The following is a 72089-nucleotide window of genomic DNA, read 5'->3' on the forward strand; positions in this document are numbered from 1 at the left end:
GTGGTTACGGTTGCTAAGCTATGATTTGTTAGTTGTTTTTCGGAGGAGGAGCTGAAGCGAAGGATCAGTTGCCCCAGGTCTCCCCTAAACAAACAAACAAACAAAAAAAGCACTTGGTCAGGAGTGTCCACATACTTTTGGCCACATAAATAAAGTGAGATGTAATGCGGCTGAATGTGTCAGACATTAATGTGGATCAGTTTCATGTCACTTTGGCTCTGGATGAGACCTCGCGTGAGAGAGAGAGAGAGAGAGAGAGAGAGAGAGAGAGAGAGAGAGAGAGAGGAGAGAGAGAGAGAGGAGCAGGTTGTATAGTCTTACAGTCTTGCTGCAGGAGGAGTATCATCAGGGGTAATAAACTGGAGGGTGGACGTGCCCCCCTCTCTCCTCTCCTCTCCTCTCGTCTCCTCTGCAGTGCACTTGCAGCTGAGCAGCACTCCGGACAGGACGGTCTCCTCCTCCTCCTCCTCCTCCTCCTCCTCTTCTTCTTCTTCTTCTCCCTGTAGCGGTGCTGTTGGTGCTGCTGCTGCTGAGAGACAGTCGCATCTGACTCCAGTTCCAAGAGGTCCCGGACAAGACGCGTGATGGCGCGGAGGACTCATTGATAAAAATTCGTGCTGCTGGAATTAAAATGAGCACTCCTGCTGAGCGGCTCTCCTCCTCCTCCTCCTCCTCCTCCTCCTCCTCCTCTTCTTCCTCCACATAGCGCTGCCTTCTCTGCACAAGATCTGTTTTATGTGACTCCAGCAGGCGACGCAGCATGACTACTACCTTACCGCTGGTGATTTTGTGCGCTCTGGTGAGTCTGTCTGTACAGTAACTAGTGTGCGCTGCTCTTACATTCTCATAACGCTGCTGAGTTTTTGCACTTTGTGGTTTTATTTTTTAATCACTGGTGGTGTTTATGATAATATTCACACCGGATCTGAGTTTGTGTGATAATTAATAATCCTGCAGGGACTTCTGTAGTGAGTTTCTCTTGACTTCAGAGCGCTTCATTGGCATTTATAATCCCTTTTGTCATGCCTGTTATCTTGCTATGATGTCTTGAACATGGATTAACTTGTGCACTGTGGTGATCCCTCTAAAAAAAAAAAAAGAAAGAAAAAAAAAAGCCTCATTAAAGGGCCAGTGTGGCGTTTTTTCCTGCTGTAAACATGTAGCTAAACAGCTGATTTGCATGTGATATATGCACAGGTTAAATTCATTCATACATGCCCATGTATGCACATTCAAACACACTGGGGATGCACCTGAATCTGAATACAAAATTATTATTCTTCCACCCAAAGTTGCTTGTTATTACTCAGGGAAATAAAAATCTCAGTACATTTTTACACAATTTTAAGCAAGAAACGTGAAAACAACATAATTTTAATGATGCAATTTAAGATATTCCCTACAAAAGAAGGATATTTTTTAATATATTTTAAATATATTATTTGTATTTTTTTTTTTTTACTGTGAAGACATCCTTTTTCCAATGCAAAACAGATTTTTTTAATTTAGAAATATTTATCTTTTTTATTGCAGTGTCCCCGAGTTAAAGGGCATCATTCACAGGGTTGTAGAGCAAGACTTAGATGTAATTCTTTCAACAATATTTAAAATTCTATACAGAACATTTATTACAGAAATTAAAAATAAAACAAACTATTTTACAATGAAGGAATATTAAGGGTGAGTAAAGAAGAAGCTCTGCTATAGTTAATAAAATGTAGTTTAATTAAAAAAGATAAAAAGAAAGAAAGAAATATTTTTAATTTAATTTTATGCTGATATTAAATCATTTTTATGCATTTAAAGCACAACAGTTGCACTGCAAATCAATGTTCAGTTAGAGATTTAATGTGACTTTTGGTATAAACCACACCCACTTCTGGTCTTATAGCCAGATACAGATACAGATACTTTTTTGGCTGAAACAATACAGATACAGATACAGATAATGATGTCTGTGCACCTCTGATACACACACACACACACACACACACACACACACACACACACACACACACACACACACACACACCTCTTCCTCTTGGTTTCCATCCAGGGATGAAAAGTTCGACAGCCCTGCTCAGATTAGTTTCTGGAAAACTGAGCTTCCTGCATCCAGACGTCCAGGAGCAGCCTGCTGACTCGGCACAGACTTTAATAACATTAATGAGAAGAAGTTATTTATTTCTAATTTTCTAGCCTATTTGAATCTTAAAAGTCGGATGAGATAAAGATGCTTTTTGTAGCTTATGGAGAGTAAATTGATTCATTACAGTCTTATCCAGCATGAACTGCTGAGTTGTTTGGCTGATTCTGACACAGAACACGAGTCTCCTCTGATAATGTGAAAAAAGTTGATTATGGAGGACGGTCGGCGGTGATAAAGCGCAGAGCAGAGGGCACATCCTCCCGGGCGCTCTGGTATGTCCACAGCAGCTGGTCTAATTGGGCTGTGCGGCTCAGTCATCACGTGGACGTGAAGGGGACACTCTGTTATGACAGCTGGCTTAAAGGGTGGCGACGGTCGGGTGCACTTTGCTAGAATTAAATTTAGAAATAAACTCTCAAATTGACCATGAAATTGGGGAAAATACAAACCAAGCATATCACAGCTGGGTCACCGTAGGTTTTTTTTTTGTCAGTGTGTGTGTGTGTGTGTGTGTGTGTGGATGCATGTTCCTCCTGCTGCTGCAGAAAATTCCCACTGATGTTGCCATTAATCTATGTTAAAGCTGAGTGATATTCCAGGGAGATGTCACAGGAAAGGGAGTTGGCGCAGCAGTCAGGGACATGAATCCTTCTGCAGATACAAGAGGGAACCCTCTTGAGGTTTTGGGCTGCAGCCAAAGTTCATTTTTGCAGTGACTTTAACGCTGATTATACACTCTGAGATTTGTGCAGAAATGTTGAGATTCTGGAGGAGAAATGAAACACACCTCGAGAGCAGAAAGCAGAATGACAGAGAGGGGGAAATCGTGAGCAAGAGGAGCGTGAGTGTGTGTGAGAGAGAGCTGCTCAGTACATCTGTTTCTGAATGAAAGCAGGGACAGCAGAGAGAGAGGAGAGAGGAGGGGAGGGACGAATGAGAGAGAGAAAGACAGAAAAGATTGAATTGATGTCTCAGCAAATGTGAATTAAGTGGAAATGAGCTTTTGCTCGTTACATAATAAGAGCCACAGGACATGAAAGTGTTTCAGTATAATGGTTTTCTTTGTTCGGAAACGTCAGGATATGAATTCCTTTTATTTAACGTTATTGTATACACACCAGTGGAACAAGCCTCAGTTCTTCTGCCAGTGGAGCTGCGTGGCATTTATATCAGAGAGGACAGAGAAACTGCAACGAGAGACACGGGGAGACAAAGATGGTGATAACTGGAGGAGATTAAACAGATTAGAGAGGATGAGGGGAAGTAAACTGTCACTTAAAAGGATTTAAACTGCATCATGTATGGAAATACTCACGAGTCAGGAAGAAAGAGTCTGTGTATGTGCCGTGCAATGGCTGCATGCTGCAGGTATTTAAAGGGATAGTTCAGATTTTTTTGAAGCAGGGTTGTACGAGGTACTTATCAGTCCCTCCAGGCTTTCGTGGGTCTTTTTTTGGGATTGTTCCAGCATAAAATGCCTGATTTCACAGCAGCCTTTCTAAATAAAAATGGCAATGCATGTTGCAGTGTTTTCAGGCATATTTCAAGTGAAAATTGCAAAAGAAAGTTGCAGTTTTTCTTGTATTATTCATTAAAAATTGAAGGCAAGTTGTTCCAGGAAGAACAAGTCCACACTGTGTTCTGAGTGTTCACCAACTCACCAACTGACCAACTGACCACCAAAAAGGCTCTGAATTACAGAAATCAGAAAAATCTGCTGTATTTATAAATGAAGAAGCAGAATCTTTTTAGATTTTTTTCAGTCAAAACGGCACAAAATTATGAAATAGTGCACAGTGCAGTGACAAATGTCAGCAAAAATGACAAATCGTGGGAGACTCCTGTGATTGGTGGAAGGGAACAGAATGGAAGCAACAATGATTGGTCAAATTTGCAGAAAAGTTGTGGAATTTGGACAAAATTGTAAGGTTGTACAGAATTCATGAGGTTTGGTTGAATTTGCATGAAATATTGCGATCACACCTGGAAGGACGGAGTTATTGATAGTCAGTGTTAGAGTTGGGCTGATGGCTGACAGTCATCGACCTCTGAGCCCTCTACCTTTGTAACACCGTGATTTAAAACCCCTCTGTATTTGAGGCAGTGTGTCCCCTCAGAGTTGCCGTAGAGTTATTTTTGACATGTGGGAGAGAAAATAAAAAGAGGCTGTTTTTCATTGGACTTTGTCCCCATGTCTTGTTTATTATTTTCCTTCTAAACTAAACTAAGTTACAGACATGTGGTGCCCAGATGGAGACCGTTTTAGACTCAGCAACAAGATCATTGTCCATCACGGTGTTTCACTGTGGACACCAAGTCAACAGACATCATCCAGCCAGAGTCAGTGTGTTACCAATAGATGGCAGTCGGCATGCCCCCAGTTTGGAGAAGCAGACAGGAGTACCAGCATGGAAGCTAAGCGATGAACTGCTGTAGACAGGATCAGCAACAAAACGGGTTTCAGCCACTTAAAAAAAAAAATCAGTGTACGTTTACACTGTATTTAGGATATTTTGACAGTTTTACTTTACTAAAACTAATATATTCTCTTGCAACCAGACTCCATTGGTGACTTGTTCTGTAAGCTTGTTTGCACTATTGCGTGACTTTGGTGTATCTAAACTAACCTTTTCAAACACTGAAGTCTTAAAATAACAAAAGCTAACTAACTGATCGAGGCAGGGGTAACAAGCAACTGTCATGTTTTGCACAGTAAAATGATTGTTTTTGCCAGTGGAGTATGGTTGCTTTGGGGAGAGCGATATTTGCCTTATATGCCAGTGGCTTCCCATCTGAAAAAGCTGTCTGACAGCAGGGTAAAGTGGTGAAAATATTTCAAAAATAGCCTTCACAGAAACTGATATTGACTATTTTAGATGGACCTTTTTTCGGTGGTTAAAATATGTTTTGCTGCTGACCGTGTCCACAGCAGGACATCAGTAGTCCTGCTGCTTCTCCAAACTGGGCAACTGCACATGCAAAAATTAGCAGTCCACTTAATGTACAGTCTATGGTTGAAGTGATTTGGAACTCTGCAGGAGAGCAAGACGAGCACGGTCCTATACTACAAGTTGATCAGCTGTTAATAACTGTCAGTTTGTCAATGCAAAATTTAGCCCCTTTATCCAGACAACTAAAGCCCACTGCCTCAAAAATACACACTCTGGACTTTGAGTTATGATTTCTTACTCTCATAAACAGACAGTAACTCGTTTGGCGAACATTTGCCATTAATATGAACAGAGGGTCATTCTGGCCCTGAGTAGAAAATTCATGGGAGGACACTGCAGCTGTAATGTTGTTGTCAGAGAGTATTTCAGTTAAACATGTTTCCATAATCTGTGATGACATATTGTGGTCATTTTATGATTTATTACAGAAAACATATTACAGATGTCCCCTTTAAGACTTGGCTAAAGTTAGGGTAAGTCAATGCAGTGTCTCACTATGTGACAAAAATGTGGGTGTCTGTCTTTGTTTGAGTTTTAGACCTCGAGGACATTATTGGAAAGTGAAGACTGCAAGAAGACTTTTTATTTAGGGTTACAGTGAGATTTAGGGATGGGTTTCACCAGGCATTTATGGTGGTTAAAGTTAGGAGTTTGGGGGGAAGGAGTGCATTATTCCCTTTTAAAAGTCCTCACATGTATGTGTGCCAGCGCAGATCGGAAGCAGAGGTTGATGTTCACAGCTCCTCTCACCTTTAGACAGTAATTAGGACGGGCATGTGTATAATGTCATGCACACATGATTTTACGGTTACTGCCTCGGCTGGAGCGTGTCACAGGTTTACTATTAGAGCTGATGTGCCTTCAGGGCAGCTATTAAGGCAGTTTAGGCGACTGCCTTGTTCAAAGTGTGTCTAATGTAGGTGGAGACAAAATGATTCATGATGAATCCTGATAGCGGTCGTATTTAAGGAACAGGTTGGACACCTGGCAGCAATTTTCATCAATTTGTTTTGCTGTGTATGTTCCAGTCACAGTGGCCCTGTGCTGTTCTCTCTGTGTTTGTATACGTGTGAAAGTTTGTTCTCTGTGTGCGCTCCTCTGATGTGCTCTACCGCTGTCCCGCTGTGCCAGGTGGCGTTAGTGTTGGCGTCTAAGACGGAGCGGGCGGTGGAGGTCCCCTGTGACTCCGGTCAGTACACCACCAGTGGAGAATGCTGCCTGGAGTGTCCACCTGGAGAGGGAGTGGTGCAGAAATGTGGCGCCACGCAGACGGTCTGTGCCCAGTGTTTGGACAGTAAGTCAAGATTTTAATTTGTATGCATCTAATTTGAACATGTGCATTAACTGGATGGAGCCGTATGTGCCATGTGCGTATGTGCAACAATTGCACATCCAAAATGAGTCCAAATAGTGAGGAGGAGCCATAGACTGTATATTTGATAGGTTTAAATTTATTTAATATACAGTCTATGGCTGAAGTGAGTCGTTTCTCCTCGGCCAAGTTTTAATAAACCAGTTTCAGTGTAAGACATGTTGGACTCCTCTGTACTTCCTCCTTTTGATGTTTGAGCAACAAGATAAAATCTACAACAAGGAGAAGTTTGAAAACAGTAAACTTCCCCAAATCCATACATTTAGGCTTATTGTTCAAATTTTATCAACTTTTGACAACTAATATAATAATTAATGCAATATTTATCACTTACATTCACTGAGCCTCCCCTGAAACTGTTCAGAGGCCTGCGTCCCACTTTGAAAACTCCTGTTCTGTGATATCTGTGTGTAAAATTATGCACCATCTCTGCATAATTCAGTGTAGTTTAAATGGCATGAAGTGACGTGTGAAAAGACAAAATAGTGCTGCGACAACACGCTAAATTACTAACAACATTAGTGCTTTATTTATAATCCATTACACTTTGTGAAAGGGCACATTTTATACAGAGTTCATAATTGTATTAAATGACTTTAATTGATGGTTCATGAATAATTAGATAATGCTTTATAGATCAGTTATTAGTCATTAATATAAACAACTTCAGAGTTGTCAGGTTATTAAAAATGCCATTGGATTAACTCTGTAAAAGTTAATAAAGTGTGAAACATGGACTGGCCTCCAGACTCGTCACAGGCTTTTTTACAAATTAAATATTGTCCAGTTAATGATGTGTTACAGTTTATAACTACAGGCTTGATGACATTTATAGAACATAGACAGATCAGAGGCCAGCCAAACCAGGGAGATGTTTTTAGAAATGACTTATAACTTAGTTACAACTCAGATGTTATTTATTTTACACATTAATAATGTGACGCTGAAGTTTATTGTCCCCAAATGATTTAATCTCATTGTCCGTTTAAAGGACTTTTTTTTTTTCTCAACACATTATTATTATGAGTATAAAACAACTTCATTCAGTCACCATCAGTTTATTTACTAAAATTAGTAGAATTATCTCACCTTCTTATAAACCAATAATAAAAGGTGCCTCATTAGACAGTGGGAGCATTTTCTTATGTGCTGTCAGTTATCGGTTTTATGTGCGGAGGTTTTGTGTTGCCGTCCCCATCTGTGGTGTTTGAAACACTGAACAACAGCAACATGTCTTGGCACAAATATAACATCATCAGTTTCCCTCTTTGGTACATGTGCTTCCAATCTGCTCACAGTCACTACAAAATATGATTTTTATTCCCTTTGTTTTGGGTGAACTGATCCTTTAATAGGTTGTAGAGGTAACTTTTTATGACTAAAATGTTAAAACTTGACTCTCACTTCCTGTCAGAAGAGGATTAAATTCAATCTGGAGACAATCAGATTCGGTGTAAACACACGAGTGATGCACAGCTGCTCAACTGCATGTCATCATCAGCAGCATTACTCACTCTCACATCCGATCGATGCAAATTTCTGCACTTACATCACATTTATTTATACGTCCACTTCATTTTCTGTGCTTTTAAAAGTAGCTGGAGCCCTGAACTCCAAACAAAGGGAACGTCAAAGCCAAAACAAACTCTTATTGTCCAGTAATTGACTCATTTGTATGAAGTGTCTGCTTTTCTTTCATCAATTGTCCAGAGAAATAAGGCAGGAATTCATATGTTGTAAGTGGGTCCAAATGTGTTACGGCTGTGAACCATTAGCACTCGCTCTACAGACCAGAGCTGGGAGAGGCGCCAACACCGCAACATCACGGAGAGAAAACGAAGAAGACGAGCCAACGCTGCAAACAAATGTGTTGTTCTTAATGCAGGGGTCTTTCTGCATCACGTTCCTGCAGCTCTTTGTGTCCTTTAAGATGTCGGTGCATCGCTGGCAGTTCAGGAGGAGCTGAAGACTGCAGGGCTGAACGTTAATGCTTTTCTACATTTGCCTGGTTGGACAAGTTGTTCAGAAATCTACTTCTACTTAAAAAAAAAAAGCCCTTAAATATCTTGTTTTGTAAAATCCAAAGATATTCAGTTCAAGATAATAACAGCCCAAAAAAAGAGGGACATTTCCTCAGTTATGAGGCTGAAAAGAGAATTTTCTGCCATTTTGGATGAAAAATAAATAGAAAAATAAATAAATTAACTTTAACAGTTAATTGCCTGGTCAGGAGGGATGAGTTGCCAGATTAACTTCCCTGACATGACATTTTTCTTGCCCCAGAAAGCAGGCAACCCTGAACTGGGATGAGAAAAATTTTCTTACCTTTTAAAATCACTAAAACTGCAGTGATTAGTTGATTAATCGATTAGTCAGCTGTTAAATTAATTCTCATTTATTGTCTCTGCCAGGTGAACATGATATCTCGAGAATATCTTGAGGGATTTTCTTCAGACTTTGCACAATTGACCACTTTGACTCAAAGATGAACTAAGTAGATTTTGGTGGTTAAAGGTCAAAGGTTAAGGTCACTGTAACCTCATGTCCATCCCACTCTTGTGAATCTGATTTCTCAGAAATGCTTGGAACGTCCATTTTTTTTTTGGCAATAACTCAAGAATTCATGTGCTGATTATGGCAAAATTTCACACAAATGTCTGATAGGATGCTAGTAGTGCTGGAGAGTAATTAATTACATGTAAGTAGTAAATAAATGTAATTGTAATCTGTTAGTCACTGACAAAAATGTAATATATAAATGTAATCCACATATCTTTTTCAGTTTGCCTTGCAGAGACTCTACTCTTCTAGGTTTGATTATCAAGTAATCATTTTGAGTCATTTTTCAAGAAAATAAGGTCCAAATACTTTAATTTCAGCTTCTCGGGTGTGAATATTTGCTGGTTTCTTTCTTTAAGCTGAATATTTTTGGGTTGTGGACAAAACAAGACATTTGAGGACGTGATCTCAGGCGTTGGGAAAAACATTTTCTGGCATTTTATGGAACAAAGAACTAATTGATTTATTGGGAAAATGATTAATTGAATATCATCCTTAATCGCAGCCCTGAAAAGCACATGCACAGGCCAATTAACTGACACAGAACAGAAATCCAGAATTATCCGTGTTTAGACGTCTGGAGTGAACTCTCCATTGAACATTGATTGATTGCATTAATCCGTTCAGACAACACGTGTAAACACCAGCAAATGGTGCATGTAAACAAGCCGGATGTCATTTTGAGGGAAATGATTAAATGCTGGAGGAATGCTCGCAGACTGTCCAAAGAAAATTGATACTGTGATTATGGTTGAACTTGTGAACTTGTTTGCACAACAGATGCTAATCTCTGTTGTTGTGTTAGCTTATTAAGAATCTCAAGTCTGGCTGATTTCACCCCCTTTTGAAGGTTTTATTCTTCGCCTTGAGGAGCTCAAAAGCTGCAGCAGGGGCAGGGAGCCAATTCTCTACATCTAGAGCGCGACAGTCCCACGGGGTAACTAATGCAAAAAAAAAAAAAAAAAAAAAAACTATGACTGCGAGTCAATTTCACAAAAACCAACTCTGTCAAACAAAGTCAATGTTAGAAAAGGTAGTGGCGTGAAATTGACAAAAATGGGTCGGTGTGCAAAAAAACACAAGCGAAATAAAGGACTTCTCATGCTTTTGCATTAAAACTCCGGAGTGAATGAGCAGGATAATTATTAATATTCATCATCAAACGCATACGTCTGATAGACTGGAGCAGGAAATTGAAGTGGAGTGGCGCAGCCTGGAGTCTGTAAAGAAACAGCCTCAGAAACGTCTGGACTTTATCTTCGCTTTGACGTCACGAGGAATTTGTCGTCACGTCATGTTCCTGCCATAAAGAGCAGTGGACGATGTGTGGATGCTAAACTGCAGCTCTGTTTCCCTTTAGTGTGGGCTGGCCCTCAGGACTGTACTCCTTCATTCACTCCCTAATCCACCCCTCTGCACACCAGCGAATCCCACCAACTCTTGTCGTGTCTCCTCTTTTCTTCCATCCTGCATCCACCTCCTCCTCCTCCTCCTCCTCCTCCTCCTCCTCCCCCGGTTGCTATGACTCATCGTCTGTATTAGCGGATAAAATGGTATTAGAGAGCCAGGCACCAAAGGGCACGATCTGCTCATTCATCATGCATACTGTTACATCAGTGCATCTTTACTCATTTGATCCAGCTAATTAAACCATATTGAAAAGCCTATTGTGCCTCTAACAGTGAACAATTATCTTGCTCTGCAGTACAGGAACGGTATTCACCGCTGATAAACACTCAACAATTAAGCTCAAATACCCAGGAGGCTGCATCTCATTTCCACTGCAAATGCATTTTTATTGGTTTCAATATTGTTTTTTTTTGTTTTAGCAGATAAAATCTTAATGTACCTGAAGCCTAAAATACGTCTGAGTGGGATTTATATGGAATGAAGAGGCAGAAACACTGACCTCACCTGGAAAACTAAAGCTATAAATACATTTTCTAAAGTGCAGAAATGAATAATTGAAGAGAAACTTCAACACATCCATTTCCTGTTTCATGGTAAATATGGGTGAGTCTTTATTTACCATGCCACCCCCCCCTTAATTCCCCACTTCCTCTCGGTGTAACACCCCCGCTCTTCTTCGCGGCCTCCCGATTCCGACCCGGGACGAGTGCCAGCGTCAGCAGCGCTGAAATATTTATCAGTCTCCTCCACTTTTCTCTGCTGTCATGGGAGACGAAGATGGCCGGACCTGCCTCACTTAGTGAAACATTTGGGGGAAAAAAAAAACTGACTGAAGATCTGAGAGACAGAAGGCAGAACCTCACGAGTCGACAACGCAGCGTTTAAAGAGGAGCCCCGCTCTTCGCCGGCCGGACCAGGGATCACTGGGGATTTAGAGGAGGAAGGAAAGTAGAATCACAGCCTCGTCTGCTGAAGGCTGAAACAGAGCATCAAGAATCGCTTCCAACACCGGATCATGAGGGATGAAGAAAAGGGGAAATGGAGATTTTCCTCTGGCAGGTCCTCTATGACGGCAAAGGAAGCTTTTTCCTTAACATGGCACCCTAACAATCCAAAAAGGCTCTGCTCAGGATACAAGAGAAACTGTTGATTGTTAAATTACAACTTGCCTCATTTGGGCTTTTAATAACAGCTTTGGTACTATCCTAAAACACCTGTTTCAAATCAGGAGGGAAGCTAAACGGACCAATGAAGCGGGGCGATAATTACTCGCAAAAATGTTGCATGTTCAAAAAGAGAAATAAAGGCGTCACACATCTCTTCAAACGCTGGTAATTTACACACAGTCAGTGAAAGGTCAGGGAGAAAAAAGGGCTGAACCGTGGACCCCGACACGCCGTGCGGAGTGGGAGGAGCCACCGTCCGCGCTAAAAGCTTACACCCAAAGTGCTGATTGTGGAGATCATGGGGCAGTTTCAAGGCCGTCCACTGATACATTATTGATGACACTAATGGGGCCGGAGAACATCAGTGTTTGGAGGGGGGGGGGGTTCTCATGGGCTGAAGTGGCACTTTTTAAGTGCACCCCCCAGGGTACACTCCTAGAAATAACGGTTTCAAAAGGGTTCATCATGAAGGGCTGTGGCTCTACCCAGAACCATTTGCTTCTAAAGAACCCCTTTATTTGAAGACAGGTTCTTTGTAAGACTAAGGGATCTATTAAGAACCGTTTTCTTCCAAAGAACTCTTTTTTTGAAGAAAGAGTTCTTCCTTGAACCCCCTTTGGCAGGTTCTGGGTAAAACCCTAGGAGTATAAAAGTTGGGTTCTAGGTAGAATCCTCTGAAATGATGCCAAGAGGAACCTTTATAAAAGGCTTAACAGGAACCAAAATTAGTTCTCTTATGGGGACATAGTGAAGAACTCTGTATGTTTCTATTTAGCACCTTTATTTCTCAGAGTGTCCCAGTGGAACATGGAGACTCTGATTGCTGCTCATCACTCAGTTGGGGACAATTAGAAAAAGGATCATATTTTATTAAAGAAGTCGTTCACCTGATTCTTGACGGCTCTTCACTTCCTGTTTTTAGCTCCCAGATGAAGCAATGATACATAAATCAGACACACACATACAGACACACACACTCTCTCCTCCTGAGCCTGTTGAATGCTCACATGGTGCATATGGTGGCGTTTAGACGTGTTTACACACAAGGACTGCAGAGGGGCTCATGCATGCAAGTTAAAATTAGCGAGGAAGCCTGCGCGCTGTGGGATAATTGAAACGAATGAGGAGAGTTTCTCCAGTTGAGCCTGACTGCAAAGAAAACAGCGGCTCTCAAAGCTCCCAAATTCAAATAATCGTTTACGTCCGAGGTCTGTTGTTTGTCCGAGTCCAGATCGTTCAGTCAGCGTCACTCTTTTCTATCTGCGCTGCCTCCGGACAGTAATAAGAGCAAAGGGGTGATGACGGATGGAGAAAAGAGAAAACACTGGAAGCTGAGCTCACTTACATCCTCGGCTGACCCGTTTCCCCCTGACCCTTTCCCCTTCCTCGACACGTTGATCACTAAATCATGTTTTCTGCACTCGGGTTGGACCACCCTCGCAGCCTGTTTCAAACAAACAGTCAGAGATTCGTCGGAGCAAATCGAGCGGCCGCTCCTGCTCGTTGGTGCGCCTCCTCCCTCCCTACCTGCCTCCAAATCGTTACCTCCGTCTGCTCTGCTCTGTATAATGTGACAGCCTTCATCTACAGCTTCTTAGCCGTGCTGCTGTTTACAAGGTGTTTAGAGCTTCAGTCTGTGCCAGTGTTTACTTGCCAGAGCTTCTTACAGCGCAAAGCAAGTGCTGGGACATTGCTGAAGGGCTTTTTTCACACTGACAATATGCTGTTGCTCAACACGACACCCACTAAGCAGGAAAACACACACTCAGACATATGCATATGCAGATAAGAGTTGCACACACATCCATGTGGCTTTATTTACAGTTCCACCCAGTTCCACTGATTTATTTCACTGCAAGACAAAGAGCGTTAAGCCACTGAGGAGAGTTTAAACCGGCCTGAACTCGCTGAATGCTTCATTTTGAGTGAAACAGGAAGTCTCTGTTGTTAATTTAGAAGTTTACAAAGCATGCATTCTTGTCTCATAATCTCATTTTGTGAAGTGTTTGTGCAGCATGGATGGATGCTGAAGTGCCGCCCCTGAAAAACCAGAGAGTAAAACCTCAAATGAGAAACCACTTACAAACACATTTTCTCTTATTTTTGTTCATATCCACGATTTCTTCTTATTTTCTCAGGAACCATTGATTTGTAGTGGTGGAAAGAGTAGAGAGGGTTTGGTTTTTGTCCACATGTCCTGGTTTTCATTGGCCTGTTTGTAATCAGATCACCTGATTAGCCACTAAAATGCAGATGAAAAGTTTGGATATTAATTCAAATTTTTCTCAGGACTCAATTATGACTTTAAAAGTAACTAAGTAGATTACATCATGTAATGAATTCTTAAGTACAAGTAAAAGTACAGACATGAAAGTCTACTCATAAAAGTACATGTACCCCAACTACTTAAATACAGTAATTTGAGTATTTGTAATTAGTTACCTTCACCTCTGTTGAATTGTGGCATTGTGGCAGTTTTTCTATTGTGATTTGTACTTTTGCTCTTTGTATGTTGTCACAGTCCTCTAATTGTTTGTCCGTGCAAAGAAACACAAGTTTAAAAAAATATAAAATATTTATAGTTTTTATTCATATCAACAGTAGTTATTATTAATATAGAATTATATGGTATAATTATAATTAAAATGTCTTACTTAGCTTCACAAATTTGCCGCTTTTATTTGTTTGATATCATCTTATGTTCAACAGTTTAAAGGCTTTAGACTGTTGGTCAGACAGAACAAGTCATCTGAAGACGTCTCTGGAGCCTGTAAGCTGACATAATGTAATAAAAAGTTAGAACTGCATTTAGAATTTCATAACTAATACCATTTATTGAATATTAAAGATAAAAGTTCTTTCAAGCTTTGATCAAGTATTTTGTTTTATCAAACAAATTAAAACTGACTTTATTTAACTCTAAATCAGATTTTTAAGACTTTTACTGGTTCACTTCTGCTGACTCGACATTTACAGAATCACCGCTGACAGAATGGCGGCACTCTGATTCTTGTCTCGAGTATTTGCCCTTATTCTTACAGTTATTAAGTGTTTACAGGCCATAACTGATGCTAATAACAAACAGTCTGACTCCACCCCTCCAGTTTAGGGGAGGCCTTTAAAATAATTTGGTGCATCTGGAGTTTACTTCTTTTATGTGTTTCTCCTAACAGGAAATTAAAAGAAAATATAAGAGATAATTTAAGAGAACGTTGCTGCACGAGGCCCGTCAGGTGACGGCTCTCCTGTGAAACACACTGGAGAACAGTGAAGCTGCGTCTGTAGTGAATCTGAGCTGTAGATTTTTTTCAGCTGCTCTAAAACACATGGTCTCAGTTCCCCACCACCACCTCCTCTATCTCACTGCATGCATAATTCAGCAGGCATCCAATTATATCTGAAAATAATTCTATATGAACATGCAATATTAATAGATTACTTTGTGCCCCCTAGTCCCCCTCTCAGTGTAAGAATAAGCTAATTTGAGGTCATCACTTCCTCAGTGATGAACTCTCCCGAATCCTCCTGATGCAAACGACGTTCCTGGAGAGCAAATCTGAAATGTTTGAAGTAATTGAAAATCAGCAGGCAATTAGTCAGCACGGCTTTTACCTCATTCTGTTCGGCACTGTTCTCCACAGCTCCTCTGTGGCGTTCTGTCTCTTCAGCTCACGGCTCCGTAGAGATCAATATAATGCAACAGAGCCGTTCTTTAAAATGCTTTGATTATGAAGTCAGTTTGCGGGATGACAACTGTCCAGCTGAGCGGGAAATGTTCGACACAAACCAGAGCTAACTTTTTGCTTGAAGCTGACATTTCCACTGTGATAATAAGTCGGTCAGTCGGTCCACCACTTTGACCCTCAGTGAAATATTGAGATGGATTTCAGTGACATCAGTTACATTCATAATATCTAGAGTTTACATTTGTACAATACTTTGGTTCATGTCACTGATGGAATACCTGCGAATGGCAGCCCGTCCTCATCAGTAAAACTGGTCTTCTGTTTATGTTTCTGAACTCTACTGGCTGCAGTATTTAAGACAGATCAGTATAAAGAGAGAGAAAGCCAACATATGGAGACCAACAGGACAGATGGACGAGTCAAACACAGGACTTTTACACATGAGACTGGATTCTTCTTATGACTGAATCTGATTCATAATGAAAGGTTTAAGTTACTGAAATGATGTAACATACATGACTTTCAAAACACAAAGCATCATATGTAAACCAAATATGGTATTTTTCTAAACCTAACAAAGTTGTACAATTTCATTTTATATTCTTTTAAGCTGCTATAAGGAGTTTTTCATTGGTTTTGAAACAGAAACAGAAGATTGTCTATTTATATTTCATTAGTCTTGATGCCACTGGGTTGGAGTCTCTTTGAAATCAGATGAAAAAAGCCTGTTTTCATTTTTACAGGCAAAGTTTTTTATTTTATGATTTAAATGCATTTAAGTAGTTACATGTAAGTAGTTACTCTCCAACACTGCTAGTATCCTGGTAAACATTTGTGTGAAATTTTTGATATAATTAGCACATGAATTCACATTGACCTTTGACCCTTGAACACCAACATCCAATCCGTTCATCCTTGAGTCCGTGTGGAAGATGAGATGACCCAGAAACATAATGCTTCAGGCCGCGGCTGTCGCACAGAGTCATGAAGAAAAGGTTTTGTCACAGTCTTTTAAAAATTATGGAAAATTAGAGTGATTGGTCCAGTAGTATTAAAGAGACAAGCTTCAGGTCCATTGATCATGCACATGCACATCAAAGCGATCGCATGATCCCCTCTAGGCTTACGTCTGGCAGAGATAATAATTTTTACAAATATTTATCTTTTGCATGAATGGCTTTAACAAAGAACACAATCAGTTTTATATTAACATTATAATATTTATGTGCGTGATGAGTTCATAGTAGAAATGCTCCTCTTTGGCAGTAAAACTCTCTAAAGCCTTTAAATATAACCGAGTGACGGCTTGATCACTTTTAAGTACAGCTTTTTACCATCTCTGCGTCAGTGTGAGCGCGTTGATGCACCTGCACTTCACTCTGCGTGTATGATTGAGATTAAAGCAGTTTACTGAGCGCAGCACAAACACATTGGGATCGATATCGTAATGAGCACAGCAGGCTTTCGACTCGCTCCCCAACAAGAGCACCTTTCTTGTCCCGGAGCACAAATCACTAAGAGCCCAGTGGATCAATGTGTCTTCCCTTCTAATGAATGTGCAGTAAACATGATTAATGTCATTAGACTCACTGTTTATCCTCCTGTTTATCTCCTCGTATTTCCTGCTCTCTCCATCTTCTAACCTCCTTTACTCTTTGCCCCTTCTCTTATTTCCTCCCACTCGCTTTTCTGTCTCGTCTCCTTCGACCTGTCCTCTCGTCTGCAGGTGAGACCTTCTCTGAGAACTACAGCCTCACGGAGCAGTGCACGCCCTGCACCGAGTGTTTCGGCCTGATGCGGATGGACACGCCCTGCACCGACTCCAACGACGCCGTTTGCGTCTGCAACTACAACTATTTCTTCGACACGATATCGAGCCGCTGCGAGCCGTGCACGGTGTGCCCGGCGGGCCAGGGCGTGTACATGCACTGCGAACACGATCACGACACGGTGTGTGAGGAGTGTGTGGACGATACCTTCTCTGACCGGGAAAGCTCCCTCGACCCCTGCCTGCCCTGCACCATCTGTGACGAGGAGACTGAGATACAGCTGGCTGTGTGCACGCCGTCCAGCGACTCTGTCTGTCATAGTAAGTCTGCCACATGCTCAGGTCACACTCACACCTGTAGTTCAGGTAACTCCGTCCAGACCAAAGAAAAACAACAACATATACTGCTGTCTTTTATTTTTGGACCGTTTGTTATGACATGTTCAGTCTGACTTATTACAAACAAATCACAGGACTTACAGGTCAACAGTGTTGCACGTGGTTTGGTCATTTGAAGACGTCACCTTGAGACAGCTTTTCTTACCTTTTATTGACCAAACTATTGATTAACTGAGAAAATAATCATTAGTTGGATCATTGATTAAAATACTGTTGCAACTGGACCTCATCTGTCATAAATAATGACTGACAGGACAAATACAGCCTCCTGTACAGTTGCAGGCTTCTGTTGCCTTCATCCCCATGAGGGGTTTTGAAGGTGAAACTTGAAGCGAAGTTAGCCGGCTAGCTGTACTGAGGAAGCTAAGCTAAGAAAACAATAGTGCACGATTGAAAGGAACACACTGCGGCCTGCAGAACAGAAACACTGCTGCCAATCAGGTGTGGGTTTGTGTAACTCAGGTAAGCAGGTTTATTAAGAAAATAATAAACAGGACATGAGATGTAATGTAGGGCAACAACGTTTATACATTTTCCGGTAACTCTGAGGGGACACACTACCTCAAATAAATGATTTTTACGATGGTAGAAGGCTCAGTGGTCGATGGACAGTTGCATCCCTCCTCTGCCCAGCCCCTATCCACTAATCACAAAGTCCTGTGGTTAGTCTTTGTGGTTGCAACACAAACAGGCTACTTTGGTTATTAAACCTGCGTTGTTTGCTCTGGTTTTATATGACTTTGGTTCATTTGGGCAGATTTTAACACACTGATCATACTCAGGTGCAACTACAAGGCGTACTCTGCAAGTCTGAGCTAAACAGCTGCCGTAGTCAAGAGTGCTTTGCAAAATTTACCTTTTATTTTTGCACCAGACACATCTAGAGTGAACATTTTTACAGGCCTAAAACAAGTTTCCCAACTCTTCCAGTGGTTTGGACCAGAGCAAAGGAGCTAGAGGTTTGAAAACAAGACAATCCTTTTCCAGATGTCTTGATGTGGTTGTTTGGTCCGAATCAGAGTACAAGTGTTCACACCCGCTGAAATGAAGTGAACCAAATGGAGTTTGTTTGAACAGGTTATGTGTCAAAGCACCAAATGCTACACAGTTGTTGCCAGGAATTTCAAAGCTGTGTCGGAGCCATCATGTATGTCTCAGTCTCAGTCAGAGGTCACCAATGGTCGGGTTTTCAAATGGCAGGAAGTTGAAAGCTTTAGCATTAAAAGGTCAAAGACTACTGCAGTGTCAACACAGCAACAATGAATAATCTGCTCTCCCACAAAGCAGAAGGCAGCACGCAAGAAAAGGAGAGGAGTCGAGCTTGTTGCATCCAAGAGGCAGCTTGTAACCGAGGAAGCTGTAAATTCTCTCAGGCCGGACGAGGCATGAAATCGACCTCATCAGGGGGCTGCAGGGCTCAAGTCTGGGAGGTAAAATGTCTTAGGTGGCATTGCTCTCAGTTTCCTTGATAAAAATCTGGTATGTCTCTTTAAAGCGACATCAGATAAGAGAGACTCGACATCTTCAAGCCTCACAAAAACATCTTTTTCCCAATAACAGACCCTGACTTCAGGAGAAGTTTGTGGTCATGGTCTTTTACTTCCATGTGGGGTTTTTATGCAAACTTTGACCACTTTACATCGCAGAGTGATTAAATGCTTCTAAGAAAGCGCTTAGCAGCAGGAGCACTTGCTAATGCAGGGCCTTTCATCGATCTCCTGTGTGCATTATAATGTTTAAATGAACAGTTTAATGACTTTTAATATGAATGTTGAGATTTAGCCTTGAGCTCTCTGTGGAAGGCTGACCTGGTCGGGATTTAATGTCCTCAGACGCTGGCAGGTATTTGGATCTACCAAGTTAATGAACCTCAAAAATCTGTCAACACCCTGTTGCAGTACAGCGGATGTGGTCGCACCGCATGGAGGGTGCGAGTTTTAATAGACTGTAGTGGCACTGAGACTGCAGGAGGGGAGAAAGGTAAGAGCAGGAGAGGTAGATGAGGTGGAAGAAGGGATAATAACATAGACGATGACTTACCAGCTTTCCTTCTCTGAGTACCAAACACCATCAAATGTACTACATTTTGATTTTTATTATCATAATAAATCATCACCGCAGTAATTCTGAACACAAACAAGACCAAACAGAGACATCTGCTCGGCTCTGCATTTTAAATTGTGTGGAATTAAGTCAATTTTTGCAAGAAATCAAACAGATTCATAGCATGAAGGTGATGTTCCTCTAACCAGTGAGCTGGCTCTAATAATGGTTATATCTCAACAATTATTGGACAAATAGGAACCAAATTTTGTTCAGACGCTCCTCAGATGATGAATCCCTCCTGGTGGTTTGAGGTTAAATTTTTCTTGGATGGACTTCCATGAAAACTAGCACACACACACAGTATAGTCTGGATTATTTTAAGGGAGTTTGTATGAGGTACTTATTGATGGTCAGTGTATTAACTGGCGGTCTGCACGCCACCAGTTTGAGGAAGCAGCCGGTGTGCTGGTGTAGGAAGCTAAGAAATGTGCTGGTGTGGATGAGGTGAGCAGTAAAATGTATTTAAGGACAGACAGCTTTGTCCAATGAGAAACTGCCGCTATGTAAGACAAACAGGCCTCTGTCTGTCTCCAAAGCAACCAGACTTACTACAAGAACGGCCATAGCATCATTTTGACCTTTGACTTTTGCATTTATTCTGTTAGTTTATCTTTTTAAAAATGAAGCTACACCAAAATGTAAATTTTGTCAAATTTATTTGTGTATTAATCAATATGCAGCCAACACACGGAGTAAACTGTAATGATTGCAGATATTTACAGCTGAATTTTTCTGCAGGATTGTAACCGTCAGAAACGGTTAAATGTATTTTATAAGGGTTTACATGTTATTTTCAACATTTTCAACATTTATTAACATTCATAATAACAAATTTCCACCTACAACCATCATAATAAATAGCTAAATCAGCGTCTGGGAAAAGGAAAATGAGTACAAAAATAAAACTCAGAAAAGCTGGAAACTATTTGTTGTACAATATTTGAGAGCTTTAACACAAAGATTCAGGGGGTTATATGTGCTGAGCCAAGAGGGTTACAACTGTCCCTTGTCTCCCCTACTTTATTTTTAATTGAGTCTAATTAACTAATAATTTGTATATTAATGTCGGGACACTGAAAATCGAGACCACTTGTGACCAAGATGCATCTTTAACTGTGCATAAAGTAAGAACATTGCTGTTGGGGCCACAGCAGTGCATTGCTTTGCTTCTGTGCTGCTTCTCCTGCTGCTTCTCCTCCATCTCTTCCTCTCACCCTGAGGATGACTCTGGTGATAACAGCATTTCATGTCGCGTCACCGTCGAGTCAAAACTCGAACACTTTGGTTCATGACCAAACTAATAACATTCCCATCAGCCTCAGCTCTCTGTGAGCGTGTTAGCATGCTGATGTCAGCGTTAGCTCATAGCTCTGCTGTACCTATTTACAGCCTCACAGCTGCTGCCGTGCCTGCAGACTCTTAGTCTTGTTTACAATTTTACACGATTGAGTGGAGTGGAAAGATGATGCAAAAATATATATATGTATTTGTTATGTTTCTTCTCACTTTAGAACATGAACAAATGTTTATTGCACCAGGCAGCAGCCACATCTGTGCCAGCTCAAGCTAAGATCCAAGTTTAGTCATGTTGATTTTTTGTTTATGCAAAATAGAAGCAAGGACATGAGAAAAAATTATCCCTGCATTATTGCCTGAATATGCAACAAGTCTGAAGTTCTGTAAAAGATTGCAGTCCTGGAAACAAGTGTGCATACCAAGTGCCACATGTTGAGATGCTGGGAACGACTGTTTTCCAGATTCCAGATCTATCTAAGCGAGATTTACGCTGTATAGGAATGTAGTCCAGCCTCTTCCACTCCACCCTTTCCTACAACATATCTCACATAGAGCTGATATACATTATCTGAAGCCTGGGAACCTGGAGAACACTATGTTTTGTGACTTAATTTGTGCATAAATCAGCATTTTTACTTCCATTTCTGCATTATTAACAATTAATTGATTATTAAATTAAACAGCAACTATTTTACATCTGTGCGCTCCACCTGTTTTCACATGTTTGCACCTATTTTTCAACTGACAAAATTGTGATAGGATTAATTAATCAGTTTTCTTTTTAATTAAAATTTCTTCCATTGTCTTTTTATTTATTTGGCGACCCAAATAAAATCTCCCGTCACCCACCTGTGGGTCCCGAGCCAGTGTTTGGGAATGCATGCAGAATATCTACTGTATTCTACACATATCTGATGCCACAATGCAGCCCTTCTGCTGCCCACTCAGTGCCCACCCACGAAGCTGGTCTCACCTTTGACCCTCCTCGTCCTGAGTAATAGTTCTGCAGCAGCGGTGGTGGCGACGGCGGTGACTGGTGATGGCACGATAAGTGACCTTGCGGGACGCCCGTTTGAAAGGAGAGCCCTGTCATGCGGCACCAGTGGGCCTGTGGGTAACGGCTGCAGTCACATGTGACGCTGATGATGTTTCCAGGCCGTCCGTGGTGGTGGTCTACGATGACTCGGCACACAGATTGTTTTCTGCAGCAAACAGGAAGCTGCCCCACTGGAATTCTCATTCTGTTATTCATGCAGGGGAAAATATTTTTTAATTCCTGTCCTGCTGTCTTTCTCGCTCTTATGCACATGGTAAAAAATGATATGATTGGGGGTATTTTCAACTCCCTGAGTCCCCAGTTCATATCCAGCTGTCACCAAGTGTCAATTACCTGATACAATGACAGAGACAGAAAGAGAACGAGAGAAAGAAGCAGAGAGAGCTGCTGCATATGTGCTGTGCTGGTATTCTATGCTGAAGGGTCGATATGAGTCCTGGGATTTCTTCTCCTCATGCTCAGGTTTCGCTGAATGACCTCTATGAGCGCCCACACTCCACTGCAGGACACACACTTACACACACACACACACGCTTAGTCCTCTCCAGCTTCAGACACACAAACACTCTTTATGAGCATCCAAAATCAATACGGCTGATAGCAGGCTAACACGCGCTAGCACATGCACGCTCTTCCTCCTGCCAAGTGCGCTTTGACTTCTACATTTTTTATTAAACTCCGGACACCGCACATGTGTGAAGCGCTTTGATCTGAAATTGAAAACACCTCCTGCATCTTTTATGGAAGGTCTCTGTCCACTTGGCCTCGGCTGAGATTTTCCAAAGGGTGCTGTTCGGTCTCTAGTCAGGAAGATCTGAATCGAACGTGAAGCACTGGGAGACTCAGAGGGGGGGCAGGAGAGGAAACTGCCCCTGCTTGTGCTCCTGTGGCTGAAAACATGCAGCAAAAGAGCCATTTCAGTTGCCCCTATGGTAGAGAGAGAATGTGAAAAAGTGCCCTCGAGGATGCCCTTTCAATGGGTAAAATGTGGGCAAGTACTGTCTAGGGTGACTTTTTAATGGACAAAACAATGTGATAAAGTGTCCTTTAGGGTGTCCTTCCAGTGGTCAAATGGAAATGGACCCTAGTAGGCACTTTTTCATGTTACGGTGTCTTTCAGTCATGGATAGAGAGTACTTAACTATGTTTTGTCCACTGGAAGGGCACCCTAGAAGGTACTTCTTCATGTTAGGGTGTCTTTTAGTCCTGGACCAAATGTGATTAAGTGCCCTCTCGGGTGCCTTTCCGGTGGACAAAACATGAAGAATTACCCGCTATGGTGCCCTTTTAGTAGAGAAAAAGAGATGAAGTGATCCTGGTGCCCATCTGGTGGAAGCCACATAATAAAACTGTTTTAATCTGGATTGGGACTGTTTCAACATAACTGTATCATGACCTTTGGTGCTCAGGTGCCCCACCACATGCAGCAGATGCCCTTTGTATTTTTTTCTGCCCCTGCCCCTCAGACAGCCTGAGTGTTGAGTCCCCAAGAATAAGAGAAGAAAAGATAAAAAAAACAGATAAAGGCAGACTTCTTTTCTCTTTATTGCCCCGCTCATCACTCTCCCTCCTCCTCCCCCCTCCCCGTCTCTCCTCATTTGCTCTCTCTATCTCTTCCCACAGTGGCCCTCGAGTGGCTGGGCTCGCAGAGTGGTGGAAGGTGGCCAGTGTGCATTCAGTGCCTTCACCGCTGCAGTATAATTACTCCTGCTAATCAGAGCACTTTACAGCAGCGTCTCTGTTCATCTGCACCCCCTCCTCACTCTCCCCTAACACTCTGCCTCTCTGTCTGCCCCCCCCCCCTCCCCCTCTGCTCTCCCTATTAACCCTCCCGAACAGAAGACAGAGCGCTCACTTGAATAATTTGTAGTATGTGTGCGTTTGATGGATGTGTGCACGCCAGGCGGCAAACACAGAGGAAGATTGAGATAGAGGCTGCGCTGAGACAGAGGAAGAGTGTTTGGCGGCTGATAAAGAGGTCATTGTACATGTGCTGCGCCTGATAGTTGCTCATCTCCACCCTGAACTGGCAGCCACCAAGACATCAACCTCCGCACAAGACCCTGGGGTTAACTTCACCATAAAGACCTCAATGGCTCATAAAAATTAAATCTTTTTTTCTCCCCCTCCCGTCCACACCCCGCTAATAAACACATCTCTCTGCACACACAGCCCCACGCTCATAAAAATCCTGGGCTAGTTTTATTTTGTTTCATGAGTGTTTTAAACCCACCGAAGCCAAAATTGAAATCGTTAAAGCTCCAGTGCCGCCTTTAAGCTCCCATTCTGTTCCAGCTGAGGTATGCCGCCTCTGGAGCTCCAGGTTTATCCTTTGTTTCTCTGGGCCGGTGCAGAAATCACGTCTGGATGTAGACCAGAGAGAAAGCAGGGGAGTCACAGTAAAGACGTAGTATACTGTACTTAAGCTGAAGCTGCTCGCTGTGTTGAGTCAGTGCAGACTCCCAGGAGAGCTGTCATTTCGGCTCAGGATGAGAAAGACAATTTGCAGCGAGTCCTGAGGTGCGACTGATGCACGTAGGGAACATTCATTGCACCAAATAAAGGCGCTCACAGCGGTGCAGGATGACTGATAACCTGGCGTGCTGAAGGAAAGGCTGCAGCTTCTTTGACAAACTGACCGTCTGCACACTTTCACTCACTTTCACACCTTCCATTCACAATTTATTCCATTTGCAAGCTAATGTTGCATTGCTAATACCATTAGCCAGCCCTGCATTAGCTGGATGATGTATGGCGGAGCTGAGGAAACCTGACTACATCCCAGGAAAAGGTCAAGAAATGCTTGTAATACAGACACCCCTGTTCCACTCCCCTGAACGCTCCCTCCTTTTAGACGGATCCGAATCAATAGCGCGGCTTTAAATAGGCCCCTGCATTATTTCTGTGTTTCTAAGTATGGCGCGCACATGTGCTGTATTTTTCTGTCCGTGAGAGATATTTTCTATCAGTAAACCGATCCCTCCCACCCCCCCATGGGAGGCAGGAATGCCCCGTCATCACCATGCAGACAGACAGGCCAGCGTGGACTCTAACGACCAACAGAAGTTTTTCTAAGTTGCCCATCATGGTCCCATCGGACTATTAGAGCGAATAACTGTGTGTAAATTATGCAACAGATCAATGAAGAGAAACTTGACTATCTGCCATGTCAGTGAAAAGACGGTGTGTGTGTGTGTGTGTGTGTGTGTGTGTGTGTGTGTGTGTATGTGTGTGTGTGTGTGTATGTGTGTGTGGACGGCCACCAGCTGTGATGATCCACTGAATCTGACCACATCACTGGTCAAACCAATCAAGTTTTCCTCCCAAAATTCTTCACTGACCTAATTTTTCAGAATTGGTGAACAAATCAGTTAAAGGGACAGTTCATCCCAAAATGGAAAATACACACTTTTCGTCTTACCTGTAGTCTTATTCATCCATGTAGAAAGTCCTGGTGTGAGTTGCAGAGTTTTGGATGTAGTGTGCCTTAACATTAGAACAGCTAAAACGGTCATATTTATTTATATGTGCAGTAACTTTGTGAATTAAAAAAAAAAACCACAACGCTGCTGGTCCCTGACTTTTCCTAAAAGTCTCATTTAAATCACTGTTATATGGTTTTTGCACAGTTCATGATGCATCTTGGTTGCTTAGCAACTATCGTTGTCTGAGTCAATAAAACCTCACAAGTGCATTTCATTTCCAATTTCAATACAAATAACTAATTAGACTCACACTAAAATTTATATTGAAAAGATAAACTAACAGAATAAATGCATTAATCTCTTAGTCTAATATTTATCCTGAGAGATAATTTTTTGAGTTTGGAAATCAAAGGTCGTTCTGGTAGTTAAACAATTCTGGCACTTCTAGTGTTAGAATGAGTTTCTTATACAAGTTCTTGTAAATGATGTAAGTTCCAAACATCTGCCTGTAAGGTGTTATATTCAAATGATGTTTATAGTAGAGTTTGAGACAGAGGACAGGATGGGACACACGCCGGGCCTTATTTCTCACATATTTCACAGGCTCACGTTGGATCCGGGCTGTACTATATTTATTTATTTATTTTTTTTTATTTTCATTTTTCTCCTGGTTACGTGGTTACTCAAGATAATCCACAGACCTTGTTGTGAGCAGTTTCATGCAGGATCTATTTTCTGCCCATCGAACTACACCTGCAAATCTCATCAGCACACAGGAGGAAGCCTGCATGTGGCATTCAGCATGTGCCATCTAGTTCTATAATATTAGAGAGAAGGCAGACATCTGTACGGTCGACACTAAATCTGTGTGTCTCAGTAGGTGAACACCATCATGCAAAAAAAGTTAGGTGACAGTTGTTGATATGATATGAACTCTTCAGGGTTTATTTATCCAGGATTTAAGAAACCTTCCTCTGAGATGTATGTTGTCACTTTGCAATGAAGCAATGAAGATTACATTTAAAAACCTAAACAACAAAATCTCTTTGCTAAAACAATCTTCCACAGTACTGTCTAATCCACAGGACACGCTGTCAGCAGTTTTCACGCTGAGGATTTCTTTGGTTTGATGCGCCTCCAGTGGAAACTGTGACAGACAGTGAGGTCTGTGGATTATCTGGAGTAACCACGACATAGTTTCTGGAAAGACACTGCTGCTGAATTATTAAAAGTGTAATCTTTCAATGCTGCGAGCAGCACAAATGAAATTTCATCCACCTCCAGTGAATTGGAGTGGAGGCAAAAAATATTTAGGAGGTAGAATGTCTCAAACCTTGGACAAATAAAATGAAAAGTGTCTGCATGGCTCACCTAGATGTCAGCAGAGTTTGACTCATCTCTAAATTAAAGCCACCACATTTTTAAACAGAAAGTTTATGTATATACAGTAAATTTAAACCTAGTTTTGAAATAAGCTGTAGATGTGGCTTAGCACTGATGTGTTTCCTGTGGAAAAAAAAAAAAGAAAAAAAAAGACAGTTAGGGATGGACTTGTCACAGGAGCCAATAGAGGTGTAAGAAAAAAAAGAAAAGATTTTCCATGATTTCGATATAAAAATATAGCAAATAAATTGATGTTTTATTTTTTTGTATATATTGTTAAGTAGCATCACAATTCAATCTCTCCAGGAAGTTCAGATGCTGCGATTGCAAAATGTGGTTTTATCCTCACTGGAGCAAAATTTGTGACTTTTTTTTTGCTCTCGCAGCTTCACTAAAAAAACACCTAAAAACATCGCAGTGTGCATGGAAGTTTTTCAGAAAAGCTGCAACAATCCCAAAAACAGTCTGCCAAATCCTGGGGAGACTGACAATATGACTGGGGATGTGATCTAAAAGGATTTAAAAATGTTCTTTTCTCAACTTTAATATATGTAGTGGTTGTGTGAGTTATAATAAACTGCCTGGTTAGCACTGATTCACTGTAATCACTGTATTGGCGTCAGCTGTCAGAAGCAGAACAATTGTAAAGTAGGACGACCCCTGAAGTATTTGGGATGGAGCGTCCCAGTCTGTGGCCTTGGAGGAAGCCTCAGGGGTCTCCACAGGGTTAATCCTGCGAGCGTCAGTATGGAGCTAATGAGGAGCAGCCTGAGGTTCTGCTGGGAATTACAGGCTCAGATCTGAACCAGGCTGCACATTCTCCATCCCCACCAGGCTGCTGAGCTCAGAGGAGTTTGGGTTTTTGGCTGGACGGGCCCTCTCCTCAGCCCGCTGTAGCGTACCCTGAGGGAGGGAATAATCTGCACGACGACTCCCTGAGCTCTTCTACCATCTGACAGAATCGCTGCAGTGTTACTTACTTTGATGTGCAGCGCCTTTCTAAACAGAAGCATAATCTGACAGGGCTGTAGGAGAGATTTGATGGATAAAACTGTGTTGTCAGGACAAGTCATGCCCATCAGAGTGGGTCTGGTGCTGCTGCGACACGGGGAATATTACACTGAATCATTAATGGAGCTCACAAAGAAAGAGGAAATAGGACAATTTATGAAAATGACTCTTCTCTCCAGGCTTCGCTGTGATAGAAACCAGATCCATCCAGTAGCACAGATCCTTCCTGCCTCTCTGGCCTCAGCAAAGGCTACACTCAAAACTCTGACCTCCCTAAAGCCCCAGACTTTGTTCTGCATAGATCCACATGGCTTTAATGTCATGCAATGTGCGGAGATCACATAGACGGGGACGTAGTGAAAAGAGACCTGGCGTGCAGGACCAAGGCCTGGTGGGTGACAGATATTTGCCCCCCTCGTCGAGGAACATTCCTTTTCTTTCTGCAACGCTGCAGCTCAGCCAGAACCCATCTGTCGATCAGAAACAGCTGCTGCATGTGTGCAGTGTATCAGACATCTGGTTGGGGACTTGTTGATCACACCCCAGCAAACAAGCAGAGATAAGATGTGAAAGTGTCTCATTGTGACGCTGGTGCTGTGGCTCTGTGGATGGCAACATTAGTCTGCTGATTCACCACTTTGTTCCAGATTGGAACATCTCAACATGCTGACCAGAGGATGAATGCTAAGAACTAATCCCTTTACTTTTTAATGGAGAGGATGGTTTTGACTGAAATGCTAATAGCACATTTTAGCATGCTAACTTGGAATAAGCTACAGCCAAGGTGGGGTTCTTGCTGGGTTTGGCTTCCAGCACTCCGGGGTAAGTTAGCTAACCACTAACTGCTGTTAGCTAGGTTAGCCCTGGGATGCTGGGAACCAAAACCAGTAAGAGCACCTGCACGATGCATTTGATGTCGGCCTCTGAGATGGCGTTTGTCTCTGTGACCGTGGTCGTGTTCATTGGGAGGCTGCTGTTACATGTTAGGACTGTTTGCATGCAGTGACTTTACTTGTGACTCTCTCAGTGACTTTACAGTGTACTTCTTCCATCATTGCAAACTGCAGCATGTTAGCATCGTCATTGTGAGCATGTTAGCATACTGACATTAACACTTAACTAAAAGCACCACTGTACAAGCCTCACAGAACTGCTAGCATGGCTGTAGACTCTCAGGGCCACATGTGCAAACTTGGTATCACCCCCAAACAAATCACAAATGTGATCTACTGACAGAGTGCAGTGAGGACCGAGTGTTTCAAATATGGAAGACAGCACACACTGCCCATTTAGTATGTTTGCCGTAATGAACATTCAGTGTGTTTCTACCTCAGTGTGCAAAATACTGGGATGAGAAAATGCAAATAGGTTCATTTAGCACACGCACTGTGATTTACCAAGCCTGAAGATAATTTGAGGTGACTGTGACTGCATCTGTATTTCATAAGTTTGAAAGGAAGGTGCTAATCGGCCTCTTCCTCTAACACCTCTGTGGGATCGAGTTTCATTTTACTCTTGCAGTCATTCTGCTTTCTATCCAGACTCCCTCGTTGTTTGCACCTGTTGTCATTTATTATTCTTAGCTGATCACCTGCAAAACGCAACCAAATGTGCAATATGTTAGAATGCACACGCAGTTTAGCTCTCTTTATCTGGGATTTTAGTAAATCAGACCCTTAGCTTTGTTTGTTCCACAGGCTAATCTCTCTGATGTTCTTTTGTCTCCCACACAGATCCTCTCCTCCCAACATATTCCACTTCCACCTCAGACATGGGTCCGTCGGCACCCTCCTTCACTGATTACTTCCCCAGCGATGGCTCCGACAGTCCGATACCAGGAGGGGAGACGACCACATCCAGCGCCGGCTCCCCTCGCTTTCTTGGCCACGGGCTCAACGAAAACCTCATCCCCATCTACTGCTCCATCCTGGCTGCCGTGGTGGTGGGGCTGGTGGCTTACATTGTTTTTAAGAGGTCAGTCGGTAGAAATAAGAAGGTTGAAAAGCTGCTTTGTGGTTAAAGACATTAGCACAATTGGGTTTGGCACCTTAGCCACAATATAATCCAGGACAAAGAGGGTGAAGAGTGATGGAGATGATGGTGTGGTGGGTGGTGCTGGACGGTGACAGATGTTGCTCTGGGCTAAAACATGAAATATTCAGGCCTGACATGGCTAAAGAGATTTTGACCCACTTCCTTGAGAATCACTCAAACGCACCACAATGAGTTTTTCTTAAGAAAAGGTTAATGCATCACAGAGGTCACAAACACATTAGTGAGGACACACATGCAAGCACTCATACAGACAGACACAGGCTCAGGCTGAAACACATTTAACGCAAGTAAACAAGCTCATTAGAGGCATTGATTGTTTGAAAAGTGCCGACCAGGGGAAATTCAAGTGCCAGATTTATCAGCAGTCACGCACACATCTGGGTAGTTCTCCTCACATACTTAACTTCATACATAAACAGACTGCAAATTACATGAATTCCTTCAACACCCCATATTTTATAAGTAAACACTCAGAGGTGTTAACTGTACTGTACCACTCAATAGCTCATGAATATTTTAATCATTGATTCATGAGTCATTCATCTTCTAAAGAACAGCTTATTCATGCTTTCTGAATTTTTTATGAGCGTCTTGTTTTCTATTCTATTCTTATCTGGTAATATGCAGCACTTATGTTGTTTACAATGTTGATTCAACATTGAAATTCATGGGAATTTCTTCAATAATAGGTCCTCGGTTTCAGATTGAGGTGGACAAAAGCAGGTTCCTCACTTTCAGTGGATGACTGTTGATTTTACTGGCTGAAATGGCACTCTCACTGGCTAATTAAGCTAAAGTTAGCTCCATTAGTTTGTTGAAAAAAAGCAGCCTCCACTTAGACTTTTTAATGTTTCAAACTCACTTGTAAAAGGGTCCTAAATATCCTCCTGACAGCTAAATGCATTTGTGCTAATATACTGAGGCTGTGCCATATTTTCTTGTATTGCAGTATGGAGCTAGTGGTTTAACACCTGATTCTGATTCTGTTTTATTGTTAGCCTGTTTTTCTTCTTAGCAAACATACTTTGTCAGTATGTTGTCACTTACCTGTGAAATGACTTTTCACTATCAGGATTAGATTCATTCCATCAGATAACATGAGCTGTGTGATTAAATTGTTTTATCCCATTCAAGTTAGCAGAGGCTAAACTGAAAGTTAGCTGCCCACCTTGTTTCATGGGCTGCACAATGGCTGAAGCCCTTTCTGTAGCTATTAAGCTCGTTAGCTGGACATGCTAACAAATCCAGCATATGTTAAAGCAAACTAGTCTGTTCTTTACATTGCTGCTCTTGTGTTTTGTTATTTTAGAAAGGATAAAAGATGGGATTTAGTTTAGAATAGTAGCTGAATATCTGACAACAGTCCTTTAAAGTGCTCTTGGTTGTTGCTCTGTAGCTCAAATCTGCTGCAGACAGGATCATATAACTTTATTTATTATATCGAGTGGATTGCTATCCTCCTCTCACATGCCACTTCCTTCTCCACAGGTGGAATAGCTGCAAACAGAACAAGCAGGCAGCTAACAACCGCGCGGCTACAAACAACCAGATGGTGACACCGGAGGGAGAGAAGCTGCACAGCGACAGCGGCATCTCGGTGGACAGTCAGAGTCTGCAGGAGCAGCAGCAGCAGCAGCAGCAGCTGCAGCAGCAGCAGGCCCAGGCTGAAGTCCAGGCTCAGCCTTCACACTCACACACACAGGAACAGATAGGTAAGACTGAAACGCACTCTTTATTTTTTGTGATGAACATGAGTATGTCAGTATTTTCATGATGGAACCAGGACAATAATATACACAGGGCATTATTGTAGTGTATCAGTTTTCGCTGCAGTTGATCACATTGTGTTTCAGGCTGCAACTAATGATTATTTTTTATTATCGAATAATGTGTGGATTATTTTCTGAATTAACTGATCAGTTGTTTGGTCCATAAAATGGTGAGAAATGTTTCTTCTCTGCTTCTCACATCTCAAGGTAGCGTCCTTAAATGTCATATGTTAGATATGATAGATAGATAATCAGTTTACTGTCACAGATGAGTAAAGAAACCATAAAATATTCACATTTGAGAAGCTGAAATCAGAGAATTTGGAATTAAATTGTCGATAAATAATCCACTGTTGGAACTCTAATTTTGTTATCTTTTTTCAAAATTTGCATTAATGCATCAATGATTTCAAGCAAATTGGAAAACAATCAGATTTATTTTAGATGTTGGAGATTTTTATCTGACGCAACACTTTTGAAATCATTGCATTCAGCTTCAATTTGAGTATTTTATGTGAAATACATTTGCAATATGAATTTTGGTCCAAGCATCAATTAACCAGACCCTGGTATCTGTTAATTGGCCCCAACCCACAAACTCATATGCATCACAGAATTTCTAACTTCAGATAAGGCACTCATCCAAGCCTGAATACATTCCTGCTTCACACCGAGCTGTTTTAGCTGCCAAAGAAAGTCATTGTCGATTACATCAAGATACTCTGCTCAGATGTGAACATGTGTGCTGGATTTCCAGCATTGTGCAGGCCTTATCCTCAGAGCGAAGACACATTTCTGGGGATTGAGATCAAAAACAATATCTCAGCTATGAGCAGGACTAACACCTCGCTGCCAAGGGCAGATAGGTGAGGCCAAATCTTATATACACTCATGATGTATTAGACTCCAGGAATGCAGAGATTGGGATGGCGAGGCCTTGTACCAACATGAATGTGAGACGTGTACTGAACATTCAAGTCATTTTGTGTGAATGTATTAGTTTGGCTGTCTGCCTCTTAATCCTAAATGTTGCTGTGTACCATCAAAATGAGGCTAAAATATTCAGCACTGACAGTTTCTATCTTAGTGTGCAAGAATTGCAGTGGATAAGCAAAGTATGTAACTGCAAATGTTTGATCTATATTTGCCTTTACTACTCTTACTAATCCTCTGTATCTATATTTGTCTGTCTTTGACTCATGAAGTATTTTCAGTGTATGTCTGTAGGACTGTCTTCGCCACGTAGACTTTGCAAGCCAGACAAAATCTGAGAGGTTCTGTGAAATTAACTCACTAGATCGTCTGGCTCAGACGGATAAAAACAACATTATGCACTTTACTGATCTATTATAAAGCAATTTACTGTGAGCTTAATTTACTTCTTTCAGTGCAGTGCATAAAGAGAGGGAGAGAAACAGTGTCTAGTTTTTGTTTTTTAAATTTATTTTTTTGATATGTACTTTGAACAATGCAGTCTTTCTCAGTTAAGTATCAGCATCATGTGTCATGCAAATACTCCACATTTCCCAGGTCTTATCAAAGATATTGTTTTTAATTTTTAGTTCATACATTAAATAGACATCCTGGACAATCTCAAACCATTGTTCTCTCCCTGGAGGGTCAGCTTTATACCAGTGTCTTGTTCTAAGTATTTTGTTGGCTATAGGCAGAATTTTTGCCAGATATCTATTCCTCCTTTATACAGCATCTTCAGTTTTCCCCAGGTACAGCACAGTTATTTGAAGCAGCATATCTCATTATATCATCCTTAGTTGCATTTACATTATTCCAGTAAGGCTTTAGTGTAGTGCAGCTCCAGAAAACATAGGTTGCCAAAAAGCCTGCAGCAAGGTTGCTGGGTCTTTAGCTGTCTGCTTTTGATTTGAGGTGTTATAAGAAGTAAGATTCTCCCAACCAAACTTGCTCCATATTTGTGATTTGGTACAGGGGAACTAGCTAACCACTAACAACATGTAAAGCTTTGTCTGTCAAGAAACTCTGTAAATCACTGAATGTTGAGGCAGAGCGCCCGGAGGACATTAGCGATAAAACCAAAAAATATTTTCCTCACGAAATATGAGCAAGTTTCACCAAAATCAGTGTTTGCTTGTGTACAGAAATCAGTCCCCCCAAAAACATGGCACTCCAGCTTTCATCATCATTCTCATTTGTGGTCTAATAATCAGTGAATTCATCAAATCACAGTGCCACATATTGATGTTTTCCATGCTAATATGGTGCTCAGGAGCACTGGGTCCTGTAGTCTTGTATATCTTGTCTTATCTTTAGCTGCTGGTTGGCTAGTTAGCTCAAAGTAGATGCTAACAACATGTAAAACTTGAATGGCAATGAGAAAACTTTGCAGAATAAATCACCAAAAATTAAGACAGAGCAGCCGGAGGACATCATAGAGAAAGCCAGAAAATATTTTCTCCATGAAATTTTAGCAGGTTTTGCCAAAATCAGTGTGTGTTTGTGTACAGAAATCGATCCCCCCAAAACACAGCACTCCAGATTGCTTTTTACAATTTAATTTGTGTCTCATTTATGAGCTGATAGTCAGTAAATTTATCAAATCAGTGTGCCTCATTTTCAATGTTGAGACGGTGCTCAGTGGCCCTGGGTGCTGTAGTCTTGCACATCCTGTTTTATCTCTGATGAAACATGAAAAACTTCTCTGGCCATCAGAAAACTTTGTATCATCAATTGCCCAAAGTTGAGGCAGAGCAACCAGAGGATCAGAAAATATTTTTTCCTTGAAATATGATCCAGGTTCACCAGCGGAGCTCACGAACAGGGATCATGCCCTTCAGCAGGCTACCGACAAGTCAAGGCCAATCAGAGGGAAGTGGGCTTAAAGAAACAGGGCAAATAGGTATGTTTTTAACCTGTAAATCAGATCAGAGTCCCAGAATTAAAATATAAAGGTGGAAATGAGCATAATAAGTCCTATTAAAGGGTAATTGTAAACGATAGAAAATAAAAATGTGTGTAATACTGTATACCATGATACCATGTCTATGATAACTTATGTTACTGTGAAAATCTCGTACCGTTGCAGCCCTATTGGGTACCAGCACAAGAAAATGAGGCTTGTTACACAGTGAGGTATCTGCACAGAGTGAAAAAAAGGAGGATAACCTTTAAACAGCTCAGAGAATAAAAGCGAGTGCAGCAGGAATGAGATGTGACCTCTGCAGAGCAGTCTACCCTCCCTCAAATAGCACTTACATTAAAGACATGAAACCAGCATCTCACTCGATCGTTCTCATAAACCTCAGAAGCTTTTTACCTGAAGAAGAAGAAGAAGTCATGATCTTGTTATTCATTCAGTCATTCATGCTTCTCTCCCTGAATTTCTCTCTCATATGTTTTCTTACTAGTCTTATTGAGAATTATAGCAAAGCTTAAAAAATAGTTATACAGGGATAATAATGTGCTAACAAGGCAAACAGCTGATAAATCCTCCCTCCAACAATCCCCACCACTGTGTCTTTTCTGGGATACCAATTACATTCTAATGAGGCTTGGGAAAAGCTTATTTTGTTTTTGTGTTTTGTTTGAGTCCCCCTTTCCATTCTTCAGCTCAACAAATGCAAAGCCTGCTGCACGTCGAAAGAAAAGAAGGAATTTCTTTTGGAGGAACAGCTCGGGTTTGGTTCATTGAGAAGATGACTGCTCTGTTAACCCTGTCGCCTCTTTAACTGATTGGCTCATTAGCAGGTGTTATGAGATGGGATCCAGGCCTGGTCTCGCCGCTACATCCAGCATCAGTGTTTAGCACCTGCTAATTGGCGTTAGCACGTCTGCAGGCGCGGAGGCCATTAAAAAGGCAGCAAATGCCCTCGTGCTGGGGGTCGTTGGTTCTTCCACAACCAACTGGTTCTGTTAAAATACGTGAGAGGGTGAGAATATGCGCCATAAATCCAAGATAATCGTGGGGGGTTTCCTGTTTCCAATGAACCATATTTTACTGGTGGCTTAAATAATGGGAACACCTCCAGTCAAAACAAGTCAAATAAGCCTTTTAAAAGAGAAATAGAGCAATGAAAACGTCCCGTGTTTTGACTGACAACATTCAGAGAGGGTATTCCCTGCATGAGTCACTAGTGAGGGGTGAGAGCTCCTACATGAAGGGTGCTCGGCCTCGTTTCTGTCTACTCATCTCCATTAAAAAGAAGCGTCTATCTGTGCAGCAGCCCTCCCTCCCTGCACACCGACACAGCCTCCTCTGCTGTCTGCTTCCCCCACCTGAATCGTGCATATTGAATGTGTTTAAAATTTAAACAAAACTCAGAGCCCTCGCTCGCAACACCCATCCGTGCATCGCTGCCCTGTGTTTGACCTCACAGCCTACACAAAACAGAGTCGACGCAAATGTTGGTCCTAAAATTACAACTGAAAATCGTGCAGCAGCAGGCAAAAGCTCCTGAATATAAGTAACCCAGATTGATATTCATCAGAGTACAGAGTAAAATCAGTAGACTGGTTTCCATCTGAAGCCCAAAAGGAAAAAGGTATATAAAAAAATAAGCCTTACTGAAAACTGTTTGTTTCAGCAAATTGTGTCCAAAAATCAGTACAACAGTCTAAATAGTGAGTTGCGCTAAAGTAGTAGTAGTTTCCCTGCTTCCTCCTCCACATACTCACTGTAATCCTGGAAATGTCAGCTCAAATATTTTGTGTTAGTCACATGTACTTTTTGATTAAAGTTGATTGAGCCAACTCAATTTTTTTTACCAAATGCAACTCAGAATTTTTATTTACCCCTCTCACTGCAACAAGTTAGCAGGCCTGAAGAATTTTCAATATAAAAACCCATTAATTCATGTTCAGTAAAGTTCATATTAATTAAAAACTGCAAGTTTAGCAGGTGTGGAAGTAACTAAATTCAAATCCTCAAATTAATTAAATCGCTTTTTTGGTAATTTGTCTGTAATTAGTCTCTAATTTTACTCACTATGCAATCTACTTAGTTACTTTTAAAGTCATAATTAAGTAATGAGTACAGTTTGAATTTATTCGATCCTTGCATTTGCATTTTGTAGCCAATATGGCTCAACAGGCCAATGAAACCATGATGTACTGAAGAACGGATGAATACTTTGTACTTTTTGTAACAACAGTACTTTTACTTGTAATTGAGTAATAATTTCGGTAATGTAACAGTACTTACTTGAGTTCAAATGTTGTGTACTCTTTCCGCCACATGAGTTAAATAAGTTTTACTGTCACTCAACATTTTGAAGTTATTTTCAAAACATTTACTCCTTCTAAAATATTATCTTATGACTCATAAGCAGACAAACACTCACGCAGTGAACATTTGGCATTAATTTGAACTCTAATTAATGTGAAACTGGCAAACTAAAACAGGAAGAGAAATTTCAAAGGAAGAAATATTGGCTGTCTGAGAAGAGAGTGTTTCAACTTAGCATGTTTCCTTAATCTCTGATGAAATATTATGGAGAAATTGCAATAAATATACCACAGATTTCTTCTTTAATATCAGTTTAGTTCTGCACGACCAGCAGAAGCTCAATACTACATTTGTCAGTGTGTAATATTATCCAGCAGCAAGTTACAGTAATAATGTAGATGAGTCACATAATACTAATGCATATTCAATAACAGAGGATGGATGACTCATAATTTGTTGTCATTCTCCCACATTAAAGAGTTTTGATGAAACTTCTCCGTGCAGAAGGATTCCCACCACTGCTGGATGACAACAGCATTAGTCACTGGTAATATCAGTTTCCGTTTTTCATTTTAGAGGTGATGGACTTTAAATTGGAGCCGGCCCACAGAGCTCACGGCCTTCAGCCTTGGGGGTCACGAAGACAGAGCTTTGAGACTGCTGTGCTGTGAAGTAATCGTTGGTCCTTTTCTACCAAATTGGTCCCAGAACTAAAAATCTCTTTTGCACATCCCTGTTTGCATTTCTGCGACATCTGAAGAAACATGAAGATTAGGCAAAGTAGTGCGATACATATTAAAAAAGGATGAAGATGAACATTACGACTGTGTGACTCAGCCAAAAGAAGAGATTTCTCAGTCAGACCCATTGCTCCTGATCCTATATCTGCTTAGACAGCGTCTGATCAAATATTAATTCTAATGTTTCTGTTCATTTTTTTCCAGGGACACAGTGAATACTTTAGATCAAAGTTCACTTACAACAAATGAGTAAAGTCATTTATCATACATGACTGCAGAAGGAAAAATAAACCTATAATAAACCTAATATAACCTGCATCAGAGGTTTCCTTCAGGAATATTGTGCAATATTTTGAGTATTCTTCTGCCGTCACAGCTGTGCAGTGAGCTGAAGACACTTCCAGTAAAGGTTATTCATTTGTGCGTGGTGCAGCTGTGGGCGTGGTTTTAGGTGTGATGACAGCGTGAAGGGTCCATGGAAACAACTCGACTCAAACAAACAATGGCGGCTCCTGAAGAGGTTAGCGTAGATATCTTGATAGCATCAGCTATATTTTTTCGCTTTTCTTCCAGCCAGCTTCGGTTCCGTGAGTTGATCTGATTGGTTGAAGTTAGCCCGTGTTAGACGTGACAGAGGGTCCATCCAATCACTGACCAAATGTTGTTTGAAAGTGCTTGCCCTTTTCCAAACACTTTCTATGGACAACTTCCCAGATGGTTCTGTGTAACAAACCATCTGATGCGTCAGGTTAATGTCACCTGTTTAACCAGCCAATCAGCTTCAATCAGTAATGAAGTCATCAGATCAGTTACAAACTGTCAGCTGGTCGAAATCACAATATTCGGGAATAGATGGGAGAAATTCACAAACGAGGGGAGATCTCCTGTCTCTTCTGTTGAAGGACCCATCAATGGATTTAAATTCTCAACCCTCTCATTTTTTCTTTTTTTTTTCACTGTTTCATCAATAAATGCAGCTGTAGGTAGTAACTCACTAACTATCTTCATTTATATTTTAAGATGCTACAAATTATATCCAATAAAGCTGAATGATTTTGGAAAAATATCTAATTGCCATGATTTTGACACATATTAGAGGGTTTGCAAAACAGATTTAGATGATTATCATTAAAAGACTTCAGCTGCTGTTTGTAAGTGCACCAGAAAGACAGTGAAGTGTTCTGGGGGGAAAATCCTGCATAGTAAAAAACATACTACAAACCTATTTAGTGCGTAAGAGAACTTATAGCATGTTCATGTGGAATTTCAGACAGCTCTGAACTTAATGTTCCTGAAAACTTGAATTTGGCTTCATCAGGGTTGAGTGAGTGTGATTCAGCCAGTTTTGATTTATCAACAACTCACCAGCTGATTTAAATACATAAATCTCTATGATGAAACTTTGAACTTAGGGAAGAAAACACTGCATGTGTAGAAATTTGACACTAATTGTGAAAATATGTTTTCAGGCCCTTTAGAGAGACAATAAGACACTTCTGAAAAGCTGCAAAATGACTATGAGTGATGCATCCTTTACATGTCTGTGTCCGGGGGCCAACTGACTCATAATCTGTTCATGGAATTTGTCGTTTAAATGAAAAAGTAATAAAAGTCGTGTGATGAATCACTGCCCTCAGGGAGAGATAAGTAACGTAGCAATGTGTGAAACATGATAATATATTTTTCAAATTAGTAAAACAATCCCAGTATCTCTTAAGGTTCTGCTGGGAGTCCCTGTGATTAGCATGAAGCCGTCTCAAATTCAGTCCCAATCAACAAACTTTATCCCAACATCGGGTCCAATCAGGACTACCTGAATGTGCTGATTATAAAGGAAAGAAGAAGAAGTCTTTTTGGAGTTCACATTTCAGAATGGATTGAACTGGTTCAGTGGAAGACAGCTTGTATTGATTCTTGGAAGTGGACAGCCATGTGGCCATTGTTATTGACGCTGCCTCCAAAATGAGGTGCGATGTCAGTTCAGACACAGCTGCACTGACATGGAAGCGTAGGTGCGAGCCACTGTGCGTACGCCTGCGTCACAGATGGATTTGCGCTGGGCAGCATCAGTGTCTCTCTGCTCTTTGTCAGTGACGATGCCTGCAGAGTGTCTGTTTAAACAGGAAGGAAAGGAGAGGAGCGCCGTGGACTGTGGCCGTCACTGGACAGAATCAGTGTGGACAGACGCAGTGAACAGAGGGGCAGCGCAGAGCAGTCCAAGTGTGCTTTATAACAGTAAAATATGAGGAAAATGATGGGTTTTTAAGAAGAGAAAAGGAATGAAAACAGAGGGAGGGGATGACGTTATAAGTCGACAAAAGAACCCCCCTCTTCTAAAGCTTTAAAATAAATCCTCTTGTACTACACTTCCCTGGCACAAGGATGCATTTATAAAGACGAGAATACACCCACCTGACTCGGGGGTCCTCTCAGGAACGCCTCTGCATTCCCCAGGCGTTTCCATGGCTTCCCTCAATTGACAGCAGGTTAAGAGGTTTGTGGGAAAAGTGAGCGTTTGTCTCTCATCCTCATCCGGCTAATGACTCCAGTTTAACAGGTTCTGGATGAGTGAGTGACACCACAGGGCCCCCTGCAGGGAAAAGTGTGATTATCAGGGCTGTTAGGGTTCTTCCATGCAGAGGATCTCTTTGTGGATCGAAAGCTATAATCTTTGTGAAAAACTTTCTCCTATGAATCAGAACTTAAAGGGGCAGTTCATCCCAAAATTAAAAATACAGATTTTTCTTCTTACCTGTAGTCTACCTAGAACCTAACAAAGAAGGATTATAAGTAGAACCAAATGTAAAACGTTCCATCCAGAACCCCTATGAAAGGCCTTCACCACCAACATGGAACCAGCTTTGTTCTGGGTTTGGGTTCTCTCATCAAACTATCTAGATTAGGCATCTCTAAACATTTTCAGGCCATGGACGCCTCAGCTGATAGAGAAATGGAGCAGGGACATCCTACTACATATTTTGCATTGAATATTTTCCATTCCTCTCTCATGTATGATTACCTAAGTCTGCAGCAGTTATAGCATGGCTAACATTAGCTGTGTTAGCCTCACCCTCTGCACTTTTGCTGGGTGGACAGTCTCCCAGAGTCTCTAGCACAAGACTATCTGTGCACCTGTGTTTTAGCAAGTTAGCTAGCTGGCATGATTGGACAAGGATGCATGGGTCGCCTTTTATCAGTTTTGTGTAAATTAAATGCTTTTAGTTTGTTTTTCAAATAGGCCATTTGCTACATTGGATTCATGTTAATGTGTACTTTTAGCAAACACTAATTTTGGGACCCCCTGCAGTAATTGTGAGGACCCCCTGCTGTCCTTGGACCCCCTGTTGAAAACCCCCAGTCTAGATGGATAAATAGCACTCCAGGTAGCAGGAGAATACTGCGTTGGGACAAATGAAAATCTGCATAACAGTGTGAACAGGAAAAAGTTTCATGTTAAAAAATTATTTGAATATCACCACAAATCACATGTTTTCTCCCAGAGCCTGACGGATTTCTTCTCTTCTTCTCTCCCTCTGCAGTGGTGAGAGTGGACGGCGGCCCGCAGCCTGACACGCCTCCCCCCAAAGTCTGAGGAAGAGGAGGGAGAAGAAAGGGAGGCGTCAGAGCTGAAGACAGGGAGAGGAGAGCGACGACTTGAACCGTGGACCAAAAAGAAAGGGGGGGAGATGTAAAACGGACTGTGATGATTCATACGTGAAGTGACCACAGAGGCAAAGACTGGACTTGTTAGGACCTCCCAGCACCTTTGGGCCACAGTTTGACTCTTCATCCCTGCATATAGAGTCCAACTCTATCTATCAGTGTGCCTGGACACAAACTGTACGGCAATATCAACCACTATCTGTACCAACGTCACTGGAAATACATAATCATAGATATACGCCAGTGCATCTCGTATTAACTGACTATTCCAGTATCTAATATTGACATAATTCTCACTAACTGCCAACTTAGCATCCTCTGCCCCCTTTCTACGCTTTCCATCTTCCCTCTAATTCCACATTCACTAGCCATGAAACGTATGTGCCTGAGAGGTAAATAGGCAGAGAGGTTCTCCATTATCTCCACTTTCTTTTTCCTCGTGCATCAAAGAGACCTTTTCTCCTCTCACATCTTCCTCTGTGGCGTCCCACTCTCAGATAATCCTCTGTCTCTCTCTCTCTCTCTCTCTCCGTGAGGATTCACTCTATTAGACCCCCGCCGTCATCAGCGATACAGAAAGCAGCGGGGGGCCGTGAGTCACTCCCAACTTCATCTGAAGTTTCTCCTTCTTTTATCATTTAACCACAGACGCATTCCATGGCATGTTGTCTCGTAAAATGCTCGCGTCTTTGTTTGAGATTGGCTGCACCGACTGATGCAAGTGACTCATATTTTGGGAAGAAAGGTCAACTGCTGTGTAGCTAGCTATTTTTCATCCTGCTCTCCTCAGCCTCCATCCCCTCGCTCACTTAGACCCTCCACTGCGCCTCCAGGGATTGTGTTGCAGTAATTTTATGCTCATAATGTAACACACCCGAATGTTTGTCTCCTGTTTGTGGTGCATTGCTTTCATTTTGCGGCTTGAGTTACACGGCTGATTCAGCGGGCTGCCTCCACGGTTCTCTGTGACGGAACCTGGATGTGGAACATGAGAGAAACATCTGACCGTGGAGCTCAGCTGACTCACTGCGACGAGCCGATGGGGCGCCGACGAGCAAAAAAGCAGCTGTGATGTCATCAGAGACCCAGTACACTCTTAGAAATAAAGATGCTAATGAGAGCCACAAAGGGTTCTACGGCTTGTCCTCTACCAGAGGGTCTACAGAGAACCCTTCTATGGTATAGTGCTTCCACCCAGGACCCTCAGCTCTGGTCCCTGAACTGGTTCCATTCAAGATTCATAGAACCTTGGTGCTATCTAGCAGACCAGCTCACGTTTCCAACAGTTTGAGTGGAACTGTGGTAATTTAAGGATGTCAACAGAGGGCGCTGAGCAATGCACCAACATCCTCACTTTGGTTCCCAGGGAAAACCCACTATTTTTGGGGTTCAGAACCAGTTAAGTTTTGGTGGAACTGCTCAGGAACGATCCAGAATTAGGTGCGTGGAACGGGGCCGCTTCCATGTTGGTGGCAAAGGCTTATCTGAGGGTTCTATCCAAAACCTTTCCACCTTCAGGATCTCAGGTTAATATTCTTTGGGTTTTATCTGTAGCCATGTTTTCCAATGAGAATCCTTTTTACACTCCAGGGGTTTTATCTAGAACCTACCATGGGAGTATTACCGAGAACCCTTTATATTATTCTTCAAAGAAGAAAGGATTGTTTAAATCTTCGAAGAACACTTTTCTTTCAAAAATAGTGATCCTTTTATTTAAAAAAAAAAAAGCTTTGTGAACCCTTATTTCTAAGAGTGTACATTAAACAGACGCTAAAGTGAATTTCGGTGCTGAAACAAAGTGTGAAGAGGAATCCCATTTGTTATTCTTTACACTTCCTGAGTGGAAAATTGGGACACCCCTTCCTGACTCCACCACCCTCCACATACCCGGCCTCACAGTCTTGCGTACCGTGTGATAGAGCCTGATAAACAGCGCTGATGCACCGGCGGTGGCGCTCACGTCAACGCCGGGCCCATTAGAGAGACGTCCTGACAGGCAGGTAGTAATTACCTCAGGGTTTCAGCTTCATTTACCCTCTGCTCCACTCGGCTCAGCCGCCTCTCATCGGATTTAATGCTGCGAACGATAGAGGAGCGACGCGGCTCTCTTTGAAGCCTCAACATGACATTACAGACTCCCTTTATCCAAGTCCGAAGCCACTGACATTTACTATATCACCATGGTGATATAAAAGCACTTAGCAGCAAGGCTGGATGGCACCTTTTATCACTCCAGACCACTTTTATGTTGGCCCCCTGCTGCTCGCAGTAACTGTAAAAACAGTCAACATAGATATCTTGTAAAAGAAGTATAGCGGAGCTGAGCTTGACTGCACTGCTTTAGTATTCATTCCTGCAGGGGCACGTACTTTCTCAGGGTCCCTCTTGTTGTGGTATGACTAAAAAATTATCAAGAGATCTGTAGAGGATTTCTGTAGATGTATGATAGAGTAGGTAGGTAGACAGGTACAGATATCAAGCAGCTGTTATGTTGAAAATAAGAAAGGCGTAGAAAGATACGGGTCGATCTGCATAACAGTCGATGGATAGTTTGACACTAGAAATACGTTTATCGCTTTCTTACCGAGACTCTGATGAGAAGATTGATACAAATCTCATGTCCGTACGGTCGATATACAGCTAACGCTAGCAGCTGTTAGCTTAGCTTAGCATAAAGACTGGAAACAGAGGGAAACTGCTAGCCTGGCTTCGTCCAAATAAAACTAAATCCACCTACTGGCTCATTGAAAGCTCACTACACACTTAAAAATAAAGAGGCTTACTAGAACCCTTTTTGTCCATCAAGAATCCTTTTATTTTCCAAGAATTTTATCTAGAACCCACCAAAGGGTTCTCCTGAAAACTCTTCTTTATTCCAAGGGTTTTATCTAGAACGTACCTCGGGGGCTCTACTGAAAACTCATCTATATTCCGTGGGTATTATCTAGAACCCATCAAGAGGGTTCAACTAAGAAACATTTTTTTTTATTATGGTACAAATTGTTTTAAACTCTTTCTTCCAAAAAGGTTCTTAACGGAACTCGTAGTCTTACAAAGAACCCTTCTTCAAAAAACGGTTCTTCAGAAACAAATGGTTCTGTGTAGAACCTCAGCCCTTCAGGAAGAACTCTACTCTTATTTAACCCTTATTTCTGAGAGTGTAATCAAATTGTTTAAAACATAAATCTAAGCGTAAAACAAGCCGTCGGACGATGAACCCTGGACGAGTGGAACCAGTCTTCTCATGCGACTCTGGTAAAGAAAGTGAATAAGCAAACGATCTTTTATTTTAAAGGAGAAATGAAACGTGTTTACTCGTCAGCAGAGTTTGTAGAGTTTAGTGAGCAGTAGGTAAAAAATGTCACGGCAGACAGAGAACGTGAGTCATTACATCCTGTGTGACGCTGCATGAATCGGTCACATGGTCGCCAAAAACATCTCAAGACAATTAAACTTTCTGCTCTCCTCACTTGTGATTCATCCCGTATCACGGCAGCGTTCTGAATGGAAACAAATAATATGCTGCTGTATTTTTCGCTCACAGCTCCTCAGGTGATGTGGGCATGTGGTGTGGACATGTGACCACACACACACACACACACACACACACACACACACACACACACACACACACACACACACACACACACACACACACACACAGAGTGACACTGTATGATTCACTCCTCTATTGAGAGAGCTGGTATGATTCATCCTGATCCGAGCTGTGGCATTAAAGCAGACGCTGCTACAGTATGAGTGACCAGAGTTGATTTAAAGGAGAATAAGACCTGGACCCCTCGACTCCGTCTCCCCCTGAGGCCCAATCAGCTCTCCAGCGGCGCGCTCGTCTAACCTGAACCGACTTATTCTCTTTCTCTTTCTCTAGCAGCTTGTGAAGTGAGACACACAACGTGAGAATGTACAACCTGAATATAAACAGAAATATGCAAGACACATCCAAGGTTAAGGTTTAAATTTGCCCTCATTCTGTTGATGTAAATTGTTTTTGTCTTTACGTTTTCCTTTCATGAATAGTATTACACTTTTGGAATCAGTATTTTTTCTAACGGATATGTTATTTTGTAGCACTTATTAGATGTTATATGAATGCACTCAAAGAGTGTACCACAGTTCAAGTGCCTGTGTACAGTGTCAGGTGTCTTTACGTTCAGAAGTTTGACTCTATTTTTTGTTGCCGTTTTTCAACTTATTTTATGATTTTTTTGTGCATTTCTTTGATGTTTTGAGAGCTAATGAAGGTTTTTAGTAAACAGAAGTCAGAGCTATCGATGAATCTTGGAGACTCAAGCAAACTGTATAAACCTTGCACCAATATTTACAGTACAAACAGGTTGCCAGTGGACACATACTGTATGCTAACATGCTAAAAACACTGGCAACTGATACGGTCATGTAGCATTACACAAACATATACATGCCACCTAAGACTTCTACTCTAAAACTCACATATGCTATTAGTCAATAGAACTCAGCTCTACTGTGCAGAGGTTTTGCATGTACAGTAAGTTTCATCGTGTACCTCCATTTCAGAGGCGACGGGACATGTAATATGCTGTAACATAAACTCTTTGGGGGGGATTGTGCGATTCTCTGTGGTGTTATTACAAACTTGATAGATCAGGACCTGCTCCCCGAAACACCTGAATGTCACCTGTACTTACCTACTAATGTAAAATGCATTGTGTAAATGTGAATTTCTTAGAGTTGATACAAGATACAAAAAAAAAATACATGATAAAATGTAAAAAAAACAAAAATGTGTGCAAACGAAATGAGCATCTATAATACAATAAACAGAGATGTCATTGCATCATGTGTCCTGCGTGTCTTTATGGTTAAACTAAGACTTGTCTTGCATTGCCAGACCTGTCTGGCTCCACACATGATCATCCTGCTACAGGGGAAAAAAACACTGACATGTTTGTATTTCCAACCAATCACAACAGTCTTGGGCAGCGCTAAACCCCAGGATGCAACAACGGTGCTCCTGCAAAATAGAACAGCTGTTTACATTTGTACCATTAGCGTCCCAGGCGCTAATTTTTTCGTGTTTCGATGTATAAGTTGCTATCTCGGTGGTTGTCATTGTTTCCCGGGGACTTTCCAGTGAGTCAGACTAAACTAAGACCAGCTAAAGGCCTGAATATACTCCCAATCAGATGCACACAGACACCAAACATGCAAAGTAGTTCTGTTTATAGTGATTTCTGGGAGAAGCATTTCACACTTACACTAATGGTACTGTATTCTGTAGCAGACTTGCACACTGTTTGGGAACCACTGGACCAGACTATTTCTTTACAGGACCAGTGACTTCCTGAAGTCTCCACTTGTTGCCTGGCAGCCTAAAGGTGATGACAAGATAAGGAATCAGGCTCCGTGTCCATATAGCTTTTTTTTTTGGCAGAGCACTGGGATGAAGCAAGTCTGCTGTGAGACAAAAAAAAAAAAATGCTTGCGTTTGTTTGTCATTGCGGTTGACATTGGCACCCAACCGAATGCTACTGTGCAGGTGGGTGTGGTTAGCAGTCAGCTGCAGGACAGAGAGAGAGGTGTGATGGGATGGTTCATGAGAGCGGTGTTGAAGTCATGTTATTGTGTCCTGAGCAGGAGACTAACAATAAAAGTACTGTATAGTGTCTGAGAGCCGAATCCGTACATCTGTGCTGGGAGGAACTCACGGTGGTAGAAAGACGCCTACATCTACCTTAACAGAGTGTTGACTTCACAGCTGCCAACAGGCTTCAGTGATGAAAGAAGAGTGACAGTTAGGACACCAGCGCCATTTTGGAAAAGTTAGATTATCAACTAGGAGCGCTGAACAAAAAAGTCTCTGTGTGCAGCTCTTTATAGGTGGCTGCTGGCTGCTGCTTATGTTGCAACATAAAAAAAAAAGAAAATACTACTCCTCCTGTTTGGCAACTTTATTTTTCCTGGCACCTTATATTTTTTGAATGGTTTTGTTTTTTTCCAGACAGCAGCTCGGAGCACTCGTATCTTGTACACATGCAGAATAATAAAAAGATTACATCACAGCCGTAAAGCTGACCGGTGATGTGCTGTGTCGCTCGAAACAACACTACAGTGTCCTCTCCATACAATCAACAGTAGAAACAAGAATAATATGAGGATCAAATAAAATTGTTAGATTATTAAAACTGAATTACTTACTGTACCAAAATAAAATTAAATAGCATCCTTTTATATAGCCTAACCAGTTATGTTTTCATTTGGGATCTTAAAGTGTAAGTATTTCTAGGTTGCAACACATAAGTTCTCATCTCATTTAGAACAATTTGAAAAAAGACGGCGGCACCCCGACCAAAAAAAAAAAAAACTCTCTCTCCAGCTCTCACCAAGAAAGTGAATTATTTCCCCAATTTTACATATTTCCCAAAATGTCGAACTATTCCTTTAATTCAATATTGGGTTTAGGATTGACACATGCAGACAACATGAGAGGTTTGGAGAAACCTCAGTGAGTTTGTACAGTGATAGAAAAAACACTGAAATTATTCAAATTATTCCCAAAGTTGACTGTACAGACCTCAAAATCTCCTGAGGAAATGTCCACAATACGTTACACAGACTTCATGTTGGAGGCTCATGAAATGCACTTTTAGTACCCCCCCCCCTTTACAAAACACCCCAGAGCATTTGTGAAAATGACCTCAAGCAAGTGAAAATAAAATGCTGAAACCAGAAAGTATGGAGTGACGGACCGGCAGCCAAACCGCAGTTAAAAGCGGGACCATATGTGTGCGTCCATTGGACCTGGAGTGTGGTTCCCTGCAGTCTTATCACCACTTAAACATTCAGGGGTCCGACTGGGTTTTCTTCCTGCTACGTGTCACACATGAATCCTCAGTGATAAATCCTCCACAGACACACAGAGGACACGAGAGCAGAACAAATGTCTGTAGTTGCTGCAATTCTGGGAAAAACACGACACTCTCAACAACACTACTTATGTTTTTACTTGAGGGATTTCACAGACAAGTGTGTCTTGAAAATCAAAAGAAAATAAAGCAGTGTGAAGAGTTTCTGTTCAGTCTTTTCTCCTCCTCGACTGGCTCCTATATGAGGCCCTGAATGCAGTAAAGCAGCCTGAGATGGGGTTGACAGATAGACTGCAGAATTTTAATTTGATCAGCAGGGAGCACTTATATGGAGACACTAATCAAACTACGTTTTTCTCTCTGTCAAGATTAATCAAGACTGCAAGTCAGCTGAAATGACAGAAAAAAAAAAGAAGTTATAAGATAAAAGCGAACTGACATGCCCATTGTAGGAAAAGCGAAGACATTAAAATATGCTTGGGGCGATAAAATACAGACTCGACAACGTCACAAACTCAACTCATGAAGAAACGCGCTCAGTCACCTTCAGCTAAAAGAAGATGAGCCTCTGTGCTGCTGTCGTGGTCCTCCTGTGTTAACAGACACTTTTATTAGCAGTTTAAAGTCTATGAATTATTGCTATTACAAGAACTGACCAGAATACTGTCAAGAGAGCTGGAGGTGCTGAGATATCATATGAAATGCTTTGCAAAATTCACGTTTTTTTTTTTGCATTAATTTGAACGGCAAGGATATTTTTTTTATATATAAGAGATGAAGAGAAGACAACATCTGAAGGAGCATTTCATACAGGAGACGAGTGAACATGGATCTACTGATGCCTTTTCAGCAACAAGAGACGGACCCGTTCACATCAGACACAAGACTGCAGTGTGGTTCATTCACTTCAATGATAAACCTGAGAATTACATCTGGCTTCATGATCACATGACCAGTTTTTATTTCATGTCTCCACTTCTGTCCATATGCAGGACCTCTTTCTCCGACACCGTCTCCTCTGAACAGTACAGAACATTTATTTATCAACACACTGCCAAACGGAAAAAAAATAAAGCAAGCTGTACTTACAAGATCTATTACATAATATAAAATCACACATCCTGTTGTTTACAGTAATAACTGTGACTTATTCAACATTGAAAATGGGAGTAAACACCAGGTCCTCAATTCCACAGAAAAGTTAACAAAAGTAGCGTCTCATTTCCAGCTGACCACCGTGGATTTTATCGGCTAAAATGACCCCTCTGGCTGGCAGATCACTTCCCAGCAAACACTGGTCATACTGTGAAACGTGTGTGAATAAGATGAACAACAGAAATACACTCATTAATGTTGGACATGGTCTCTTCATGTTTACAGCCAACAGACTGAAAAACAGGAAGTCATTTTTAAAGTAATGCTCTTTTCAGCGTCAAATATTCACCCTCAGTAGGTTTGGATGGTGCCGCTAAAAGTTCTTGTCTCATCTCTTCTGAGAGGACGCCAGCTGTCCTGAACCAACATCAAAGCAAAAAAAAAAAAAAAGAGAGACTGTCCTCTCCATAAAAACGAGATCATTGGTCATTGTTCAAAAGGCTAAAATCACAATGTTTATGTCGACCTGACCTGACAAAGCTCTTTTCTGGTTTTACAAAGACGGAAGTAGCTTGATGTTGTTATCAGCAAACCTCTTAGATGTTAAAAGATTCTGAGGTTGACGCAGAGGAGACGGTTCACATGGCAAACCCGTCTCCACAAATTAGGACACGTTACCTCTCCAGTACAACATGGTTTATTCAGGAAACGTTACCATACTTTTTATCTTTAGTAGATAAAAGAAATAGACGATCAAAAATACAAAAAATAGATCTCAGTCTGTGTGTCATCTGTTATTCAATCTGCAGATTAAACTTTTCCTCTGTGTTCCTGTGAGGTTCCCTGCAGATCAGACCCGACATGACACAGTGGAGAAACAGCACAAAACAAAATGACGGAAAACACAAATTAGACTTGTTGTTTTTTTGTTTATGTTTTTTGGTTTTGGTTCTGTTTTATTTCGTTGCCCACTTCAATAAGAAAACAGGAAAACACACAATTACTTTCCTTGTTTGATGCCCACAGAAACAAAATTCTGATCCATTTAAATCAATCTGTGGTTGACCTTAATGCACAAAATTGTTCTAAGAAGAATTCTGTTCTTTGAGAACAAATATAATAGAATCTACAGAGGTCAGTGTTGGTTTGATTTAACTATGACTATGATATTTTGCTAACATTTCAAAATTATATTTTGAGCCTTAACCAAACTATAACCACAGTGTTGGCAATATATTTTTTTTTATAACAGTTATGTGTTTTGGAGGGCAATTACAAATAATTTATTTTGTCATTTATTTGTTGCAGAGACCAACATTTCCCAAAAATGGGCAAAGAAAAATGTAATCCAATACCAATAAATAGCAAAATAAAACTTAACTTTTGTTCACTCATCATTTTCAATTAATGAGTGAAAAATGTCTTCAAAAACATCCTAAAACACAAATAGTTTAAGAAACCAAAAACACCATTTTATTTACTACTGTATTGAGTTTACTGAAAGTGAAATCGTGTGTTTTCATACTTAAATTTTATTCAGTTCTTTTACTTATTGCAAAGGGAAAAATTCTGTGGTTTAATTACTGCTGCTGACCGCTGAGCTCAAAGTTCAAATTATTTGATCTGTCAAAGTGCAACCAAGGAGATAACAGCTGCATGTGAGGACGCAGGCAGAAGAGTCCACCACATGTTTGGAAGTGACACATGCAGAAGCTTGAGAAACTGATGGTCGAGTCATTGTAACGTCTGTGCAACATCGCAATGAAGGAACAACGTACACAAATGTTTTGCAGTTCTAGGGTTCCCTTCCTGACACGACCAAAGGAAAGTGTTTCAGGTTCCCCAAACTCTATAAAAGGAGACTACAATCTTGCTGGTAAACGTCATGACGAAAAGTGAACAGTCAGGTCAGGATATAAGATCTGTGAGTCATATAGTTTATGGACTTTGTTAAATCCAAAGCTGAAGGTAGCTCAGCAGTTTGTATACCGTGCAGACAGGATGTAGCGGTTGTAGCGCTGTGCTTTTCCTCTCAGCACCCGACCTCGCGGTGAGTCCGGGACAAAGTTCTTATGTTAACTGCTCAGGGTGCAGCTCTAAGTGGCAGCTCTGACATCTCTGTGCTGCAGGTCTGGATTCTGTTTGTGCATCAGTTTCAGGCTTGTGTGTATAAAATAATTGAAGAGAGGAGTTAATAAAATATGCATTTTTCATTCTTCTTCTATCCACCATGGCCGCCTCAGTAGTTTGTCTACCTGCCATATTTGCTACTCAAAAGTTATTCCAACTTTATTCCAGTTCCAACATTACAGCTGCATATGATCAACTTCATGTTATCTTGTCCTTCAGTATCTGAGTGTATCTGAGCCGTTATTGATTCATAACTTATCCTGACTTTTCCCTGAGGTGACAGCAGGGAGGACGGAGGGAGAAATAGTCACGTCCATTGAGACAGGAAGCACCAGGATTTATGGGAAATGTGGCTCTCATTGTTAAAACATAAAACACTACATGTCACACCTCTAACCCAGAGTTCCTCGGTACACGCAGAGCAGGTTGGAGTGAAATCAAAACACTGAAACACTGACACACATCTGTACTGACAAATCTTGGACTACAGCTACATCATCTGCACACAATGTGAGCCGACGTCCCTGATGGAGGATATTTTTGGAACGTGGCATCTTTCCACACAGTTGAGGAAACAGTGGATGTGTGAAGGTCTTTCAGCGTGTTCCAAATGGTTCAGGTCCTCGTTGTGATGTTGAAACACCTGAAAAATAAATATACAAGTCACAGAGGAATAAGACGCTGCACGCACGCACCGACAGCTGGAGAACAAACGGGGAACATGGGGCCATTTCCACCAGGATCTCTCTCATGTTGTAACGTTTGTTTCTGTTTTTATCAGTGTTTTCACGCAGGTCTGTGCAGGGTGAGAAATCAGTGTGGGAGAGCTGTGGATCATGTGTGGGGGCACATGAGGAAACCATCCGGCACAGCAGCAGCTATCGCATAAGCAAATCAACCAATCCAACCCCCGGCCTCTCCCATCTGCCTGCAGCCCACGTAGAGAGACGGGGACCACCCTGTCCAACGCACACATGCATAAAGACCACGGACGGATTATGAGACAATGAGTCCCTGGGCACAGATATGTAAAAGTTCCCCCCAGCCCTCCTTTATAGGACCACACCCAGACTGGGAGAGATGCAATGTCTCTTGTCATTTTGTCTCTCCTTGTGGTACTTTTGTCTCTATCTGTAGTTGTTTTTTGTGTTGTTATAGTTTTTTGTGTCTCTTTGTGGTACCTTTGGGTCTCCTCATAGTCATTTCTGTCATTTTATGGTAGCTTGTAGTACTTCAGTGTCTCTGTAGTAGTTATATGTCTCTTAGTGGTACTTTAGTGTCTCTTTGCAATACTTGTGTGTCTTTGCAGTCATATTGTGTCTCTTTGTAGTCATATGATTGACTTTGGTGAAGAAATGTTAACCCTCCCAGACACTCTGACCCAGTGGACTTGTTCAGTAACCTGTCCACAATAAAGACAGAGGACCAGAGACAAAAAAAAGTCATCCTGGAAAAAGAGAGGGAAAAGACGTGAGAGTGATGTCGTCCAGCTGCAGAAGCCCCGTCCTGTAACACCTCACTCTGGTGGACACTCGGACCACCAAGTCAAACACGGCCGACCACAAACCCTCATCAGTCAGACTCTAATTTATCACGGTGCACTTGTTGCTATGGGACGTCGAGAACACATCGGCGGGAAACAAAGACTTAAAAAGAGGCCTGAGCGTTTTGTCTCTGTCTAGAAATATGAGCCTGCAGGTATCACACAGTAACACATATATCTTATCCATTAATCACATCCATATGTACACACTCCGTCTACTATTTACACCTTTGCAATAGAAAAGATAAACATACAGTCGGCTTCACTGCGCTCTTGATGACAGGTATTCAACCTGACAAATTGCTTGTTAAATAAACTTAAATCATTTCAGTTTGTTTAACTCTCTACTTTCAGATTCACTTAAAAAAAGAAAACCTCTCAGCTGCCTCAGTGATGCAGCGACTCGATGAATTTTCATGCGTGGATCTGGTCTGCTTGTTTCCTGCTCTGCTGTAAAGCGGTGTGGACAACACGGCTGACTAATGAAACGTTAGAGAGAAACTCAGTGGGATTCAGTTTGCCCACATCTATAACTCGACTGTCTCCTCGCATCAAGATAGAGATGAATTGTTTTAGGGCAGAGTTCGGTTTTATTTTTCTTTTCTCAGTTCAACCTCGGAGAGAGAGAGACATGAAAGTAGCTCCGTCACTGTAATGTATGCACCCTCCACTTTATGCCCAGAACAATTCAGTTTTAAAAAGTAGTACAAGTGCAGCAGTTACACAGTAAACAAGGCAGAGAGTGACACAGTATTTCAAAAGGGAAAATAAACTCATATTTGAAGGAAATGCAGTGTAGGCAGGTACACTGTGTGAGAAATAACAAAAGTATACTGTGCAGAAGAGGGTACAAATATAGACATTGTTTTTGTGACATATATGACCAGAGGAGGTAAAAGTACAAGTCAGCGTGGTCATTTGGTTTCATATAGGATACCAACGCCAGTATTTTGGGTGTCCAACCGAACCTCCTCCCTATAGACCCTTTTACAGCCGACGTCATCGAAAAACTGTGTATGCATTTTGGCATTAGAGGTGTTGGTCTCCTCCAGTCATCTAGACGAGTTATCAAGCTGTAAAATGTTTTACCAGCACCAAAATTACCAAAATGCCTGGCTGTCACGTATATGATGTGTCAGAGTCAATATTCCACTGATGGACTTTAGTTGTGAAGAATTCTGACAGGATCACGACTGTTTCAGAGTAATCTGTAACTTATGCAACTAATTAAACGTGTTGACCGGACTGAGGACGGGATCAAAACTGCTCGTGTTCTGCAGCGGACTGCTGACAAACATGCAAACTCCTCTGCTCCCTGTTATAATTACTACGGCCACTAGAGGTCTCTGCCTGATTGGGCTGCAGGATATGGTTAAAAAAAGTCACTTTGTGATTAATTTAAGTTTGTTAATTGATTGTTAGCAGAGATACCTTAACGCTTAAAAAGTAACTAATATTTTGAGTACCTTTTGGCAAGAATATTTTGTACTTTTACTTAAGTATTTCTCTAACAGCAGTACTTTTACTTGTAATTGAGTAATATTTTAACACATGAATACAGAGTCTCAGTACTTTTTCCACCTGTGTTGTATTTTTCTGATGATGCACAGTGAACACAGGTAACAGGTAACACAGGTAACAGTCAGAGAGAGAAAGAAGGGATTTTATTCATCAGTTACATTTAAAAATAGTAAGTGAATCTGTATCCAACCTGAGGCTCGAGCTTTAAGAAACAAGTCTGCACCAGCAGCTTTTTCATTTGATTCACTTCAGTGGAGCCGTTCCTTTGACTTACTGTGCTTGATTTCTTAATATTGGATTTACTGTATCAGTATTTGGGTTTATTATATTAATCCTATTGTTGGATTTCAATTTAAATTCTATTCTATTAACTGTTCATTGTTTTTCTTTTCCTTTTTTCCTGTTTGTGTCGGGAACCATCACTGCTGTGAGCCTGTAAAGCTCTTTCAGACACTGCATATAAAACTCAGCAGTGCTAATAAAATAATAAAATAAAGTTGACTGACTATACAAACCCAACAGATGATGCAACTCTCCCTGTCCTTCCCTGTCTTTGTTTAACATTCACACAAACCACAAGAACAGCACTGCAGCATATATTTATCTGTGAAACCACTATAATTCAACAAAGATCTGCAAACCACTGGATCTGCACACTAGTTAGTTTCTCTATTGAGGCACCTGGTTCTATGTGTTCTGACCTTATTTTTTAATGGAAAGCAGAGAACGTACAGAACAGTGTTTATGTTCAGCAGACACACCTTCTCCTCTGTTTGATTACAAGCCGAGGCACGATTTCTCCTCTCTAATCATCCTGACTTCTCATCCTGGTGGGACTTTGTATATGACAAACAGATAAACAACACACACACACACACACACACACACACACACACACACACACACACACACACACACACACACACACACACACACACACACGGGCAAATTAAGCCTTTACCCTGCACTGTAAAAAAAACATACAGTGGGATCAACTAACTTTTTCCTCATTATCTTAACATAAATTTGATTTATTCAAGTTACTTCAACTTAAAATTTCTAGTATTTATTTTCAGAGTTTTTTCCCCTTTATTATTATTTTTGTCTTTTGACTTGAAAGGATTGAGTTTGAAACATGATAAGCATATTAACAGACTTCCCAGCATGCATTGCTTGAGAGCTAAAACTCTCCTAAGCCCCTAAAAACTTCCTGTGTATCAGAATACATTGTCTCAAGTTCTGTTTGTGAAATATGATTTTTCAAACTGAGAAAACCAAAGAGAAAATCAAATTTGTCTGTAATGTTTGTCAGTGAGACTGAAGAACTTTTTGGTTCAAGTAAATTAAGGTTATTTAAGATGTTTTCTCAAATGCAACTGAATTAAAGGAGAAATCTGTAATATATTTACTGTAATCAATCATAAAAAGACCCCGATGTGTCATCAGAGATCAAGGAAACATGTTAAGATGAAATATTTGTGTTGCTATACTAACTGTTTTTTAAATCCATTTCACATTAAGTAGAGTTCAAATTAATGCTGAATGTGTGAGTGTGTGTTTATAAAAGAAGTCATTAATAATCTTGTAGAAGGTGTAGATATTTATAACTGTTAAATTGAGCAAAATGTTGATGTAGCTTGGCAGGCAGTGAGACAGGCAGCAACTGAACTCATCATCCAGAGGGTTTATTTCTGAGCAGTGAGCTTCTGTTTTCAGGATTATGATGACAGATAATTGAATTACAGATGAGGACTCGTTGCTTGTTGTTGTCAGTTTACGATGTTTCGTGCATCCTGCGCTCCTGCACTGTTCCTGCAGCCTGCCTGAGCTTCCCTGAGCCTGGGGAGGACGGGGCAGCAGTTCAGTCCGTTTCATATACAGTCTGGGACTCAGACACTGACTTTTTTAAGTTAAAACAAATAGTTTGTTTTTACAGCGTGCACACAGATGGCAGCGTGGTTGACGGGTGATGATGAGTGAACTACCTCGGGGTACTGAGGCTGATCAGAGGCATCACACCAGCTTTTTGACATTCATGATGATAAACAGAAAAACAAGACAAAGTAAAGTGATCTTACATCATTACACTGAACCGAGCTTCATAGAACATTGTTGATATCAGTTACATGAGGTGAAAACAGTCAAAGCAGAAAACTCCTTTTAACAAATCAAGCCCTGACTCGGGGACAAACAGAATTAGACTTTCAAGTGAAAGTTTTCCTAATTACTTCACCGTTCTCACCTCGTAATGGACTCTCTTTCTGTCAACAACAATACATTCAGTGGTTTTTCTTGCATCCTGACCCTGTGCTGCTGCTGCTGCACTTTCCTAGATGCTTTCAGCTCGATGCCACATGAATACTGAATATCCAATGCATGCGTAAAAAAGAATATAGGTGGGATCCCCTGTGTGTTTACTCCGTAGGTGTGTGAGGAAGATGTGTGGGCAAGTCAGCACCTGGAGTGTTTCTGATGAATAAGGAGCTGTAAATATGCAGGAGTGCATGATAGGAAAGAGAGAGGAAGGGATGTTTTTGGAGGTAGAAAAGATAGATGGCAGCCAGCGAGGGGGGCCTGGAGATGCTGGATACCCACAGCACGTCCTGCTGCATCTGCACCAAGCTGGCTGTGTGTGTGTGTGTGTGTGTGTGTGTGTGTGTGTGTGTGTGTGTGTGTGTGTGACAGTAAGCAGACAGCTCGATCTGCTCCACAGCACACCTCAGTCCTGCGAATGGGCCTGGAAATCAGTTTTATGATAACACATTATCTCCTGCATGTGTTAGGGCAGAGACTATTACACTGAGACAATAAAGTAAGGCCGTCTCACGGTGCAAGGAATTATTTCCATTTCTCGCTGCTCTCCTCTGAATAAACTCTATTTGTGGAAGTCATCATTTATAAAGGCAGAGAATAGGAGATGGCCTACAGTGACTCACCTTCCTCAAACCAATTTTTAATACCTGAAAAGACAAGCATAAGGGAAATCCAGCAGTTTTGTGTTTAAAGTGACAACAAACAATGAAAAAGCCATAATTTTCAAAGGCTAACTTTCTATTATTGTATAATGACAGGAATTATCATACATGAGGTGAAAGAGATGAGCGGTGAGAGCGGTGGTCTCTTTTGCAGAAACGCCCTGATCACAGTCACACCCAGTAAAACCACAGTCTTATCTGCCACTGAACAGCTACACTGGAGTGGTTGTGGTTAAGGGTCTTGCTCAAGGGCAGCTTAAGTGGCGGTAATGAGGGAGGGGCAAGTGATGCCCTTTCACTTTCCCACCCAGATTTATCCTGCCAGCCACGAGATTGAACCAGTGACGTTCTGGTCCCAAGCTCACTTCTCTAGCACACTGCTTCCCAAACTTTGGACCCACTTTGGAAGAATGACAAACTGTCATGACCCAGTCAACTCTGTTAAAATGACAGATTATCCTTTATGGACCTCTGAAAGCAGGACGTCAATCTCCAAACTCGTGAAGTTCTTCTTTTCCTGACATATGGAGCAGGAAGTGACGCCTTATGTGGTGTTATTGGGGCGTTAATTGTGCTGATTTAAAGTCTCACGCACGTGCACTCAGATCTGCACAGGCAGATCATTTACACAGTTATCTTAAGTTATGAGCGCTCGCTGACTATCACGTTAAATGTTCGTACGAGCCCACCGTACGAACAAAAGTAAGAAAACGTTCTTGCATGAGCTCGCTAGCAGGGCTGTCGATTCTTCTGTCTTCTGTCAGCTGTTCAGGGCTGTGGTGGACTATAGAACATCTCCCAGCATGCACTGAGCCATCAGGCGATTTAGGGTTTCTGATTCATCCACCTGTGTGTCTTTGCCCTGTAGGAAGAAACCCATGGAGACACTGTGAGAACATAACAAAACAGATGGCAGCTCCTTTACAGGGTTAACAGAAATCCAATTTTCTTCCTGTTACTTCACCTATTAACAGAGCTGCCCGACTGAAATCTGTTGTGCTGCGTGGACGGGCGGAGACAGAGCAGGACCCAGCAGGCACATGTCACTGTGGAGAAACCAATCTATAGAGACATACATGAATAAGGAACATGTGAAAAACACACACACACACACACACACAAACAGTCAGGAGTCACTGGACAGCTGACAGCTTAAATGAAATACAACAGCTTGCCTCCTTAAATTATTTATGTCACCCCTTTTTTAAATCATGTCTTCTCTTGTCTGTCCATGGCAGAGTTTATAACTGCTTCTGTCTCCAATATTTAATCAGTGAAACCCACAGTTATGGTTAAAAACACATTTTCCAGTCTGGTGGACATCACGACAAATCATAGTAGAAACAACTAATACAAAGAAATAACTTTAATAACGCCAGAACAAACTGAATCGAGCCGAGGAACGCAGCACAGAACAGACACAGAGGAAAATTAGTCTCCAGTTACAGAGAATCACTGAACTTTCTTTTGTCAGTGTGGATCAAGGACTCACTGGTAATAAGGTTTAGAGCTCGTGAGAGAAGTTTGGTAACACATTGTCATTGTTGTGGGTTGCTTAAAGGAATAGTCTGCATTATTTGAAATGTTGTAGACAGTGTATTACAGAGAGTGGAGAGGAGCTGTGGACACAGTCAGCAACAAAGTTTCAGTGTGCACGACATTTAGAATATTTTCACTGCAACACTTTCCTGTCAGTTTTCTGACAGGAAACAGGTGTTATACAAGCCAAATGTTGCTCTCTCCAAACCAACCAGATTGCATGGTCAAAATCAGTCATTTTACCTGCCATAACACAGGGGCTGGTAGTCTACAGATTACAGATTTTACCTATGGAGTTTGGAGAGAATGATATTTGGCTTAGAAAACGTCAGTTTCCAGTCAGAAAACAGTGTCTGATGGCAAAGTTAAGCAGTGAAAATATTCTAAATATAGCATGCACTTAAACTGACACTGATTTTCTTTAGGTGACCAGTTTTAAGTGGCTACCTGTTGTTGCTGGTTCTGTCTACAGTAGTTTGTTGCTCATCTTTTGTGCTTCTCCAAATTGTGACCGTGCCGACTGACCTAGAAGATAATGACATTTTACTTGAGGACAGATGTCTTGATGTTAGGAATCCATATATACCCCAATAACTATCTGTTAACTGGAGTATCATCAGAATCCACAGACTGTAAGAAGCATTCGTATGATATTTATGTCTTCTAAAAAACTAAGTTTTCTCAGAGTCATAACGAAAGTGCCCTTTAATGTGATTAATCACTTCTGGTATTTCCCTTCCTTTGCCTTTCAGCAACAGCGTTTCATTTTGAAGCATCTGCCATAAAACTTTTGAATTACAAATAGTTTAGGAATTTGTCTCTGGCAGTATCTTTCTTTGTTCTCAGATTTCTGCAATGCATTCATTTTGAATTTCTGTAAAATCTGCACTGTTCTGTGGCCCATGACTGACATGTGGACAGTCCACATCTGGATTGTTGATCTGCAGATATAAAACCCAGAACTGAACTGTGCATGTTACCAATATCTGTGGCTTTGTTGATTATCTGGTAAAGATAGCCCCCCGCACCCAACCCGACTCCACCCTCAGCTGTCAAGCATGAAGAAAGATGTAATACAAGAAAAAACACGAGTTAAACAAATGCAGAACCCATTCATGCCAAAGCACGAGAAAAGTGAAAACACACACAGAGGAGTTAGATCACAAAAACCTGTAAATCTTAAAATAAAGCTTAGCAAAATGTATGTTTTTTATAATAATAACTATTTGTGGCACATTTAAAAACAGAGTTTACAAAGTGTTTTGACAGACAAAACAAAAGACACAAAAACGTAATAAAAATAAGACAAAACAGGAAAAGAGATAAGAACAGGAAAACAAGAAAAACATGAGAATAAATGAAAACGGAGGAGAATACAGAGACATCACATGATGTTGTCGAGTCAACGTAAATAAAAAGGAATGAAAGCAAGACAAGACAGCATCATGTAATGACAAAATAAATAAATACAAATAAAATAATTAAATTGAAGTAAAAATGGATTTTAAGAGGACGTTGCTGATTCTGCAGCCTGATCTCCTCAGGCAGGTTGTTCCAAATTCAAGGGGCCCTGAAGAAGAAAGTGCCGTCAACTTTAGATTGAAGCCTCGACTTTGGCACAGCCAGCTTGGCCCCGCCCCCGAGGATCTAAGGCTGCGAACTGGCTCATAAGTGGTCAACATTTCAGCTTTGTAACTTGTGGCCAGACCCAGAAGATAAAATCTTAAAATCAACTCTAAACATTAATGTCTGGGCTGCTTAAAAAAATGTAAGTTGGCTGAATTTGAAAGTAGAAAAAAGGATAAGGAACTTGGAGAAACATGTTTAAATACACTTGAGATATTATGTTGAAAAGCAGTTTTCCAGCAATGCATGCTGGGAAGATGGCTGTTAATTGCTGAGCATGTTTCCTTAGAAACTTAATGTAATATGTTGATTGAAGTCTGTACAGTCCAGTTATTCAACTCATCATTTCAAAAGACTCATGTCTGATCTGAAACTGTCCTTTTTAGGGTTTCACCTATAATCCTCTTGTCTTCTGAGGGTTCTTTAAAGAACCAAATTATACTCTGCAGATGAAAAACACAGAACTGAAAGTAAAAGGAATCAGGGGTTCTAGATACATCTACATTTAAAAATATCATTTGTAACACAGATAAACATTTGAATATTTGAGTGTGAGGATCTTTTAATACCCTCTGGCTCTGAGTACAACCTCTGCCCTTAAGGAAGAACCATTTTGGAACCCTTATTTCTCAGAGTGTACTGTACTGATTAATAAGAAACCGCTCAGGGAGAACGCTGGGTTAATTGATTCTGAGCTGTTCTTCTTACCATCACTTAGGTCATGTATGAGATCTCATTACCTGTCATTATGAGCCGCCTTTCAGGAAACACAAAAATCCCAGACATGCATTTTAGCTGACCATTCAGAGAACATCTAATAGATCTGACACATCTAATGGATAATTACACTACTGTGAAAAAACCACACGCCAACCACAGCAGCTTTTATTGTTCCGAAAAGCCATGCTGAAACAATGCTGGATTTCACAACGCGCTTGGCACATCAAAATATTGCCATAAAATAAGCTTTATTTTCCCACTAGAATCCTCTGCTGACCAATCACTGATTGCTGACTCTTCTAAATGAGAGATAAAGTGGTGATTAAAACAAAGAAGAGGCTGCAGGATCCATTAGAAAGTAGACGCTAGAAAGATGAGATAAAAACTGTTTGAAGACTTTGTTGAATTTCTTTACTAAAAAGGGAAAACACCTCCATGTTCATCACCCTTGTGTCTCTGCAGGAAATGAGAGGTTTCACTCAGAGGACACCCACATACTGCAGAGGAACCCCAGAGCACCGCGCCTGATCGCGCAGTCATCAATCAGAGCTCTGCAGCTTCATCAACACCTTGAGGATGTGGGTGTGCTGGGAAGCAATGGGACTGCACAGCCCCGGCCTCTCCCTTTACCGAAACCTCCCCGGTCAAACGTGGGACTTTGCAAAGCATTTGTCAGTATTTATAACCTGTTACTTGGCCAAAAGAATTAAGTGTCTCTGTCTGCTCGCCACATGCTTGCGTGGCAGAGGGTCTAAAGTTTGAGAGATCAGGTAACAATAAGCGGCGTTTGGAGGCAAAGTAATAAATGTTTCAAGGTTACGGAGTAAAGAGGACGATGCAGAGCGTGAGTGCAGTGGGCTGAAGAGTTGACACAAAGTGTGTCATGTTAACTCCCAGATGAGGTCATCAATCAGCGCCACACTGCGAGGAGGTCTGACAGCTGCTAATTTAGACGGGATAGTCTGAAAGAAAATATGATTGAAGTAAAACTGAGCAGAAGGCAGAATCATTTTTGGTATCTCCTTTTTGTTCTTTTTTCTTTAAGCCCCATTTTCTCTTGCCTCTCACTGAATCCTTTCCTTCTGAGGGCTTATCAACACATCTGTCTGGAAAAGTTAGTGTTCCCATCCATTTTTTACACCGTGTTTTCCTAAAGCGTCACTGGATCCCCGAACAGCTCCGCTCGCTCTCTGTTTGCCTTCGGGCCTCCTGGAGCAAAAATCCAGGCTGTGAAACTAAAGACCCCCGTCTGACCACCTCCTCACATTAACCTGCAGAAACTGATCAGAAAAAGCTTGAGAACTAATGAAGGGCTGACATGGTGCGATGGATTTCAATGTAGCTTACTGGCATTGCATGAACAGGTTGATCTATAAATCAGGTCGATGAACATCTGTTAAAGTTTGCCACTCATTGTGGGCTCTTTTAAACATAAACTCTCCTTTACAGACGGAGAGCTAATGGTTTCCAAATGGCATGACGTCATCACATTTATTTGTAACTGTACGGGTAAACTGTGAAGCATTGGCACGCTTATCAATTAAATTTTATTTCTGAAATAAAACATCAAAAATGTTACGCTGCAGTGCCATAATCAAGACCACCTAAACCGAGACTGAGTCATGACCAAAAACATGGCAGCGTGACTCGCACACCGCCTTTGGAAAGAAATTGGAAGAAATTCCCACCATGCGTTCCTAAAATATCACTGTCCTGAGAACGGGACAGACATGAGGTCACCATGACCTTTTGACCACCAGAGTCTAACCGGTCCATTGGTTCCCTCAAGGCGTTCTTGAGATGTCACCTTCACAAGAATGGGATGACCTGAAAACAGGTCACAGGATTTTAAAGGTTTTTCATGAAATTCTGAATCACAGGTCCACCAAAAAAAACAAAAACAAAAAACAAACAAACATAAAAAAAACCTATGCTGATCAAATGATAAACATTTCTGAAGAGAAATGCGTCATCTCATTGGTTAAATTTGAAGCAGGAACTTTTACAGCCAATCACAGTAATGCTGTTAATAATTAATAATATCCCCACAGTTGTAGTCTTGAACAATCTTGAAAGTCCAGAGTCCTCTTCGTCTGAGACCTTCAAAAAGATTTATTGAAACTAACGCTTTAATCGTTCCTGAAACGTCGAGTCTGACGAGGCTCGACGCCAATTAAATTCTGTCCTAAACCGACCTGAACTTGACCATCATTAGCATATTTAAGCTCAAACTCGATTACAGCCCGACATTATTCTTAACAAGCTTCCCGCTATCCACAAAACAGCAAGAGTGTTCAGTGACAGGGACAATTCATGCTGAGAGTTGGAACTGGCAATGACTAAATTTGGGAGAAAAATAAAATAAATATATAGAAATATAAACATTGCAGCCCGAACCTGATGTGAGTCTGTGAAATATACAGGAATTAAGGCCTGACCTGAACCTGCTGGGTCGCAGCACAGATCTCCAGCTCTAATTGAGTCTGGTCTCGTGTCCAAGGCTGATCTTGGACATGCTGCAAATCACCATGTGCAATCCAGTGCTTGTGCTTTCTTTTCCTTGGAAAAGCTGTTTTCCATCTAGAAACCGCTCCTCAGAAACTGGATGAATATATTACTCTGTTATTGACATTCTGATGCCAAACACGATCTGGAAATTGGTATGAGTAGACCCAATGTTTTTCTATGCCAAAGAAAAACAGAATTTGCAAGCTAAGAAGGCACATCCAGCAAACCCGAACCTTAGGAGAACTAACTGACGGCCAGACAATCATCTTCCGCTGAGCTGAGGGATTGGGTAAATTTGCAGATGCAGCTGCGCTTGTCGTTAGTCAGCCCACGTGGATCCACTCACCATCTTTATGGAAGTGCTCCCACTAAATTGTATTATATTAGACTCCCCTCCCTTCCTCCCCTGGTCTCACACTCCTTCTCTCAGAGCAGCACTCAGCTGACACTGAACACCCAGAGCAGAGAAACCGTTTCTTTGGCTAACATATCAGGACACACACTCGGTGACTTCTCATCTTTGATGATGGCAGGGGAGCAGGGCTACTGGCCACTGTGTCTGAATCAGATTAATGAACATGAGAGGTCGTAGGGACGATATGGAAACAGTAAATATCCTAAAATACCCAGAGGTCCTGTTCACAGCCAAGCACATATACAGTTCAGTTGCGCTTACAGAGTCATTAAAACTGCATTATTGCACTAAGTGCTGCGAGGAGAGTAACTAAATGAGCACTTGTTAGCTTTATGGCACTGGTGTAATTGGCACTGAGTCTGAAACCTGCAACAGCATAATGCACCCCAGAAATTTATTTCCAAACAAGGTCATCGAGGTCACGTTGAGCCAACTGAGTGAAATCATGCCAATGTCAGCATCGGGAAAGTAATTACAGTATAGTCAAATCTGGATTAATGAGTGAAGCATTTTTAAGAGCTCTGGAGGTGAGAGTGGAATTTAAATAATGGCAGTAAAAGTGTCATAGACAAAGTCAAGGAAAGACATTAAGATGTGTAAACTCACTTTGATTTTTTCCCCATCAACTCTCGTTAAAATGCTTTAAAAAACTAATTTTATTTGTACATTTCAGGTGACTTCAGGCTCTTCTACCATGTATCTATTGTCACATATGCACGCCGATCTATACCCTAAGAATGAGGGTACACACACACACACACACACACACACACACACACACACACACACACACACACACACAGCTCCTCTGGGTAGTGTTTGGATAATTGCAGAGCTGCAGTGCATGTATGAAAGGGGTTTATGTGATTGTGGGCTGCACAATCAGAGAATAGTTCAAGGAAAAGTCAGTTAATGGAAACATGCGTAATACACCTTTTGCCCTTCTTTTGCAACATTTCAAAAGTCAAGTTAAATTCGTTTGACAGTTACACTAGAAACACGGTTAAAGGCATAGTTCAGATTATTTGCAGTTTGCTGCAGATGGGGTCAGCATGACAATGTATTTAAAAAAAAACACTGTAGGCTATATTTAGGATATTTTCACTGCTTTACCTCGGCATCAGATGGCCCTTTACTTTGGCACTACACTTTCTTAACTGTGTTCCTGCATAAGAGTGCCTGCCTGTGCTTCCACAGTATTACACTGCACATCAGTTGTTTGCATCAGAAAGTTGTGCGATCAGACTGAAATCAAACTTCACTTTTCCAAAGAGTTCAGACATGGTGCATGTATATGTATATTTCACTGTCTTGCGGCCTTAGTTGCAGCTAGTTGCACCGAATATAGACATCAACACTCCACGTGCAGACTGATACCACCAAGTCTCCGTCTGCAGAAGTTCTTCTGTATCCTCCAGTTCATAAGGTTGTCTTAACACTGAGCAGCATTTGGTCGTCACTGTCATAACCACTCATTACTGTATTTTTGTATGTGTTGTCGCCTCCATAAACAGCTGTGACTCTGACCCAAACAGCTGATCTGCAGCAGTGGCAGCTCAAGCAGGTGCCCTTATGCACAGGAATGTAGTTCCAAAGTAAAGGGGCGTCCGACACCAAGATAAAGTGCTGAAATTATTCTAAATATAGCGTGTACTTGAGTGGGTATTGATTTTTTTTTTTTGGTAGGCCCATTTTTTATGTGGCTAACACACTTTTCTGATGACCCTGTCTGCAGCAGAACAATTCTGAGCTTCTGCACTGGAATCCTGTTTGCTATTCCAAACTCGGGGTACGCTGACCATCATCCACTGTAGGCAGCACTGACATGGATAACTACCTCATACAACCAACATCTAAACGCAAACTGTCATAATATACTGTAAGTTGAACTGTATTTTTGTTTTGCAAGAACTCTGCAGACTCATCCGACATACCTCAAAACTATTTCTAAACGACCCTCTGACATAAACTGAAACCAAGCATTTTATTTGACTCGTCTCGCACGGTGTGACATGCAGTGAAGATGTGAGGGCTCTGTTGTTGCACAGTGTGTCGGGACCTTTAAACATGAAGGGGGAAGTGATTTTTCCAGCAGCCTAAAAAGCTGCTCACCTCATACAGCAAACCATTTAAACTTGATTTGTATTCAGTGCAAACTACAATAACATTATGTGCTAAGAGCAACATAATGCACCGCTAATGCACAACATCAAGATAACAGTTAAATGTTACAGTCTGGCTTTAAGTGTGTCTGCGTGGAGATGGGTGCCTTAATGTACTAAAGAGTCACATTGCACAGGGAGGTCTGTAGGGCCAGATTTGACAATGAGCCTCATAGAGCCACTCCTGAACATGAAAAATGAAGTGACTCATTTATGAGTGCATCTGCTGAAAGAAGGGAGATAATGCATCAGGCAGCCGGGGGAAGATCAAAAACAAAGACGTGGTTCCGTGCCCGCGGGGCAGTCCAGGAGAGTGGACATGTTCATCATAAATGCCACCCTCAAGATATCACTCCAACACATCACGGCTGCAGATAGCTCGCCATCTCCATAGTGAGCTTAGATGAGAATGCAAAAAGTGCATTAATGGGTTTGGATGAAAGCATCTGTGCAGCATAGAGCTCTATTTCTGTCTATAATGAGTCTGAAGATGGCAAAGTTAAGAATGTTAGTTATGTAAACTCTACTCTGTTTGGCGTCACTCAGCTGTTTATATTGCTGTGGGTCTATAATTAGGATGGTGCCGACATTTGATTTGAAAAAGGAAAAGGTCACGGAGGATTTAGAGTAATAAACTTTAACTGTCTGATGCCAAAGTCAGAGACTCTGATGTACACGCACGAAACCTTTCGCTGTAATGGATTTTGGGCTCCTCTGCTTTCCCGTAACATCCAGGCTCCAACATGTAGCGTGTTCTGCAGGTGCACGCCATATTCTGTGGTTCAAAAGTTTCTGCATCCACTGCTGTCATCACTGCTGATGTATTCTGCAGCTTACAGACAGCAGATGCTCTCCTCTGCATGGTGCCTTTGGCTCATCTTCACCTTCATCCACTGACACCATCCGTCCGTCGACTCGGGTCAACATGTGAACCGAACACTATCCAGGTCTGGAAAGGACGGCACTCTCTCTAATACAGACCTGTCTGGTTAGAATAAGAGTGGTGATGATAGATCGCTGACAAATGGTTTGGATACTTAAAAGAAACAGCACATAGGACTCTTATTTTCATATTTTTATTGTTTTTGAACATAATACATCACATTGTCATAAGTGTGCTGCAATATCCAGTTCTTTGAACTTCTTCTCTTCTCTCCCGCGCTCCTGTCCCCATCAATTTTCTCAAAAGAAAATAGATAAATGAAACAAGTCAGTGTAATTTAAAAATATTTTTAGATAAAGATTAGAGCTGCAAACAGCACTGTATGGGTCCTCGCATCCTCACGCCCATTGGGGCATGCTCTGACCCAAACCAAGTTGCCAGCCATTGATTGGTCAACAAGGTGCTGAATTTTTATGTGCTTTGGACACTGCAGGAAGGAATTTGATGACACCTACTGTCTTCATTAGGTGGCGCTATGACTATGACTCCTGACTGTCACACAGATGTGTTCAGGGTGAGACTTTTAACAAGTTAAGTTTCTAAACAAAAGATTGTAGGTCAAAAACTTTGCTTAGTTCATTTCAAATCTCTCAGAGTTTTGAGAGTTTGATTCAAAACTCAAACAACAAAAAAAAAAACAAAAAACAAAATCTAGTGAAGGCAACTGCCTTGAACTTAGGACTGTTCTCAACTTCTCTCTTTTTTTCCTTCCCCCACAGGACAGAACTGATTCTGATGATCAAAATTTTCCAAATAAACTATTTTTGCATTCAGTAAAACTTAAACTTAAGTTGAAGTTTTAGCTTCTTATTATACTTAAATCAATGTGAGCATTTGGTTTTACAGTGAAGGATGCAGTCAGGATCAAGACACTTTCACTAAGGTCTGTAAGCTTCACTTAAATGTTAATTTTGCAAATGTTATCTCCATTTTCCTGGAAACAGATGGACTGTATCGGTTCTTCAAACCCCAACAGTCAAAATGCATAAAAAAGGATAAATTTTTCAAAACTTCCATAATCAAACATGTTTATCACAAAAATGTTTGATTTCCAGCTTGTCACACACGAGGGAGGCTGCACCTGAATTAAAGGCATCATGTAGCAGAATCCAACAGCACCATAAATTATATTCATTAAAGAAATTTGATTTAATAAATGATACTGAAACAGCAACAAGAAAACAGCCTGTGCTGACAAGCTGATTTAAAAATGTTTTATATATTTCTACCTGAGCTTCCTAAATCTTCCACACTGGTACTTTAAAGTTGCAATACACAGATTTTTCTATACGGACTCTGGGACAGACTCAATCAGAAACTGGAAAAGAGGTGTAACTCAGTTCTTCTAATGGAGACATTTTGGATGGAGCTCTGGTTTAGGTTAGAAAACTTTCTCCGTTCCACTCTCTTAAATCTACTGTCTCTGGTTTTTAAAGTGTTTTCAAGTGTTTGTTAATGAGAACAATTTTCCAAGTCAAATTTCTTGCACATGTGAAGTCACTGGGCCAAAACCCAAACGTTATTTCTGCCCAGAGAAAACCTCATTCTCTGAGTGTCTGAAAAGTTAAGCAGGCTGCAAGAAAGATGCACTCAGTAAACAGGTTTATAATGTTTGCAGCATTCGATGAGCATCAGCCAATGTCTTAATTTTGGAGGGTACACAATTTATTCTTGTTGAATTTTGCTGCACCAACTCTTCTAGTTCTATTCTAGTACAAAATGTAAATGAACAGCCAAGTCCTGGTCAGGGTGCAAATGGCTGCACAGATACTCACTTCAACAGGCCAATGTTTAATAAGAACAGAGGCTGGATTAGTTTGTTGTGTCCTTTCAATCTGTACAAAGTCCAGATGTGTAAAAAGGTTATATTTCACAGACTAAAGGTCAGTATTTTGCAGCGTGTCAGTCAATTGTGCTATAAAAAGAAGTAAATATTAGAGAAATATAAAATAGACATTCAAAAAAAATCTCAAAAACACTTGATTGTTTTTGTTTTTTTTTAAAGATGTAAAGTGACCACGTCTTGACAATAAGGGCATCTTAATAGTTTTATAGGAGAGTGCCCTGGAGTTTTGTGTTTTTTAAGTTCACATGAGCACCTCAGACAAACGGTGCAGGAAGAGCTCCTACACCAAACATTTCTTTTTTTGAAGTGTGTCATTAAAGGCTTTTTCTGATTTCACACACCTGTGTAGGTCTTTTATCCAACAGAAGCAATGTGTTCAAATCGAAATGTGAAAACAGGCAGTTAGTCATCTGTAATTGTTTCATTATTGGCTTAGTTTAACACCATATTTAAGTACAATAAAAATTCCCCAACTCTTCTCTTCAAAAGGTACAAACACTCTCAACCTGCCTGGATGCAATTTCAATGAAATAGTTTCCGAATCGTAAACTTTAAGTCTGGTTGAAAACATTTGCAGCGTTAGATTAGCGTTAGGTGCAATCAAAGCTATCGGCTAACCGCAGGCCTTTCAACTGGTGTGGAGGTAGATTCTTCTTTTACTGCGGATCAGGGAACAGTTTGTGATCCCACAAACGGCTGCAAGGAGAAGTATTTACTGCAAGTGCTAAACTGAAAGAAGAGAGATGCTGCAGTCGCTAGCTCAGTGTGTAGATGCTATCTTTATGTTTTCAGTTTCTGTCTTTGTTCTCCTGCTCAGACACACCTGTTCCTCGTCCTTAAATGCCTCCCAGTCTTTTCTCCCTCCTGCAGGAGGAGGGCAACTTTAACTCATGAGGAGGTTCCAAACGATCTCAAGGTGGCCTCCAGGTGCCACTGATTAGCTCCTCAAAGAGGAAGCAGTTTAAAAGGGATCTGGACCAGTTCTACTGTTTGAATCTCTTAACGAAGGGTGGAGGTGGGAAATATTAGACCAAACGAAGCGTGCTAGCATCCTAACCTCTGCTGAATAACACTGAACACAAACTGCAGCTGAGAGGAATGACATCAGTGTCTGGGGATGGACAGTGTTGGAAATGTTTTTTACCTGACACTAAATGAAAAGAAGTTTCATCCTGAGGGGTGTCAACCTCATGGGGGTGTTTGTTTCAGTCTTGACCAAAGTGGTAGACCGACAGACCAACGTTACCACTATTTTCTTTCTTTCTTTTTTTTTTTTTTTGAAAAAAAGTTGGCTCTTTTCATCCATGCCATGAAGACAGGAATTTCAGTGGCCACACTGGCCACAGCCCCTAAAAAAACAAACACCCTGTGGCCTTGATGCCCCCCCCAACCCCCCCACCCGCACTGCCCCTCACTGATTTAGTCATTTTCTCCTTTGCCTCTTTCCTGTTGATACAGTTTTTAGAAACCAACCTTTTAAGAAATAAAAGTTTTGGGAGGGGATTTAAAAGCTCACTGACTCTGCTGACCTGATTTCCTCGGGCAAATTGTTCCACAGCCTCGTGGGGGCCCTGACTGAAAAGGCCCTGTCCCATTTAGTTTTCAGCCGAGGCCTGTGGAACAGACAGAGCTCTGCCCGAAGATCTCCTGGTACGTCCTGGTGTATCTGGTACTAATATGTCAGTGACATATGAGGTAGCCAGGCCATTAAGAGCCTTAAAAATATAGTGGGAGCCAATCTAATGATGCTAAAACAGGAGGGATATGATCACGTTCCCTGGTTCTGGTTAAAATCCCGGCGGCTGGCAGAGTTCTCTTCATCCTGAAGTCTGTCAGTAGAGTTTTGGTTCAGACAGGTAAAAAGGCTGTTGTAGAAATCCGGGCATGATGAGATGGATGTAAAATGGTCTCAGTGTCTTGAAAAGAAAGAAAGGTATAGAACATTTTTGGAATATGTCTCAAAAGATAAAAACACAAAGCTTTATAAATCTTTGTAGTGTGATGTTCAGAACTTATTATTCCTCCTAACAGGATTGATATGATCCATTTGGGGACCAGCAGATGGTAGGATTTGTTTTGGTCGGAGTTCGGCTGAAGGAAATTGTTTGACATCCACTTTTTAACTTTGGACAGGCAGTCATTAAGTGAATCCAGCATACCAGAGTCTGGATCTCATGTGCAGCTACATCTGCAAATCATCTGCACAAAAATAATGAGATGCATATAAATACAAATCATGTTTTTATTTATGTTATTTTTTTGTCTGTGTCATTACTTTATATACTGAGCTAAACATTTTTAAAGCTCAAACAACTTTGTCTCTTCTGTCTCGGGTCAAACATGCCCCTCTGACAAAACAACTGCCCCCTCTCACCCCAATTTAAAATCAGTCACTGTTTAGTATCTCTAAATAATGTGTTGGCCTCTCAAAATCAGAAACTCTCACTGATATTCGGTTACTATTTTGACAAAGATCAAGACGTCATCACACGGACTGACCTCTGACTCACTTTGTGTCCCTGTACTTGGGATTAACAAATTAGGAATTAAACAAAAATAAAATTATCCTTAAATTGAATTCATTATTTCTGTGGACTAAAAATGATTTTTATTTGGTGTCCATGCTGCCCTCGTATTTGACCTTCATATCCTCAAAAAAATTAACCCCTAAAATGATGCAATTCGAGGCCTGGATGTCACTAAAATCACACATGAACAAAAGTACCACATTAGATAAATATACCAGAACACAGACGTGTGTGAACACACACAGACTAAAGGTCACGCCCTTGTGAAACTCTCCTGACACGAAATTAGCCGACAGAACCTGAGTGTCTGCTGTGTTGTGACAGTTGAATCAGCAGTGGGCGTCTGGGCAGACTGACATGAGAACGAAACCCCCCCTCCACAAAAAAAGTCCCAGCAGGTGTTTCAGCTCCAGTCTGAGGAGGAGAGAGAAACCAAACCATGTCAGGTGTCGGGGCCCAGAATTACCTCGACTTTTTATTCCCGTTCCTCTTCTACCAAACTGTGCCGTC

The 72089-nt window shown here is 41.3% G+C and overlaps 1 protein-coding gene across 1 annotated transcript; it reads left to right on the forward strand.

The window, feature by feature from the left end:
- The first annotated feature begins 358 nt into the window (after nucleotides 1-358).
- ngfra (nerve growth factor receptor a (TNFR superfamily, member 16)) lies at nucleotides 359-41401 on the forward strand. Its single transcript, XM_084744745.1, has 6 exons — nucleotides 359-799; nucleotides 6232-6394; nucleotides 17020-17382; nucleotides 29472-29712; nucleotides 31282-31505; nucleotides 41042-41401. Exons 1-6 carry the CDS (start codon nucleotides 761-763, stop codon nucleotides 41092-41094), a joined length of 1083 nt encoding a protein of 360 aa, XP_084600871.1. The 5' UTR covers nucleotides 359-760; the 3' UTR covers nucleotides 41095-41401.
- The last annotated feature ends 30688 nt before the right edge of the window (nucleotides 41402-72089 follow it).

The sequence above is a fragment of the Lutjanus erythropterus genome, chromosome 19 (genome assembly GCF_056507025.1).
Source record: "Lutjanus erythropterus isolate fLutEry1 chromosome 19, fLutEry1.hap2, whole genome shotgun sequence".
Classification (NCBI taxonomy): Eukaryota; Metazoa; Chordata; class Actinopteri; order Lutjaniformes; family Lutjanidae; genus Lutjanus; species Lutjanus erythropterus.

Excerpts from the sequence above, each read along its gene's own strand:
- ngfra (XM_084744745.1), top strand. The coding sequence starts at position 761 with ATGACTACTACCTTACCGCTGGTGATTTTGTGCGCTCTG. Across the intron at positions 6,395-17,019 it reads CTGTGCCCAGTGTTTGGACA|GTGAGACCTTCTCTGAGAAC; the intron begins GTAAGTCAAGAT and ends TCTCGTCTGCAG. Across the intron at positions 29,713-31,281 it reads GCTTACATTGTTTTTAAGAG|GTGGAATAGCTGCAAACAGA; the intron begins GTCAGTCGGTAG and ends CCTTCTCCACAG.